Here is a 72,089-nt window from a genome sequence, read left to right as displayed (position 1 = left end):
TATATACACAGAAATGGAATTGCTGGGTTACGTGGTAGTTCTGTGTTTAACTTTTTGAGGAACCACCACACTGGTTTCCAAAGTGGCTGCACAATTATCCTTTCCCACCAACAGCGCACAGACATTCAGACCTCTCCACATTGCTGCCAACACTTATTTTCTGGTTTTGGTAACAGTTATCCTATTGTGTATGAAACGGAATCTCATTGTACTTTTCAGTCTTTTTATGTTGAAGTATAATTAACTTACAATATTCTATTAGTTTCAGGTGGACAAAGTGTGACTCAATATTTACATACATTACAAAGTGATCAATACTATATTACCCTCTGTCACCAAATACAAAGTTATTAAAATATTATTGACTTCATTCTCTGTACTATTTGATAAACCCCAGTGACTTATTTACATTTTATTGATTTAGAGAGAGAGAAACATTAATTTGTTCCATTTATTTATGCATTCATCAATTGATGCTTGTATGGGCCCTAGTGGGAGATAGACCCCACCACCTTGGAGTATTGGGAAACTGCTCCAATGAACAGAGCTACACTGCCAGGTGACTTATTTATTTCATAACTGAAAGTTTAAACCCTTTAATCCCCTTCACCTACTTTTAACACTGTTGTCCCCCCACGTATCTCTGGAAACTAGCATATCTAAAAGCCTGTTTTTGTTTTGTTCTCTCATTTGTCTTGCTATTTCCATTTCATATGCAAAAATATCATACAGTATTTGTTTTTTCCTGTCAGATTTATTTCTTTAAATATAACTCCTTCCAGAATCATCCATTTGGTCACAGTTGGCAAGATTTTATTCTTTTATAAATTTAATTGAATTTCATTGAGGTGATACTAGTTAAAATAATTATACTTACACAGGCTTCAGGTGACCAATTCAACAACACATTTCTGTACAACATGTTGTGTGTTCACCCCTTCCCCAAGTCAAGTGTTTCTCCATTACCATTTATCCCCCCTACACCATTCTCCACCTCCCTTCCCCCGGCCATCACCACACTGTTGTTCTTGTCCATGAGTTCTTTGTGTCCTGTTTCGCTCTATTCCTCCGCCTCCCTCACCATGCTTCCACCCTGACAGCTGTCAGCCTGCTCTCTATGTGAGTCTGCTTCTATTTTGTTGTTAGATTATTTTGTTCATTAGATTCCACATAGGAGTGAAATCATATAGTACTTGCCTTTCTCTGATTGGTTTATTTCACTTAGCATAATGATCTCTAGGTTTATTCACACTAGAATAAACCTTGTTGCAAAAGGTAAAATTTTCTTTATTTTTATGACTGAATAATATTCCATTTTCTTCTTTATGTATACATATATATTTAATATATCTCACATCTTCTTTATGTACTCATTTATTGATAGACATCTAAGTGGCTTCCATATTTTGACTATGATTTACAATGCGGCAATACACATAGGGATGCATATTTCTTCTTGAATAAGTGTTTATGTTTTCTTTGAATAAATAACCAGAAATGTAATTGCTGGTTCATATGGTAATTCTACTTTTAGGAAAAAATATCCTAAATGGGCAAGTTTGGATTAGTGTCTCCAACAGCAGTATAATATAGAGAAAACCTTTAATGTCTGAAGAAAACCGTGAGGATGTAGCTCTGAGGGTGGAAAGACCACTCACTCCACTATGTCCCCAGTCCTCCAGAGTGTTACCCCTTTTTTTTGGTTTGGGGGGCTCCATGCACTCTAAGGTCAATGAAACTTCACCTTCCTGTATCCCTCTTCCCATTGCACTGCCCACCCAAGTTTCTACTCAGCAGCCCCTGGAGCCTCCGTCTGTTTCTCCTTTTCACATCCCCAGTATCTCTTGCAAATCCGAAATTTTGCCCACAGGACCAGCGGGTGTAATGGTGGGGGGTTTGCTGCTCTAACACTGCAGGGTGACGCTTCAATGGGAGGATCCCAGTCCACGCTTTGAGAGCCACACTCCTGGCTGACTAGGTCTGAGCGGGACACTGGAGACCCTGCCCTCACCCTGCACCCGCTGTCCCTCCACACACGTCCCACCCCCATGCTCATATTCATTGCCCCTCCTTGGCCGGTGTTTGGTCTTGAACATCTCTAAGTCTGAAACCCTTACAACCTCCCTTCTCCAGTCCTTTCTTCGCTGGACAGGAGACCCTCAGACCCTTGGTTCCAGCCTTTTCTCTACCAGTCTTGACACCTGGCACCTCTCTGCGCTCTAGACTCCTAGTTCCTGCTGGATTCTGTCTCCTTTCGCCCTGTGTGCTTCTGCTCCTCTGTTGATCTGTCCTCATGGGGGACTCTGTGCCCTATAGGCTGGTGTCTGCCCCTCCATCCAGCTTCCTACCCTAGGGACACCCCCTCACCCCCACCTTGTACAGGCAGTCCCAACACATCCAGCTGCCTTCACTCAGTCCTCATTCCCCAGTGGGCTGTCCTCACAGGGACTCGCTGGACTGCCATTCCTGCCCCAAACCCTGAGCGCCCCATAATGGCGACGACTGTTTATCAGAGGGCATGCTTCCTCTGTGCTGGTTATGAGATCTCCATGTCCATCCTTGAACTGTGTGTGATAGCATCTGTGCTTCAGTCTTTGTTGTATTTGAAGCTGATGGCTCAAACCATACTGCTTAAAAATGAAAATGCTGTTTGTGCCTCCTGTAAAAGAAACCTTTGATGAGTAGTTTAATTTTCAATGCAAAATATTTAGAAAAAAAAACTTTTTGATGTGTAATTGGCGTTTAAGTGTTTCCCATGGCTGTGTGGCCTTCACTGGGTGCAATTAAGGCTCTTGCATGATTTGCGCCCTCTGGAGGCTGCGGGGAGAAGCGTCTCCTTTCTGCAGATTCAGAAGCAATCCTCCTTCCTTGCACCTTGGCCACCACCAAGGAGCCTTTTCTTCCCCTGCCTTTGACTTCATGTCACTTCTTACTCTGGCCTCTAGTTGTCCTGTATTCACACTGTGATTCCATTTAGGTCCTGGACATTTGCACTGCTGGCTGTCAGACCTGCCAGTCTGGCTGCAGGGTGATGAGGATGGTCCATGGTGCTGGGTGGCAAGGCACACGCTCATTGGCCAGGACCACGTCTGTCCTGTGGGAAGAGCCGGCATGTCTCTTTACTTCTTTTATAGCTGACTCTCTGGGAATGAAGTCATAACCGGGATTGAGGCAAGAAGACACATACATTGTGTTTCTCAAGCATTCAATTATTTCAGATCTTAATATCAAGCCATGGAAATTCTTAATAGATATCATGGCTTTATTTCTCATAGATAAGAATATCCCTAACAGACTAATGATATGGCCAAAGAAAGAATCAACGCTCTTTATAAACTACACGTCTAATTACTAATGGAAAGGCTGCTTGTATTTGTAGTAGACAAGAGGGCTACAGTTCTCTATAAACTGTTGGTGATGAATTGTTTAAAAACAACATCTTTTTTTAGGCAATGTATTGCAAACCAGTAGCAATGACTGTGAATTAACTACTGCTTACAAATTGAACATAATATCTGTACAAACAGATCATCCTGAAATGTTTAAAAGACAAACTTACATTGGAAATAAGCACTGGTTATGGATACAAAACATTAAGAATGCACTTAATGCCAATGAATGGTGCACTTAAAATGGTTACAATGGCAAATTTTACTTATGTGTATTTTACTACCATAAAAATAAAGTTAAGGAAATTAAAATAATGACCCCCTGCTTGCTGCCATGGGCTTGACACTTACAAAATAATAGAGTGTAGAAGATGGAAGAAAAGTTGACACTTGGAGTATTATGACCATTAATGGAGGTAGAAGAGACCAACTTACACCCCAACCTCTGGATAATGTGTAGTTAAGAAAACTGAAGTAAATAAACAGTAGAAATGACCATAAATTCAGGGAATTGTCACTGCTGAGTTCAGAGGAAAAGTTTTTGGCCAGGACTATACCCAGAGGTGCTTCTGAATGCTGGCAATGAACTGTCTCCTGACTTAGGCGGTGACCCAGATATTAGCTTCCTTACATTTTGTTAATCCATGTATTCATGGTATGAACTTCCTCATGTTTTCTAAATAAATAGGCTTATCAAGTACTTTCACAGCTTTGTTTTATAATCGTCTTGGTTTTAAACATAACTGCTTTATCTTTAAGATAAACAGTATTTTTATAAAAAATATGGTGACCCATTTCTAATTAATGACACTTTTTGTCATCCACTAAAATAAGATTATGTGGTATTTTCAAACAATAAAATAATTTTATTTCAAACAATCAAATAAACATTTCAAGTGATCGATTTTATGACACATCTCTGCACACCGTAGTGTGTGTTCACCCCCGTAATCAAGCTGTTGTCCATCGCCATCTATCCCCCATGTATCTTCCTCCACCACCCTACTCCCGGAAGTCACCACACGTGTCCATGTCCTTGAGTTTTTCTGTCATTTTTATTTTCTTTTATTCTATTACTCCACCTTCTCACCCAGTCCCTACCCCCAACAGCTGTCACAATAAAATATCTATAATATTATTTTATTATTTATAATAAAATATTATAAATGTAATATCTAGCTTTATGAGTATGAGTTTGTCCTTATAGAAAATAAAATGACTGTGTGTCCTTATTAACTGTACTGTCATTGCCCTTTGAAAAGTGTAATATATATGGCCCTTGCCAGCTAGTTCAGTGGTAGAGCGTCGACCCAGCCTATGGACTTTCCGGGTTTGATTCTTGGTCTGGCACACAAGAGAGGTGACCACCTGCTTCTCTCCCTTTTTTGTCTCCCTTTTCTCTCTCTCTTTTCCTCTTGCAGTCTGGATTGGTTTGAGCATCAGCCCCAAATGGGGATTGCTGGGTGGATCCTGATTAAGGCACATGTGGAAGTCTGTCTATCTTCCCTCTTTTCACATTAAAAATAAAAGGTGTAATATGCCTTTAGAATATGTAATGACGTTTGCCTTTCAAAATATCCAGATCATGTTTCATAGACAGTCAATGATCCTGTATTTAATAAATGTTCTTTCCTGGGGAAGTGTAAAAATCTTGTAGTGATGGCTACCAGAGAAATAAAACCACACATGCCAACTTAGCTGTATCTTAGAGACACAATGTTTGGTTAAAAGAAACTTTGCTGATTTATGTGTCTAATACAAGTAGTGTGTGTAGGGAAGTACAGAGGATAATGGAATAGTCACCCTGAGTCCTGTGCCTGTGAAAGAACAACCCCAGTACAACCCTGTTTTCTTTTAGAAACACGGTGTCAGAACAGTGTGGATCTCTAGGGTCATTCCAGAGATGGAGTGAAAAGAGGCATGAAAACCTGAGTGGGCAGACCCTCCAAAGGACCCTAGTGTTTCTTCTCCAGAGAAATCCACCCAAGATTTTGCATCTTCAGAACCTTGTGCAAAAATTGGCCATTTATCATCATGATTGAAGTTTCTTGTTTGCAGGTTCCCCATCATTTCAGGTGGAGAAACTTTAAGTTTGGAGTCTTTTGTTACATAGCAACAGATCTCAGGAGGAGGCCTATATTTACAGGATTCCTACACGTTGACGAGGCTGGAAGTATTCCCATTTTTCAAACAGTGAAACTGAAGGGACTGCAGTCTTACTACCCAGCATGCAATTATTCACAGGTGAGTTAATTAATTCTTTTTTTGAACAATGAGCCCACATTCTACAAAGGCATATAGAGGTTGTAAGGGACGCAACATTGAACAAGACAGTCACTGGCCTCATGGAGCTGATATTCTAGTGAAGAGGGAGAAGCAGTCAAGAAATTGTCAAGCAGTATTTTATCTGGTGCCAAGTCCTCTAAAGGATAGTGAAGTCAGGTAAAAGAGATAGGAAATGGGTGGGTTGGGGGTTACTTTTTATAGATGTTCAGGTAAATCTTCCATGACTATGTGACATTTGAGCAAGACATAGAAGAGGGGGAAAGGGGTCATGTAGGTCTCTGGTGAAAGATTATTCCAGGGAGAAGAAACAGGCAGGGCAAAGGCCTTGTGCAGGTGGCTGGTTGCTATGTTCCAAGGTCAGAAAGCCCCTGTGGCCAGTGTAGATGGAATGAGGAGAATGACAGGAGAAGTGCAGACATGGATTACAGTTTATTTTTGTTTTCTTGTTTTTGGGTGTTTTTTTTTTTTTGACAGGACAGAGAGAGAGATAGACAGACAGACAGACAAGAAGGGAGAGAAATGAGAAGCATCAATTCTTTGTTGCGGCTCCTTAGCTGTTCATTGATTGCTTTTTCATACGTGCCTTGACCAGGGGCCTCAGCAGACCGAGTGACCCCTTGCTTGAGCCAGTGACCTTGGGCTCAAGCTGGTGAGCTTCGCTCAGACCAGTTGAGCCCACACTCAAGCTGGCGACCTCGGGTATCACCACTCGAACGCTCTATCCACTATGCCACCACCTGGTCAGGATGGACTACAGTTTTTAAAGTTGAATTTATTGTGGTGACACTGGTTAACATAATTATACATTTTTCAGGTGCCTGATTTTTTTTAAACTTTATTCATTTTAGAGAGGAGAGAAAGAGAGAGAGAGAGAGAGAAGGGGGGGGAGCAGGAAGCATCAACTCCCATATGTGCCTTGACCAGGCAAGCCCAGGGTTTTGAACTGGCAACTTCAGTGTTCCAGGTCGATGTTTTATCCACTGAATCCCATTTATGCCTCAGATAAGTGACTTTGTATCAGAGACTTCCTTATTTGTATATTGGCTTAAAGGTTTTGATTTCTACACTATAAAATGGGGCAGACTGGGGGCTCTCTCTCTCTCTCTCTCTCTCAGTTCCTGAAATTAGCATTGCACAGAGAGGCAGCCAAGATGGCAGAGTGCTGAAGGAGAAGCCAGTTTGTGCAGAGTTGTGCAGAGAGAAGGAGATGGAGAACAGAGATGAATAAGGCTGGTGAGGTAGAAACCTTTGATTTTAGGAAACTCGGATGAGTCAGTGGCTTTGGGAGCCCTGAATGGAAAGGGAAGTGTCTTCCCACTGTGTGTTTTTCTTGCCTGCCGGTGCGAGAGCTAGGATTAAATGTAACGGCCCACCAGTTCTGGGCTCTGTTGTTTCATTACCATCTCTCCAAATCAAATGTGAACCTGCACAGGCCAGGCAGCTATGATGGTGGCTGTAGCTACTGGCTTTACAGTGCCCCTTTTCAGGAAAGTTCTCCCTGATCTTTCAGTTTAGGTCAGGATCCATTGTGTGAAGTCATAATGCTCCATATTTCACACTATCAGCCATTATCGCATTTGTCATTTTCATTACTCAGTTATAAAACACCAACCAAGTGCTCAGCATCTGTCTGATGCTGTTCTCAGCCCTGGGGACAGAGCTGTGGAACAGAAGAGACAAGCTCCCGCATAGCGCTGACCTGCTGTGAGGGAGTCACACACAAAAGCAAACAACAACAATAATAATGTGTGATAGTATTTGAGGATGAAATAAGGCCTGCGTGAGGTGTCTTTTTTTTTCTTTCAATTTAAAAATGTTGGAGCAGCCTGATCAGGCAGTGGAGCAGTGGATACAGCAACGAACTAGGATGCCAATGACCCAGGTTTGAGACTCCGAGGTCGCCAGCTTGAGCGCGGCTCATCTGGTTTGAGCAAAGCTCACTAGCTTAGACCCAAGGTCGCTGGCTCAAGCAAGGGGTTACTCAGTCTGCTGAAGGCCCACGGTCAAGGCACATATGAGAAAGCAATCAGTGAACAACTAAGGTGTCGCAACGAAAAACTAATGATTGATGCTTCTCATCTCTCTCTGTTCCTGTCTGTATGTTCCTATCTATCCCTCTCTCTGACTCTCTCTCTGTCTCTGTAAAAAAAATAAAATAATATAAATAAAAATGTTGGAGCAGCATGAAGGAGCCAATCTGGTTGCAGCAGATAGAGCAGGAGATGAGAAGAGGTAAAGTCAGAGAGAGAGGGGGGTCGTCGCCCAGAGAACTGTGGCTTTCCTGGGGTGAACTGGGAGCCACTGGAGAGTTCAGAACAAGACTGAGATGTGAGTGCTCTATTTTTAGTGAAGGAAACCAAAGTTTTGTTACCCTGATATTGGGGTATTGATTTCAAGTTGTTCATTAAGAAACAAAACTCAGAAAGAACTGTTGAGCCTCCCACATTCTTGCCAAGAGATTCAGACAGAAAACCTTTCCTGAGGAAGAGAGTAGGTGTGCTCAATGTCCCCTAATTGGAGTAAGCATGGTGGACAGGAGGGCTTCGGGCAGGGCCTGTTGGCCAGATGGCCCTGTGACCCACTGTTTCTGAGTTGCCCAGCAAGGGTTCCCCGGCCATGTGTGCTCTGCTCTTCTCAACTACCTGCAAATTCTCACTTCTGAAGTCTATGATCAGCTCTCCCTTTTTCTCCTTCATCCAAAATGTCTTTTCTATTCAATGTTGCCTCCCTATCTTTAGAATTTTAATGCTCATGTCAATTCCCCATGCTCATGTACTAAAAACTTTATTTTCTCCTTCTAGTCTGTCTGTTAATTTAATGATTAGCCCAGCCAGAAGAATTTAGGAGGTGGAAGGAATTGTATTGACATTTTTTTAATCCCCCACATTAATCAGGATCTGTGTGATCGTTGGGTTGAGCACGGGGGGCCCATGCAGTCATCCAGGTGACAGGTGAGGGTAGTCACCAGCATGGGATGAGGGAGTTAGTTCCTGGATTTGTTCTGGGAATGGAGTTAAAGGGATTTGATGAAGGATTGGATGTGGGATATGAGAGAAAGAGAGACATTGAGAAAACAGAGAGGTTCAAAAAAATTCTAGAGGCGCATATTGAGGTCAGAAATTTGGCTGAGATCAAGGATCTTAAGTGTCTTGAAGTGCCTATTAGTTATTCGTTGTCAAGTGAATAGTTGGACATCAGCAATAATGTCCAACCTGTGTCTCTCATCCACTGCTGAGTCCCCAGGTCCAGGATAGTGCCTGGTAGGAAAGAGTTCATACCTGGTCAGAGTGCATTACACATTTCCAGAATCAACAAATAAATAAGGGGTGAACAATCAGAACAGCTCCTGGACTCCCCTACACAAAATTTCTTATTGACTAAGAAGTACAGAGATGCCACAAAGTTACCATGACTGCGAGGGCATTTACAACCTATTTGTTTACAACCTATCAGTTTCTGTAAGTCATGTCAGGACCTCTTTAGAGCATTCATTCTGTATGCATTAGTGGAACTAAATTAAATTAAACATGTGCCCTGGCAGGTTGGCTCAGTGGATAGAGCATCGACCGGGCATATGCTCGTCCCAGTTCAATTCCCGGTCAGGGTGCATAAGAGAAGCGGTCATCTGCTTCTTTCCCTCTCTCTCTTCCCATTCTCTTCCTTTTCTCCCACAGCTAGATTCAGTCAAGCATTGGCCCCAGGTGCTGAGAATAGCTTGGTTGATTCGAGCATGGGCTTCAGACGAGGGTTGCTAGGTGGATCCCAAGTTCGGGAAGCATTTCAGAATCTCTCTCATTATCTCTCCTTAAAAAGAAAAAAAAATTAAAACAGGCTAGATGCCCCTGTGTCCCACTGTTTTTGAGTCACCCAGCAAGGGTGATATTGAAACCAAGCAGGCACAGCTCTAGGAGACTCCACCCGTGCACGCGTGCGCGCGAGCACACACACACACACACACACACACACACACACGGAAATTCTCAACAACAGATGCATAACTTGAGTCCTTCAGGTAGGCAACTAGCAAGACAAGCACTAATTAAAATTACAAACATGAAAAAAAAACCAAAGAGATTGATTAAGCAGCAGATAGTTATAACATAAACAGTAATCTGAGACACCAGTCAGAGTCACAAGACTCCTAGTTCTCCCTGAACAGCTGTAAATAATATCATTACACACATGCCAGGTTGCTTTTGAGGAACTAAGACACCCAGAAGAGGGAAGCTATGGACAAAGCACAGCAGATTCATTAACTAATGAATCCTTTAGTTTCTCTGTAATAAGAAGTCACAAGTCAATACACTTAGATTGATCGAACAATGTTCCAGTATTTTATCTTGTTTGGTAATGATTTAGGGACTGAATGACATTAATTAAGTGACCAGGTATTCTAGAATGGAGCTGTTAGACTCGTTAAGCCAGCCTGAGTCGTGGCTCTGCTGTAAGGGAAGCAGGGTTGCCTCCTTGGATGTCCCTTTCGGATAATGATTTTGATCTGGTTATTGTGAAAAAAATAAAAATCCCCTTCAAAATCATCACCCCCCATAACTGCCTAGAAAGAATTTAGATGGAGGCCCAGGCCCAGGAGGGAATTCACATGAAGATGAAGAACAAACATTAATTTACCAAACATTTTCTTTGGCATCTCCATGCAAGACTCTTGTGCCTTTTGAAGCCTCAACCCACAATCTTCCTTTCTCTGTAGCTTCAATTGGCACAAAAGCCTCAACAACTAATACTTTTTTGGGTCTTTATTTTTATAGCCCAAAGTGTTCATTTATATATTAGACTTCTTACATTGTCTTTTTGCTAATCTATCTCTGCTAATTTGATTATTAAGCCCAGCTAGAGAAATTTAAAAGATGAGAGGAAAAATATCTTTTGCTCCCATGGCTGTGTGTCATGATTTCTAGTTAAACAATGAACAGAAAAAAACTAACCTGGCACGTGTGACAGAAAAGAATGCAGATGTGACAGGGAGCTTAGAGACTTGTCAGCAAAGCAGGTTGCAGGAGACATGCTGCTCTAGGTAGGAGAAGGATGTAGCCTGCTAAGCCCAAGATGGATAGTTCTGTTTTCTGCTCTTAAGGTAACATCACTGGCACAATCCCCAAACGGGTATCAAAACTTTGGGCTGTCTGCATGCAGGAAGACCTCTGGGCCCCAATAACCAAAGACCCCAGACAGGATTGTGCCAAGCAAGAAATATATCACATTAAGAAGATCATAGAAACATATCACAAATGAGCAATCATCGCAGCCTGAACCCCCAATCGTGATGTTTTTTTTTTACTTTTCCCCTCAAAAGACTTTAAATGTATGTACATCACTGGGCAGTTTGGGTCTTTGAGCCTTTGCTGCCCCTTCTCCTTTCATTAGTACCTTTGAAATATATACTTCCTTTCCTTTCACCGCAACCTGGTGTCAGTTCTTTGGCTGTCTGGCATCAAGTGAACAGAGCCCCGGTCATTTATTTATTTTTTTAGTGAGAGGGACAGACAGGGACAGAAAAACAGGAAGGGAGAAAGATGAGAAGCATCAACTTGTAGTTGCATCATTGTAGTGGTTCACTGATTGCTTTCTCATATGTGCCTTGACCCAGGGGTTCCAGGAGAGCCAGTGACCCCTTGCTGAAGCCAGTGACCTTGGACTTCAAGCCAGCAACCTTTGGGCTCAAGCCAGCGACCATGGGGCCATGTCTATGATCCCACAGTCAACCCAGCAACCCTGCACTCAAGCTGGTGAGCCCTCACTCAACCTGGCGACCTCAGGATTTCGAACCTAGGTGCTCAGTGGCCCAGGTCAACACTCTATCCACTGTGCCACCACCTGGTCAGGCATGAACAGACCCCACTTCAAAGTGGACAACAATCTGTATAGATTTACAGGCATACACTTCCAGTGCCCCTGGGAAGGAAGCACTGCCTCAGGCCTTGCTCTGTGGGAAACAAACATATATATCATATTTACAAACTTATTTGACCAACATTCCACCCCTTTTGCTCGCTTCACAATCTAAAACACAGGTGTTCCTGCACGACGAAATTAGGCACAATACACAAATTACAACAACATGACAAATCATACAATTTCAACAATTACAAAGGTACATTTCACCAGTCTCTGAGCACTTTGCCAAAAGTGCAAAATGTCCTCGGCCTTCTTTCTAGCCATGGGAAAAGCTTCCCGGGGCAGGGGAGTGCTTCCAGCAAAGCCGCCCCCCACCCCCATCAGGGTGTTTCACATTGTCCAAAATCCATAAGTCCATCCAGCAAAGGAGCCAATGCCCACTCCGGTCGTAGTCCAGGAATCAGTCCACACACATGGGGCCTCAGCCACCCCCTTCATCCCTACCATCCTGGCAGGTCTTACACTGTCCCAAGGAGGAGCATGTGGCAATGGCAGTCAGCATTTTCATCTCTGCTCTGGAGAGCATGATGGCGTCCAGCCCTATGTCCCAAAATCACAGACCAGGAGCATAGCAGGTACTCCTTGCTGCTGGGCTCTCATCTTCTGAAGACTGTGGATCATAACTCCAGACCAATTCTTCTCATCCTCCAAAGAGGAACTGAAAACATCAGCTCCTGCTGCTGGCCTTGCAGCCTTGGGCCCAGCCTCAGCCCCAGCCTCCCGCCATTGCTGGCTCTCCATAACGTCCAGGGCAATCTGCAACTCATGACCCTGTGATCCCTTCTCCAGCGGCTGCTCCATTTCCAAGTGAATCTCACGAACCTGGTCGGCCTCCTCCGGTGCTTGCTCCAGCTCCACGGTCAGCATCTCTTTTTCCCACATTTGCTCCAGCTCCTTCCACTGCTCGGTTTGCAGGTCCCGGGCAGCCTCTTCCACAGAGCTCTCGGTTTCCTCACACATGGCTGTAAAAGTCAGCCAGTCTACAGTCCCCAAAAGGACAGCTATGGGGAACCATAACAGCAGCCAGTTCTCTATTCCACTGCTCAAAGGCGGTGGCGGCACCATACTCATCTGTATCAAATCCTGCCACAGACTATGCCAAATGTAAAGCCAGTAGCCATGACCACCATCACAGCTGCCTGGCACGTGCAGGTTTGCATTTGATTCGGACAGAGGGTAATGAAACAATGGAGCCAAAAACTGGTGGGCCATTAGCTTGCACCCGGCAGGCAAGAAATATACACAGTGGGAAAACACTTCCCTTTCCATTCAGGGCTCCCAAAGCCACTGACTTATCCAAGTTTCCTAGAATCAAAGTTTTCTAGCTCACCAGCCTTATTTATCTCTGTTCCCCATCTCTCTCTGCACAAACTCTACACAAACTGGCTTCTACTTCAGCACTCAGCCATCTTGGCTGCTTCTCCTCTCCTCCACGTGGCCTTTCTCTGCTCTCCTCTCTAATGCTAATTTCAGGAACCGAGAGAGCAAGCGCCCAGTTTGCCCTATTTTATAGTGTAGAAATCAAAACCTTTAATCCAATATACAAACAAGCAAGTCTCTGATACAAAGTCACATAGGGTGGGAAAGGCTTAGTCTTAAAACTAAGCCTTAGGCCAGGGGTCCCCAAACTACGGCCCACGGGCCACATGTGGCCCCCTGAGGCCATTTATCTGGCCCCCGCTGCACTTCTGGAAGGGGCACCTCTTTCATAGGTGGTCAGTGGAGGAGCATAGTTCCCATTGAAATATTGGTCAGTTTGTTGATTTAAATTTATTTGTTTGTTATTTTAAATATTGTATTTCTTCCCGTTTTGTTTTTTTACTTTAAAATAAGATATGTGCAATGTGCATAGGGATTTGTTCAGTTTTTTTTGTAGTCCGGCCCTCCAACGGTCTGAGGGACGGTGAACTGGCCCCCTGTGTAAAAAGTTTGGGGACCCCTGCCTTAGGCTATAACAACCATACCTGCTTACAGCCTGTCCCCCACACCCAATGCAAAGTATAAGCGAGCAAACATATATATCATATTTACAAACTTATTTGACCAACAGCAATAACAAAAGTGTTGCCCAGGTTACTCAAAATTCTGCCTAGTTGACTGTAAATTTGGGGATTGCAATGACACCTCTCAAATTTTACAGTTATTTAGAATGACTCGCAGAACTCAAAGGACTTTACTTACTATTACTGGTTTATTATAAGGATATAATTCAGGAACAGCTTTAGGACAGACTCACAGAGCAGGATATGGAGGAAAGGTGTGACACTTCCTCCATGGTGTGGTGCACAGCGTACCTAATGGGTTCACCAACATGGGAGCTTTCTAAACCCCATGTTTAGGGTTTTTTTATGGAAATTTCCTTATGTTGTCATGATTGAGTCAATAATTGGCCATTGAGAATTATCTCTAGCTACTCTTCACCCCCAGGAGGTTGGGGGGAAGGTTGGGCTGTATGGATGAAAGGGGTCACATACTAAACCTGACAAGCTCAGAGGAGGCCTGCATGGCCACCCTTATAAACTCAGAGACCTAAAGTAATCACATTAGATGATTTGAAATTTAAAGTTTTTGACTAAAAGCTAATCATGCCACACAGTCATATAGTTTGTATCTTCCCTGGAAAAGGTCAGTCTTTACCTTAACTGAGCCTGTCTACTTTCCTTTTGCATCTATGATCACATACCTTAGGAATGGCAGGGTAATTTTTTTTCCAGACCCCTCACTGCACCAGAGCAGAAACCACAAAACCCTTCACTGCCATTGTTTTTGTGTTGATTGTTAACTGCTAACGATTTTCTACCCACCAATGTAAAAGGAGTATGTGTCTATTCATTTTACTTATTATCCAATCCCAGACATTTCCCCACTTGCTTTCTCCTGCCTCCCTGATCTATCACCAATAAATTTCATGTCACCCCTTACACCTCCTCCTTTGATGGTGATGTATAAAATAAGGGACACAAACTGCCATTCTCTGGAGCATTTTCTCAATTCATTGAGATCGTTCTTCTGGGCAATTGTCATCAGTTGGCTCAAATAAACTATAAAAATTCTCTGCAGTTTAAATGTTTCTTATGTTGACATTTGTGTGGCACAGTTGGCAGCACTCTAGAGAAGCTTACCCAAGACCACCTTTGCAGACGTGGACCCATGCTAGGTCCACAGCTTCACTGGCTCTTCGCTTTACAGCAAGTAAGCCTGGGCGAGTTTTTCTCAAACTCCAGACCTCCCTGTTTTTAAGGTAAGAGGTTTGACTTTATTTGAACTATTTTGTTGTGTTTGGTTTTAATTCTTGAGGTGGAAGTAAAGGTTAAGGGTTGATAGAATTCAGGCTAATGATAAGAGCTGAAAACTCAAATATGAGAAAATTGTGCAGCTGGTTTTTAACTTTGGCTTTAAAATTGGAATTGCTTTTTGAGAGTCTGAACAAAACCTTTTACTGGATAAATAGAGCCTGAATTCATTTGGCTCAGAAAATAAGGGATACTTTCTCCCTCCAGATCAAATCTTGGGTACTCTTAGGTGACTAAGAATCTCTGTGGAGATTTCAGAGGGCATCTCTCATGATGTGCAGGAGCTCCGTAAGGAATTCCAACTCAATTTTAATTAAATAAGTAAGGGTTGTTTACCTAGCTCTCCCAGTCCTCACAGCTGTATTTCATAGCTGGGAAAAGAAACTGATACAGGTAAGAGAGTTTGCTCTGACTTGGGAGGTGACAGCCCCTTGTAACTCAATCATAAGCAGCACACTTTAACTTGCCACATAATATCTCTAGAAATTTGTTCAGACACTGCAGATGTCCAAATAAAACTAAAATTAACAAGGAAAATTGTACCTCCAAGGCTGAAAACTCCAAGCCCCCAGCCTCCATTAGTATTCCTGCAAATGAACAATTAATAGGAAGTCTTTACTTGCATGTGTCTACAGAAATGTGAAGATTTAACAAGAAGTGATATCAACCTATGATGGCCAAAATGGAACTCTTTTGACAACTAATTAATTTTTTTCATGCAAAATTAGAAAAAAAAAATGGTTACTTGAAAATTAAAGTGAATGAATGCAAAACTTATCTTTATTGGAAATTAAAGGCTTCTAGGAATAGCACAGAAAAATTCACTTTTTTAAAAAAGAAGTTAATAAGAACTTTTCAAGATTATCTCTGAATTAAAGAAGGCATTTAAAGCTTATAAATGCTAACATCTCATTCCTCTCCATTCTACAGTTCCTCCAATATATCTTTTCTGTCTGAGCTTTCTTGTCTAGACTTGCCCTCCCTCTCCCCTCTTCTTTCCCCTCTATCTCCTCTAGATCTCTTCCACTACCACTCCCTACTGACCTAAGGGAAAATGAGAACAGAAATTCAGTCAAGGGTAATCCAGGAATTCTAGCAGCTCCCTTCAGAGAAAAGTCAGTCTCAGCCACAGGGGAACCAGTGACTACACATATTCTTTGGATTAGAACAGAATTAAGGAGCATACCTAAAAATTTTCATGATTTTCTGTGGGACCCTGATGGGATTTCAAAGACATTTAATTTAACAGTTAGAATATATGATCCTGGCTATTTTGACCTTTTCCAATTAATATACCTACTGGTTTTCTGGAAACAAAGCAACATAGTTACTAAACAAGGTTTACTGTGAAACTTTTGTAGAGGAGTCTGTTCAGCTTCAGAAAGGTTACAGAAAACTGAAATGGGATTTAGAAAAAAAAAGAAAAGAAACAGAAGCAAGTGTATGTTTACTCTGAGGACTATGAGCAAGTGCACCCCTTTCTTCTCCTTACTAATAGTTTCAGAGAAATTGAAGTTAATATAAAAGGGGAAATTACTAATGCCTTTGTAGATACTGTGGCTAGTTTATCTCTTCCTAATCACATCCAACCAAGGTGCCTTCTCCCCTGGAGTAAAGCTTCTGTGCAAATTGTAAGAATATCTAATGAAACAATGACTGTTTTTATATCAGAACCAGCCCCTTTCAAACTAGGAAATATTATGGAGCAACATATATTTTTACTGGTCATTTCAGCCCCAATTTACATGAAAAATATAGGTCTTGAAACCCATGATGCCAACACATTGTTTTCCCAGAAGGGTGATACATATTTAGAACTAAATTAATCAGATACTGAACCAACTGGGAAAATTATGATTTTAAAGAAACTCTACAAGAGGAAAATAATCTTGAGATTGAATGTTTATTGCAATACATTCTAGTAGAACTATAGACCCTTTCTAGGGTTGGCCAGATGTTGGCCAGATCAAGTCGGCCACTTTTTTTTTTTAATTTTTATTTTTTTTTAATTTTTTTAAAATTTTTATTTTTTAAGAGACGAGGTCTCTCTATGTCACCCAGGCTGGAGTGCAGTGGCTATTCACAGGCGCAATCCCACTACTGATCAGCATGGGAGTTTTGACCTGCTCTGTTTCTGACCTGGGCCCGTTCACCCCTCCTTAGGCAACCTGGTGGTCCCCCGCTCCCGGGAGGTCACCATATTGATGCCAAGCTTAGTGCGGACACCCTATCGGCATAGCGCACTACAGCCCAGAACTCTTGGGCTCAAGCCATCCTCCCGCCTCAGCCTCCCGAGTAGCTGGGACTACAGGCGCGCGCCACCACGCCCGGCTCGACCACTTTTATTAAAATAACTATTGATAATATTTTACCTTTACCTAGTATTCACCAATATTATTTATGACCTGATGCACTATCTGAAATTAAGTTTATTATACAGATTACTTAATAACAGGACTTATGGTTCCATGTAGAAGTCCCTGTAATTCTCTTATCCTTCCAGTAAAAAAGCAAATGAAAAAAACAATGGAGATTTGTACATGATCTCAGACCTATAAATAAAATATAGTAGTTGTTCCCAATCCACTTACCTTATTATCAATCATTCTTGTGGACTGCCAATATTTTTGAATAATAGATGTATATAGTGTTTTTTTCAGCATTCCAATTGTAAAAGCAGTTATTGTAAGGTCGGTGGATAATGGGGAAATCTCAGGCCCGGGAACTTTGGCTAGGACCTCCCACAACCAAGCGTGCCAAAAGAAACTTCCCAGGAACCCTTTGGAAAAAAGTGACCGTCTGCCAGCCAGTGAGATTTCACCATGTCATATTAGCTCAACCACCCTAAGGACCCTTTAAATATCCCTCACACAGGTCACCACTTGTGACTTCCCTGGCCTCCATCTTTCCTTGGGGGCCAGGGAACCTCGTCAGGCAGGATGCGTGCTCTGTACTCAATAAAACCTTTTGTTATTCCACACTTTGCGGCTCCGGTCCCCTTCCTTCTTTCTCTGCGGGGAAAAATACTTTACAGTTATCATCTCTTTGTCTTCATCTAAGAACATCACCAATTTATTTGCACTAAAGTGCCTAGGGATATACAGAGAGTCCCATCACATTCTCCCAGATATTATAAGCTGATTTAAGTAATGTTAAAATCCCTAGAGAGTCCACTCTAATCCAAAATGTAAGTAGTTTACTTTTATGTATTAGGACATTACTGGACTCCCAAAAGGACAGTGTTTCTTCATTATAAAGCTAACTACAAAAGAACATAAAGGCCTCAAAGTATAAGTTTCAATTATGCTTACCTCAAGTAGAATACCTTGGCCATCTTATATCTGTATATTAACCCTGAAAGACTCAGAGAAATCTGATCTTTTCTTCTTCCAAAAACAAGAAAGCAGCTTAGAGGATTCCTGGGTTTGACTGCATGCTGTTGCAATTGTTTTTCAAATGTTTCATTAATGGCCCAGCCTGTATATATCCTATTACAGTCAAATTGACCTCGTCCAATTTGGTGGAATCCAGAACATGCTGTAAATTTTCTAAAGAATTATCTAAAACTCCCACTCTGGGACCCCTTGTTTATAAACTTTCTAGCTGATATTTACACTAATAGTAGCTATGCCTTTGGTATAGCTCACAACTTTAGAATGTTGCAGAAGCAACAAGCCTTAAATTTCTCAAGGCAATGCATAAAAAATATAAAATACATTACAGAATTATTAGATGTTATACAGAAATTAAAACAATTGGAAATTATAAAAATTTCAAAACATTCTAAAGCTGCCACCATAAAAGAAAAGAAAATTGTTTAGCTGAAGCTGCAGCCAGGCAGGCAGCATTAAATAGTAAAATCATCTAGACCTGAGAATGCTCCTTGCTTCCTATGAAATCAATACAAGACTCTCTTTTACAGTTCCAATGGACAGCTGCAGAAGACGAAAGGAGGACATGGCCATAAAAAGGGGAAATGTTAGACCAACAGATATGGTCTAAGTCAGACACCAGTCTTATTTATAGGAACTCAATTACCTATACTTTAATATGTACATAAGCTAACTCAGTGAGGTCCTAAAAAGACAATTTTATGAAATAAACATTATTACTGAAAACCTTCTTCTAATGTAGCTTGGAAAATGTATAGCAGATGTTCTATCTGTCCAAACAAAATCCTGGAAAATCATTCCACAGTCCCAAGGACATTTTCACTTTCTTTGGATGCATTTGAGGTATGGTAATTGAATTTTACTCAAATGTCACCCTGTCAAGAATACAAATATATGTTAATTATGATCTGTATATTTTTCTCACTGGGTTGAGGCATTCTCCTGCAGGAGAACAACAGCCTTAATGAAAGGTAAGTTAATTTGGGAAAATTTAATTACCAATTGTGGGATTCCATCTAAGTTACAGTGACGAAGGGACTCATTTGACTGGGGAAATAATGCAGTCTATTCATAACATTTGGCCTAGTCTATAGTGTTTCCATTGTGCCTAACACTCTGGTTCTCTGGATTGGTAGAACATACACATGGTACAATTAAAACACAACTGGGTAAATTTTCAGAAACTTTTCATCTTCCTTGACCAAAGCTCTCCTAATAGTGTTTCTCAACCTGAAATCTACTTCTTTTGATAAATACATAGCTTTTCTCTTTATTAAATATTCACTAGTCACCCTATGCATCTAGATGAAGGAATATATAAATCAACCTTATAAAGGAAGGAGACATTGTACATTATTTTAATTATTGTTTGATTTTATAGAGAGGGAGGAAGAGATAGAGAGAGAGAGACAGGATCATCAATTTGTTTCTAATGTGCCTTGACCAAGGATGGAACCTGCAACCTTTGCACATTGGGACAATGCTCCAACCAACAAAGTATAGAATGTACAGAATAATACATTCTGTATTATTATCCAGAACTTATTAACTGGCTGCTAGTGACTGATAAATTAGTGACATTCATTTCACAAATATGGTCCCAAGAGGCAAAGACTTCAAAGACCATGATTTATTTTGTCCATTGAAAAATACATCAATTAAAGACTGTCTTCAACATCATTGGAAGAGATCTCATTATGTGCCCAACCGGTAATGGACATCTGTCCCTGTCTCTGACATTTACCTCCATTCACAGTGATCAAAGACTTCTTGCGAAATAGAAGCCACTGACATCAGAGATAGACAGCTATCCGAAGACGTCAACAAGGCCTGTACACCTACAAACTTTATTAGTTAGATTGTCTTTGTCTGTTTGCTGATAGTAGTCATAGTAATAATTATACTTGTTCTTTGGGCTTTTCTCAAACCTTGTATAGATAGCCCAACTGTTAATAATTGCTAAAGGTGTATAACTTTTGTATTATCAAAAGTGCTTTTTTTTTATGGTTTCTCTCTAGAAATTGAGAAGGAATGCTACTATTAAAGGAAGGAAAGGTGTGTCTAAATTTTTAAGAGAAGTTAAAAGTAACTTATTTGTCCTAATAAGTTGGTTATTTCTGAATGAGTAAGGAGACACAAACTAAGAAGAAGAAGGAAAGTTGTAGACAATGGAAAAGGAATTTTGAAAAAAGAGTTTTGTGTATAAATGCTAGAACTCAATAATGAAAATGTGCTTACACCCTAACCCAGTGGTCCCCAACCTGTTTTCGGCCACGGGCTGGTTTAATGTCAGAAAATATTTTCACAGACCGGCCTTTAGGGTGGGACAGATAAATGTATTATGTGACTGAGACAAGCGTCAAGAGTGAGTCTTAGATGGATGTAACAGAGGGAATCTGGTCATTTTAAAAAAATAAACATTATTAGACTTAAATATAAATAAAATGGAAATAATGTAAGTTATTTATTCTTTCTCTGCGGACCTGTACCAAATGGCCCACGGACCGATACCGGTCTGCGGCCTGGGGGTTGGGGACCACTGCCCTAACCCAATAAGAACTACTAATAATATAAATTCAAATGGAAGCAGAAGTGGCTATGGAAACATGGCCCTCTATAACTGCTGCTGAGCCACAGGAAATTTACTTATGAAAATCTTACTGTGCTCCTAGCTTCTGGAATTTTATATGGTAATTGTAACTTACAGCATTGTGTTTTTACAACCTTGTCCCCAAATAAATCTTAAATTTACAGCTTCTAATTGCACAACTAGCAGGAATCAGACTGATAATGAATGACACTTATGTGCTTCCAATGGGAAGTAAATGGCCCATAGAAAATGGGAATCCATCTCATGGTCAGACTGTGAAAATTGAAGAAGTGTATAGTGTGCCCTCAAACTATAAGTAAATGTTATACTAGATGCAAAATACAGAGATAGAAGACAGACAGCAAAACTTGGATTGTGATAGCTATAAGTTAGAAATGATCCAGAGTGTTTTCTTTTTTTTTTTTTTTTTTTAACAGAGACAGAGAGTCAGAGAGAGGGATAGATAGGGACAGACAGACAGGAATGGAGAGAGATGAGAAGCATCAATCATCAGTTTTTCATTGTGATATCTTAGTTGTTTATTGATTGCTTTCTCATATGTGCCTTGACCAGGGGGCTACAGCAGACCGAGTGACCCCTTGCTCGAGCCAGCAACCTTAGGTCCATGCTGGTGAGCTTTGCCCAAACCAGATGAGCCCGCGCTCAAGCTGGCGACCTCAGGGTCTCAAACCTGGGTCCTCAGCACCCCAGTCTGATGCTCTATCCACTGCGCCACCTCATGGTCAGGCCAGAGTATTTTTCTTAATGAAGGCCCTTTGAGACCCGAGTTTCTTCTATGTACTTGCTTTTCACTTTTGAGAATATTTAGCTTTGACTTTTATCCAGGGTTATGGTCTTGCCCCATCCTCATTGGATCATCATTCAGCAAGACAAACTCTGACACTAAGACCTTCCTAGGAATGAGACTTCTTAACACTGTGAGACCACATTATCCAACCAATATCTTGGTCATCAATGCATTCTTTAGATTGATTTACAACCAAAAGGGGAAAGTGTGGATAAAAAAGGGCCCAGATACTAAACCTGACAAGCAAAAGGAGGCCTGCATGGTGGGTCTTACAAACTAGAGACCTAAAGTAACCACATAAAATTATCTAAAACAAAATTTTCTCTTTTAAAAATTTTTATTTATTGATATTAGTGGGAGAGGAAAGGAGAAAGAGAGAGACAGGAACCTAGATCTGTTTCTGTATGTGCTCTGCCTGAGGATTGTACAGGCAACCTCTGTGCTTCAGGAGGATTCTCAACCAAGCTATCCAGCCAGGGCTGAAATAAAACTTTCAAACCAAAATGATTCAGGCTGAGGAGTCATGTATCTTCCATGACAAAGGCCAGTCTTTCTCTTAACTGAGCCTGTCTATTTTCTTTTTGCATCTACAATAACAAGCTTTTGGAATTTTAGGGTAATTTTTTTTTTCTGGATCCTTTGCTGGACTAGACTGGAGACAACAAAATCTCATCTTTATTGTTATTTTTTTCATTGTTAACTAGCTATCCTATACCAAACAATGAAAAAGAAAATGTGTCAGTTTGTTTTACTTTCTACCCATTCTCTGAGATTTCCCTGCTTTGCTTTTGCCCACCTCCATAATCAATCCCCTCCTCCTTTGACTGTAATGAATAAAATGAGAAAAAGTATTATTCTCAAGGGTATTTTCTCAATCTGTTGAGATTTTGATCCTTGGCCATTGTCATTGGTTTAGCTCAAATAAATCCATAAAGATTTTCTATAGCTTAAACTGTTTTTTACATTGCCATCTCAAGCACTGCCATTTCGAGCTTCTGAACAAGACTTGGTCACTTTGACAACCTTCCTTCACCCTGAAACTATCTATGTGCCTTCCAGGAATTGCCTCAGCAGGACAAACAAACTCTTATCACCCTCATTACACAGAAGATTCCAAGAGTTTTAGTTGGTCTGTTCTAAGAACCAGGAAAGAACACCAAATATCTTTCTATGAAACAACACAAGGGAACAGGATTCTTGAGGTGGGGTCACTCACCCAGAGGCACACAGCTGCCTGTGGGCTCAGACATGCCACGCATTGTCTGCTGACACTTGACGTCTATGCTCCAAACTTTCCTGTGTTCCCGCTTATATCAGAGAGACTAAAAGGTTAAACACAACCTTTTTCCTACTCCTAGTGATTGAGAATCCAGATGTGAATTAAATCCAGACTCTGAGATGCACTTGTGTGTAATCTCGGAGCTGGAAGGGAGATGGGGTCACTATTTCTGCTCCTGTGTTGACCGACAGGTGGGCTCTCATCCACATGGTTTATGGGAAGAAGCAGCTGTTTCTTTACCTATGGGTGGGGGCTGTGGCAGTGCGCCCGAGAAACAAGACTTCCAGTGACAACTCCCTCACTTCTATTTTTTTAGTTTTTCAATGGTTTTTCAAGCACCTAATATTTTGTGTTAAAGACCATTCTGTGAGAAATAACTGGAGGCTGGTATTTTCTGGGGAAAACCTTGACTATTGCTCTAGTTATGCTTGTCCCAAGGCCTATGATGTTTTCTTTTTTTACTTTTTTAAGATTTTATTTATTGATTTTAGAGAGAAAAGAGAGAGAGAAAGAGAGAGAGAGAAAGAGAGAGAGAGAAAGCAGTGGGAGGAAGACCGGAAGCATCAACTTAAAGTAGTTACTTCTCGTATGTGCCTTAACCACACAAGCCCTGAGTCTCGAACCACCGACCTCAGCATTCCAGGACGACACTTTATACACAGCGCCACCACAGGCCAGGTAGCCTATGGTGTTTTACCAACACTTTGTGAATCTGGGGACCAGGAGCAGAAATGAGAAAAGAGGGAGTAGTGAGGATCAGAGAGAGAACTGAGAATAAGAGTTAGAGTGCCTGGGACCCTGGATATGAGTCCCATGGAAATGGCATGGGGAGGGGAGATGAGAATGAAAATCTATCTGGAGATTCCCCTCCCAAAGCTGAGGACGGAAAAGGCACAGGAAGATCCCCTGGTCATATCACAGTGCTCCTTAAATGGAGGTTCTTTGGGAGATCTTTTAAAATTAAAGAGGTGGCTTCACTAGGTAGCAAGGAAGAAAGGACCCCTCATTAGCCATCGTAGGCAAAGGCAGATTTAACCGTGGGTGCACCAGGCATGCGCCCCGGGCCCCGACTACTGAAGGACCCTGCAGAACCCAAACTTTTACACTCTTTTCTAATGTAAGGGACCTAATATTTTCTTCTACATTCAGGTCCTCAACTGCCCTTAATCTGCCTCTGATCATGGGACATTCTATCATTCTGAAAGGCCAACTGTCTCTGTGTAGTGAGAACCCAGGGAGGGTCACTGAATTCACGACTATGAGTTAATTGCCTCACTACATTTGTCTTAAAAAAGTACCCTCCAATGGGAAGCAATGCTTTCTGGGATACCATAGCAATAGGTGAGACATTTTCTTGGTTCTAACTGGCAGTGTTGACAGAACATTGAGTACAAAGAAGCAATCAGAACCCAGAGTATATATCTATACATGTGAGGGCAAAGCTCAGAGTCCTACGCAATGGGACCTGGTCTGTGTAATCCTGCTGCAGAAAGAGGCCATGATGGGTTTAGCTTGGCCTCTGTCTCTGTTGGTTTGGGCACTAGGAACTGTTAACAGCAAGCCCAGCCTCAGAAAGAGTTAGCCCATTTGCTGAAAGCATTGGTAGCCTCCAATGCCTATTTAGCCATTTTGCATAAGGACCCAGCAAGCACATACTGGTGGGGCAAGAAGCTTTTTGACACTGCCCACTGCTTACCAACAGCCTCTCCATGGTGCAGGCCTTCTGGTGGGCATTAGTGTGGGATTTGATCATCTTCACAGTCTGTGCCCATTTTCAGAGAACGATCTCCAAATCCTCCCTGTCTTCATTACATGCTTTATTCTTTCCACATCATGACCAGGCGGTTCATGTGGATCCATGCAGAAAGAGACTGACACATCCCTCCCTTTCATAATGTGGATGAAGTCTTGTGACCTGTAAGATTTCCCTCCATCACTGTTTCAAGGCCACATGAGTAGAGTGTTAAAACAGCAGCTACCCACTTCTGCTGGCACCAGTCTACTGTGCAATTCATCCGTATATCTGGTTTGTGTAATCCCTCCTCTGTGAACAGCTCATAGGAACCGCCATGAGCCCATATGTACAGGTGATGGGAGGGGCAGGAGACACCAGTGCCATGGGTGTCTGAGCCACCTGTGGCGTATTCACCCATACCCTCTATTCCTGCTTGGGCCTGATCCCATACATACCTTTTCCATGAGTGATGGATGCTGTTGTACAAGCCCAAGATCATGTTTGGTGGTTCAGGTATCATCCAACATAAGATATGTAGTTCAAGCCATTATTCCCCTTGTGTTAATGGCCAGATGCTTTTGTATGTTTGGGATTTTATAACAAAATATCATGGCTTCGCCCTGGCTGGTTACCTCAGTGGTAGAACATTGGCCCTGCTTGTGGATGTCCCAGGTTTGATTCCCAGCCAGGGCACACAGAAGAAGCACCCATCTGCTTCTCCATCCCTCTCCCTCTCTCTTCTCTCTCTCTATCTCTTTTTTCTTCCCACAGCCAAGGTTCAGTTGGAGCAAGTTGGCTCCAGGCACTGAGGATGACTCCATGGCCTCACCTCAGGTGCTAAAACAGCTCAATTACCAAGCAACAAAGCATCAGCTCCAGATGGGCAGAGCATTGACTCATGAAGGGCTTGTGGGGTCAATCCCAGGTGGGGCACATGTGGAAGTCTGTCTGTCTGTCTCCTCGGTTCTCACTTTAAAAAATTTTTTTTAATTAAAAAAAATATCATGTCTTATCAATGACACAAATTTATTTCTCACTGTTTTGGAGGTTGGAATTTCAAGATCAGGGTGCTTGCACAATCAGATTCTGATGAGGGCCCGCTTCTGGTTTGCAGGCCTCTCATTCTGTCCCCACATGGCTCAAAGAGAGGTAACTGGCCCTAGCATCTTTATTTAAGGGCACTATGATGGTTAATCTTATGTTCAACTTCACTGGGCTAAGGGATTCCCAGATAACTAATAGAAAATTATTTCTGGATGTTTCAGTAAAGGGTGTTTCCAGAAAAGAATAGCATGTAATTGGTGGAATTAGGGTCCTCATCATTCAAGTGGTCTTCTTCCAATCCTTTGAGGGACTGAGTAGCCAAAAAGGTAGAGGAAGGAGGAATTTGTTGTCTGCTTGAGCTGGGACATCCATCTTCTCCTGTCCTTCAACATCAAGTCTTCTGTTCTTTAGGGTTCAAACTTGGATTTGAATTTATACCATTGTCTCATCTTGGCTGTGAGCTTTAGACTGGAACGACCCCACCTGCTTTCCTGGGCTCCAACTTGCAGGAAAAATATAATTAGACCTTTTAGCCTCCATAATTACATAAACATAAACCAATTGCTCATAATAAATCTCTTTCTATAAATCTATCTATCTATCTATCTATCTATCTATCTATCTATCTATCTATCTATCTATCTATATCATATTGGTCCAGTTTCTCTATAGCACCTAATCAACACAAATACTAATCCCATGTTTGACAACTTCACCTTAATGATCTAATTACCTCCTAAAGGCCCAAGCTCCAAATACCTTTCCACTGGTGCAGTGTATCAGGCATCCAGACTCAACAGGGGCCCCGTGACAAGACCAGAGCCCCTTTCTAAATCTGCAGAAGGAGGCATGGATTTTCCCCCAAACTCCAAAACCTGGAGTTTGCACTGTGGCCTCAGGCTTGAGCTTGTAAGATGTTCCATATAAAATATGCTGAGTTTGAAATATAGATACACCTACTGTTTTTAATTTCTAAATATAATCAATCATGCAAGAGTTATTTAAAAGAATATTTTACAATTTCCAAATAGAAGATTTTGGTGGGAGAGAACTTAGGTTAATTTCTAGCAATGGTAGGTTCTTTTTATTTATTTCTACATGGCCCCATTTACTGTTCCTGTTATTTGATATTAAAATGTATTCACATTTATCAACACATGATTTTATTTCTTCAGAGCCAGCATTAAGCTTAGTCGAGTGAAGGGGCCAGGAACCTTTTTGGCTGAGAGAGCCATGAATGCCACATATTTTAAAATGTAATTCTGTGAGAGCCATACAATGACCCGTGTACATTATGCATTATCCAATAAAAATTTGGTGTTGTCCTGGAGGACAGCTGTGATTGGCTGCAGCCACCCGCAACCATGAACATGAGCAGTAGGAAATAAACGGATTGTAGTACATGAGAATGATTTATATTTTTTTGAATGTTTTATATTTTAACGTTAATATTTTTTTATTAAAGATTTGTCCGTGAGCCAGATGCAGCCATTAAAGAGCCACATCTGGCTCGCGAGCCATAGGTTCCCGACCCCTGGTCTAGTGTGATTTCCTCTTACAGAAAGTCAGCTTTTTGCACAATGGTATCTGTGAAACCACATTACAAAATTTAAAAAGTCTATTGCAAGTGACTGATTCATTGCAAAAAAAAAAAAAGAATCAACTGTGGGCAATACCAGAATAAAAAAGCACTGGAATTTAGATTTTGCTTGTTTATTCACAAAGACTGAATCAGCTTATTCTCATTTAATTTCTAAATTAGTTCTTTTAGGTCTAAAGTCAAATTTAGTCAAAGAAGAACTCATTTTTAAAACTATTCCCATGATCCCCCTCAGGTGTTATAATTATCTAGAATGACTCACAGAGCTCAGGAAAGGGTCTTCCTTATAATTCAGAAACAGCTGAATGGAAGAGACTCACAGGGCAAGGCATGGGGGGAGGGGCATGGAGCTTCCACACCTGCCTCAGGCTCCAACGGTCCAGCACCTCCGTGTGTTCACCAATGTGGGAGCTCTCTGAAGCCCATATTTAGAATTTTATATAAAAGTTTTCTTATATTGGCATTATTGGTAATTGATCTCTAGCTCCTTTCTCCTCCTAGAGGTTGGAGGAAGGGGCTAAAAATTCCAAGCTTCTAATCAAGACTTGGTCTTTTTGACAACCTGCCCTCACTGCAAACTATGTAGGGGCCCATTAGGAGTTTCCTCAGCAGGACAAACACACTCTTATCACCCTCATTATGCAGGAGATTCCAAGAGTTTTAGTTGGTCTGTTCTAAGAACCAGGAAAGGACACCAAATATCTTTCTATGAAACAACACAAGGGAACAGGATTCTTGAGGTGGGGTCACTCACCCAGAGGCACACAGCTGCCTGTGGGCTCAGACATGCCACGCATTGTCTGTTGGGATTTGACGTCTATGCCCCAAACTTTCCTGTGTTCCCTCCTATATCAGAGGGTCTGAAAGGTTAAACACTATGTTTTCCATTCCTAGTACTTGAGAATCCAATTGTGAATTAAGTTCAGCCTCTGAGATGCACATATATGTAACTAGGAAGCTGGAAGGGAGATGGGGTCACTATTTCTGCTCCTGTGTTGACTGCCGGGTGAGCTCTGGCAGACACGGCTTTATGGGAAGAAGCAGGTGTTTCTTCCCCTTCCCTGTGGGTGGGGGCTGTGGCAATGCGCCCTAGAACCAGACTCCTTGTGGCACCTCCCTCATTTCCTTTTCTCTAGCCTGTCAATGGTTTTACAACTCTTGATTCTTCGTGTTAAAAGTCATTCTGCGCCAATGTTCATAGCAGGTTTACTTATAACAACTCAAAATTGGAAACCACACAAATGTCCATGAGTGGGTGAGTGGATAAACAAATTTGGTCATTTCCAGAATGGAATAGAACCAGGGATAAAAAGAAAAGAATTAGTTTAAAATAATCATATTGAGTCAAGAAGTCAACTTTCACTCAAACTTATATCTATAGTTTGATTCAAATTATGTAAATTTTAGAGAAATCAAACTAATCTATAATGACAGAAAGCTGATGACAGTTTCCATAACACTGGAAGAGGGGTGGGGGAGGGGCACAATGGACAGATTACAAGAGGGCCTGAGGAGACTTTAAGCGTAAGGGACACATTCATTACCTCATTGCAACAACGTCTCCGCTGTGTGCAGTAGACACACCTTAATAAATTGTACACTTTCAATATGTTAAGTTTATTATGTGTCAACTGTAACTCAATAAATATGTTAAAAATCATATGTGCATAAATAAATATTGACTACATTGTAAGTTGAATGAAAAGTACAAAACAGAACTATTCTTCACAGCAAAAGGACTGTATCTTGTACATTTCTTACTTACCCACCAGAGGGTGGGAGAGCTTCTCCGCAGCCTGGAGCCTCCCCAGGGGCTGCTCTCCTGACCTCAGCTGCACCCACAGCCCAGCAGGGGCCAACGTCACCAGCGTCACTCAGTCCTCGTCCTCCTGCTCTCCCAGCTGCCACAGTGGACGCTGTTGCTCCTCCATCCAGCCAGCTGTCTGCCCACCAAAGGCCATTTCTCTGCGGACAACTGTTTCCCACCTCCCTCTGTTCTTCAAGGGGAGAATGGCCACTCACGCTTCAGTCTCAAACGTGAGGTCACTTTCTCAGCAGTGCTCTCTGTGATTCCCAGACCAGCTGGAACCCAAGTACATGCTTTAAATGCACCAGAACTTTCCATTCACAGCCCTTCTCTGCATTATAAATTAACGCTTTATTGCTTTAATTTCTCTGAGAGCTTTACTCTCTGTTACAAAGTAAAGTCCATGAGCACAGGGCCCACGTGTGTCCTGTTCTCTGCAAAGTTTCTGGGGCCCAGCCTGGGGCCTGACACATCACACATGCTCAGTAGACATTGACTAAATGGATGAGGAAACCACACAATGGGAGCCTGTCACCTGTGGGACAGAAGTGTGTGGAACATGTTCCTTAGAGACATGAAGGCATTGGTGTCAGCATGGGAGGAGGCCACCAAGTGCCCAGAGATGTCCCAGGATTTGTGTTTACCTCTCATACAGTCAGAAGGGACCTCCCAATGGTAAGGTATCAAATACCCCTCAATTCCCAGAAAATCACAGCCCTCCCCACCCTCACCTTGTGAGACACGTCTCATCTCCCTTGTGCCTGTGCAGCAAACCATGTCCTTCCTCTCACATAGACCTGACTTGCAGAAACTCTGGGTCCAGCACCCCAGGTAGAGTTACTACCAGGGGAGGAGGGGCCCCAACTTGACCCCAATGGAATCAAGACTGACACCCAATCCCCAAGGCCCCTGGGCTGTGGGACACAAGCCTGTGGTCTTTGAAGACATCTCACCAACCCATGATGTCCTGGGGAACAAGGGGAATATTTCATGCAGAATGGGACACTAGGACCCAGAATCTGTGGCTGTGTCCATCTCAGAGAGGTTGAGCTTCCCATGGAGGATGCCCCTCTCCTAACAGGGTACCCCGATTGAGTCTCCAGGTGGTGATGCTCCAGCTCCTGGGGCCCAGAGAAGGGCCTAGAGTAGACAACAGACAGGGACACAGATGACTTGGATTCAAGGCCCAATGTTGTGATGGGAACACATGGACACTCCGGGTATCAACACTCCAGGCTGGAACCCTCCCCGGAAAGCCTCAGAAGAGCCCTCCTATGAAACCTCAGGAAAAGAGAGCTCGTCCTGAAACAACACATCCCCCAGGAGGTACAGTTCTCCTGACACTGCAAACCCCAGGCTTGTACTTCTCTAACCACACCGAATGAGCGTGTGCCCGTGTGTGTCAGTGTGTGCGCACGCGTGCAGAGGCCTCAGCAGTTCCCAGGAAACTGAGATATAGAAAGACAGTAAAATGGAAGGAGGAGACAGTGCTGGCAGGAATGAGGAGACAGAGTGGGAGGGTCCTGGGCACAGACCCCACCCCCAGCCCTCGTGACCTGGGAAGTTATATTGCCTCAGGAGATGACTCAGAGCACATTGAGGAGGGACCGCAGATCTCTCCAGTCCAGACAGAGGTGCCGGCAAGCCTTACTGGACCTCAGGCTCTTCTCACAGAGACAGGGAGGAGCAGGCAGCAGACACCATGGAGTGCCCCCAGCCCACTCCCCGCAGAGGACGTGTCCCCTGGCCTGGGCTCCTGCTGGCAGGTAAGGAGAAGACAATCCCTGAGGGTTGATGGCAAAATGAGAGTCAGACACTGGCTGGGGACTGCCGGGGAGGACAGAGCTCTGAGAGGGACAGAGGGCTTCTGTTGGACCTGTGGGGAGAGGACGGATCTGACTAGAAAGGGAGAGGCTCAGCTATAGGAAAATCTCATAATCTGGAAGTGGTGAGTGGCAGGAGACCTTTGCTGATCATTTCCTGTTATTCATCACTAAGTATTGATTTTGAAAACCAATGATAATAATAAAAGTTTATATCAGGAGACTCCAGAGAATAGGAAAACAGGGACACTAAACATTGTCCTTACCTCCAACCTCAGAAACAAGCAGATGCACCCCCGGAGGTGCCGGGTCCTGGAACACTCCTCATTCACCCACAGGTGTGTGCAGCCTGCTGCGGGCCCTGGGCCACAACAGGAGCAGACAAGCCCCTCCCACATGGAGCTCCTGTTCTGTGGGGGGGAGGGGACAAGGAAACATCTAGATGTGAGGTCAGCTACCCGCAGGGACAGGTCAGAATGTGAAGACAGAGGTATTTCAGAGCTGGTGTTCAAGGAAGGTGTCCCAAGGGCTCCCCAGAGTGTCAGCAGGGGTGGGCCCGGCAGACACCGGGGGATGAGTTTTTGAAACAGAGAAAACAACAGGTTCAAAGCTGCTAAGGTAATGGTGGCCATGCTGCCCACCTTGACCATAGGAGACCCACACTCACATACATTCATACCCACTCACTTATACACTCACACATACACTCACACACACTCACTCACACACTCACACTCCACACTCACACACACTCACTCACACTCACACATACACTCACACGCACTCACTCACCCACTCACACACACACACTCACACTCACACACATTGACACACACACACTCACATACCAAGACTAAGAGATAAAGAACATGCTCATGACCAATGGCCTCAGCTCTCCATCCCAATATGTAGATGCAAATATTGATCCATTTCTCTCTTCCCTTCTAGTCTCACTCTTAACCTCCTGGAGCCCGCCCACCACCGCCCAACTGGCTATTATGTCAGTCAACACTGCTGAAGGGAAGGATGTAGTTCTGCGCCTTTGCAATAAGCCGCCTAATGCTGCAGCCTACATGTGGTTCAGAGGGGAGGGCGCAAACTACAATATTGCCCAATCGCAATATTGGGCACCTTTCAATGAACCAAAAATTTTATGCAGCAGGGCCTGCATCCACTGGTCGAGAGAAAATAAACTTTGATGGAACAATGCATTTAAAGAAGGACACCCTGAGGGACACAGGAGACTACACTGTAGTAATCCACCTTCTAGATTTAAAAAAAGAAATAGGATTTGGAAGGCTCAATGTATACCGTGAGTTACTGCTCTCTGACCCCTGGGTGTCGCATTGGGTGAATTCTACTCCACACAGGACGACAGCCCTGGGCTCTGCCTCCACCCCGTCCATATCACATCCCAGGATGGGGTTTCAGTAGATAGTGCAGGACACACACAGAGGAGGCAAACATTTCTTTTTCTTTTCCTTTTCCTTTTCCTTTTTTTTTAAGAAAAAAAGAGAAATGTCAGTTTTTTGTTCCACTTATTCAGGCATCCATTGGTTTTATGCTTGTATGTGTGCTGACTGGGGATTGAACTCACAACCTTGGTGTATCTGGATGACACTTTTGCCAACTGAGCAACCCAGCAGGGCCTGAGACATATTTTCTAAGATCAGTTTTCTCATGAGTTCCACCCCTGCAGACATTCACCACAGAGAAGGACCACTCTGAGAGGAGTAACTCAGCAGAGGGAGACAAGTCTTAGTCCAGCCCCTGGTCCCCACTCCATGAGGTGAAACTGAGAAAGACGCTTCAGGGCTCCATCAGGACCTGGCCTGAGGAATCCTCACAGTGAAGTGAAGCTTGAGCAACCCCTCCCCAGACCTCTGTCCCAGGGATCCTGACTCCTAATTCCCCGGGAACCTGAGACAGGTTGGGTTTGGTCTCCTGGGAAAGGCTGACTGATACCAAGGTTTCCCAAGTGCCAAAGTGACAAACTCCTGAACTGGTCACCAGCCAGGGCTCAGCCCCCAGGAACCACATCTGGCCAGGGATGGAGCCTGGTCCTTCACCTGAGACTGGGTTGGGTCTGGAGAGCTCAATGGACCAGGTCACCAGGCCATTTGTGGACTACCCTAGGGGCCTTAGGAAAGTCCGGAGGATGGTCAGCATTCCCAGGTCAAAACAGGGAAGAGAAGCTCCCAGCAGGTTCTGCCCACCAAGGGTCAGCGCCAGGGATTCTGTCTGCAGTCGATCAATGACAAATGCCTCTTATTTAGCAGGTCCTGTACCCCAAAACTTAAGTCACTGCTGTGAATATTTTATGGTTAATATACTGACAACCCGGAAGCCAAATGATCTTTCTTTACTGAGAGGGAACTGAGGCACAAGGTGATACTGACGCTAAAGAAAAGTCACACAGGCCAAGAGCAGCTGGTCAGTCTGCAGCCATAGTCTTGTTCCCTCCTTCACCCTATGGGGCTTATTTGGTGTCTGTGGATCCCTAGACCAACCATTGGTTCAGACCGTTTTTTTTTTAGGTGTCCTCAGCTTGTAGTGATGAATTCTGGTCTGGGTGTGACAGAAAGTGGAGAACTTGTTCTAACTCTAGAACCAAATTTCCTGCAGTTACAATCAGAGTCAGTGCTGTGAGCACCCAGGCCTCCCCTCAGGGGGCCGATCCACACCTCCCTGCCCTGGACTTGAGTCACTTCCTTCTCTGTTTCCTGCTGTGTGGGTGTCACTGCCACTGGACAGAAAGGAAAGGACTGTGCTCCCTACTCTCCACCTGCAACCAGCTCAGGGACAACATGTAACAGACACCCATTTTCTTTTGATGAATTAGGAAGAAATAAATGGTTATTTACTGAATGAATAAATAAATGAATGAATGATCCAAAATCTCTTCAGAGACTAGAATTGGATGTAGACTTCTTGCAAATCTAGCCACATGGGACAGGCTCCCTGTCCTTCCAGGATATGAGACCCATGTTTCAGATGCCTTTCTGCTCTCTAGAGAAATATTCTTTCCTGCAATTGCTCCTATGTCTTAAGTATGAATTTACAATTTTTACATATGCCAGAATTTTATCTTTTTTCCAAATTTCTATCACATAACCACTAACCATAAATGGACCAAAAGAGGCAGAATTTCAGGAAGTCCATCCCCCATCTTTCCAACCATCCCCTCATCTGCATTTGCAGAAACCCTCACCTGCCCTCAGCAGAGAAAGAATGACTTTAATGCCCACGTGCAGAGCACATGGTTCTGCTGCCACAGTCAGCTCCTCTTGTCCCCTAGAATTTTCTAGCTCGTTTCTTGAGCTCTGCTCTATATTACTGGCTCACTGGCTCATGTTCAGTCACCTTGCTTTGGGAGGACGTGACCCACACCTTGCCCCTGGCACCTGAGTAATCAGCTGAACACCAGCTTGCTCCCTCTCTCCATGTGTTATTTCTGTTGGAACCCCAGGCCCGAGGTTGTTGTGGGAAATGGTGCCTCACAGATACACCCCAGGTCTGGGCAATGGAGGCTGTGCAGCTGTAAGGGATGGTACCTGGTCAGCAAAGTGGTCAGCAGTCAGTGAAGAACCAGGTGTGTGGGGTGATCTCTGAATCCCCGTCCTGTGTCTTTCCATGACCAAACCCTGATATTTAACTGACAGCTGAGAAAGTCTGTGCTTTTCCCCAGCAGTAGAGCTGGAGGCCTTACGTTCTCTGAGTGCTCAGATCCCCACGCATCTGTCTTGAGATACACGAATCTGCTCTATTTTTTAAAGGACTCAAGTTGGCTGAGAGGCGAGAGGTGCCAACTGTGATTGAAGAAGCCTTTAGAAAAGTCAAAGGAACCACATGAGGCCATCTCTCTCCTCCCTGCACAGCAGAGTTACCCAAACTCAACATCACAAGCAAGAAGTTTGACCCTGACAGTTTTGATTTCTCTTTTCCGAATGATAGTCATGCTGAGTATCTTTTTCTATGCTTATTGGCCATCTGTAATCTGTATATTTTGTTGGAAAATTGGGTACTCAAGACATTCTCCTATTTTTCAATCAAGTTTTTAGTTTTGTTATTGTTGAGTTGCAGTTGTTTGGATATTCTGGATATTAACCTCTCATCTTATTTTATAATTTGCAAAATATAGCCTTTCATTTCATAGGTCATATTTCATTCTTTTGTGTCCTTCACATGCATAGCTTTTCATTTTGACAAAATCTATTTTATCTAAGTAATTTTTCTTTTTTGCCTGTGTTCTTAATGTCATATTTAAGAAGTTATTGCCAAATCCAGTGTCATAACACTTTCTCCTATATATTCTTCTAAGAGTTTTATAGTGTTATGGTTTACCTTTAGGATTTGATTCATTTTTATTTAACGTTTGTTTATGGTATAAGCAAAGGTCCACTTGATTCGTTTGCATGTAGATATTGCTGTTCAACACCATTGGTTGAAAAGACTGTGATATCTCCACTGAGCAGTCTTGACTCTATGGTTGAAACATTTGATTGTGTTTTCTGATGAATAAAAGTTTTGAAGTCAGTGTCACACTATTGGTTACTTAGGCTCTATAGTAAGATTTGAAATGAAGAGGTGTGAGACTTCCAATTTTATTCTTTTTTTTAAGATCCTTCCAACCATTAAGTGTCCATTCAAATTTCATAAAAACTTTGGATGGGTTTTTTATTATCACAAAAATGTCAATGGTATTTTGATAGGGATTGTATCAAATATATAGATAGTTGGGGTCTTCCAATCCATGAACATGGATGTCTTTTTAATTTTTTTTTTTTACTTTCTTTCAAAAACATTTGGTAGTTTTCAGTGTGTACATCATCTAACTCCTTGGTTCAGTTTATTTTTAATATTCTATATTGTTTTCTGATGGTGTTATAGTGGGACTGTTCCTGGTTTCATTTTGAATTTGTACATTGTTGTTGCAAAACAGTAGAAATGATGCTGAGTGTTCATTTTTATCTCCTGCAACTTCACTGAATTTCTTCTAATAGTCTTTGTGTGTGGTGGGGGGTGCAGAATCTTTAAGGTTTTCTATATATAAGATTATGTTGTCTGTTAGAAGAGAGAATTTTTCTTCTTTATTCCCAATTTCATCTTCTTGTATAATTGTTTTGCCCAAAATTCCAGTATTATGTTAAATTAGTGCAGAAATCAGCATTGTTGACTTTTTTCACAATCTTATTAATGTTTTTGAGGTTTCTCTATGAATTTAGCTGTGAGATTTAATGTATAACCTTTATTATATCAGGTAGCTTCATTCTATCTCTACAGTCACTGCCTTTTGTTACAAATATAACCCCTTCTCCCTAGAGATTTATTTCACCATGATATTTAATCTACAGGCTAGGAAGTAAACTGCAATTCAGAATGAAAGATATTTTGGATGAAACTTCTTCAAGTCAAGGTCATAAAGTCTGGGTGGGCCATCTTTATTGCCTAATAAATTATGTAACAAGAGGTAAATATCTTCCCTCTTACTGTAAAGTTCCTTTGGCTCTAGAGGTGGCCAGAGGTGGCAAACCGGCCTTTCCCAGCATATATAGAAGTTTACATGAGGAAAGGAACCTGATCTTTTTTGAAGTTAAAGAAAGTTCTAGGAAAGGATCAATGAAAGCTCATGAGAGGAAAATTCCCTGTGATGATGATGTGATAAGATACCCGGGTTGAGAAGGGTTTCCTTGTGCTGATACTACGAAGATGTCCATGGGAATTGGTCAGGGGTCACTCTGGGGTTATCTGGATTCATAGGATAGACTCAGCCCTTTTCTTACACATTGTCACCTGAACAAAGAAAAACCTCCATCTGCAGAGGTCAGGACAATACCCCTGTGAACTTTACAGAGCTCTCTGTGGAGTGTGAATAATTGATATCACTGAGTAATCAGCTTCTATCAATAAATCAATTCCTCACATCTGTTTTTCTACAGAGAATGTGAGAGTGCCCACCCTCCTAGCCAGCAACACCACAGTTACAGATAATAAGGACTCCGTGGTCCTGACCTGCTACACAAATGCACTTTCCACCCAGTGGATCTTCAATGGCGTGGGTCTGCAGCTCACGGAGAGGATGAAGCTGTCCCCAGACAACAGAATGCTCACCATAGACCCTGTCAGGATGAAGGATGCTGGAAACTACCAGTGTGAAGTCTCCAACCCGATCAGTTGCGTTGAAAGTGCACCTGTCGAGCTTGATGTGAAATATGGCTGACACTCCTCCCTTTCTCTGCTACTAAATTCTAAATAAATTTTTTCTGCACATTTCTAGTAGATTTTTTGTGAAGGTAGAAAACCTTAAAAGACTTGCATTGAGTCAACAAATACTCAAAAATATGAGTTATTATTGTCATTATTGTTGACTTATGTCATATTCCACTCCAGATCCTACACTGGTTGGTCTCAGCTGCACCATCTCCACAGTGGAGTGACACCGTGTCCCTCAGAGCACAGTCAGTGATCGTGGGATGACTAGTGTTATTTCATGATGAGCTACAGGATCCTGAGCTCTGTCCCTCGTTCAGGGTACACGTGGAAAGCAGTTGAACACTGTTATGAACAACAGGGATGGACACAAAAATTCCTATGTGGGTTGCTACACTGATATATATTTTTTTCTTTTTTGATTTCTCCCCCAAAATTTCTGAAGTCTTCATGAATATTCTCATGAAGTATTTTCATGGCATTAACTTTACTTTCATGATGGGTATGACTCTGTCCTCTTTACAAATAAGATATACTTAGAAATGTTAGTTATAGAACCAACACTTTGGCTCAACTGTTGTAATTCAGACTGACATCTACAGAATTTGGTAAAAGTATTCACTTTTTATTGTGCAAAGTTTGACCTGATGGGTATTTTGGAATCTTTTGGAGAACAGGTCATCATTCAAAGATAGAAAGTGCTGGTGATTGATGTGTGAAGATGCGACTTTCTAACTTTAAGACGCTGTTAAAGCTCCCATCTTAGGTTTCATAAAGAACCTGCATCATAGCAAACCATGTGGGGAATGTCAGTCCCTCTGTTCTTGGGTAACTACTTAGGCCAAATGGAGTAACACCAGCAATGTCATAGGATCAAGAATACTCTTTACACTGGTTGCTTTGCTCAGTGGTAGAGTGTCAGCCTAGCGTGTGTAAGTCCCAGGTTCTATTCCTGGCCAGGGCACACACAAGAAGCGCCCATCTACTTCTCCACCATTCCCCTTCTCCTCCCTCTCAATCTCTTTCTTCCCCTTCTGTAGCCAAGGCCCCACTGGGGCAACATTGGCCCAGGCACTGAGGATGGCTCCATGGGCTCTGTCTGCTTCAGGTGCTAGAATGACTCTGGTAACTAGGGAACAAGGGCCCCAAATGGCAGAGCATTGCCCCCTGGTGGGCATGCCAGGTAGATCCAGGTTGGGTTCATGTGGGCTACCCTGCTTCTCACTTCAGAAAAATTAATAATAATAATAATAATAATAATAAAAGAATATAGCAATACCTCGGTTTTTGTTGATAATCTGAAGACAACTGGTGAAATACAAATGGATGAATACTGAGGCAATTATTTCCATATCAATCAATATAAATCCAATTAATTCATTCTAGACTCTCCAAAATACATACCAAAAACACATTTTATAGAGAATAAATGTAGAATTCATACTAAAAACAATAAAAAATTAATATAAAATGAATATAAAAGAATAATGTAAAGAATAAATGAACATTTAACATGGCATTATTAGCAAGGGAAACACTTAACAGGGACAATGAGATTTGAGCACATGTGATTTTATCTTATGTGAGTTACGTACATTTTGAAACTGAATAACTCAAAATAAACACATTACAATGAATACTGTATATGCAGTAATCACTTATATGTAATTGTAGTATTAGCAGTCGCAATCAATAAGAAAAGCACAAAAACACTGGAAAGCAATGGAATTGTTGGGCTAGACATACGGGGTGATGTTCACACAACAAGAAACGCCACACTGAGCAGGAAAATGCGTGGGTTGTCCTTTGTTTTCGTAAAATTAGCAGCAAGGTCACATGGGCACACCAATAAAATCTGGGGCAACCGTCAAAAACCGAGACATCTTTTACAGAAAAATCGACGAAAACCAAAACCAACAAGAACCAAAGTCAACGAAAACTGAGGCATTACTGTACTCTTGTCTGATAGGTGGTAGCACACCTGATAGAGAACTGACCCAGAACGCTGAGGTCACTGGTTGGAAACCTGAAGTCACTGGCTTAAATCTGGTTCCAGGCAACAAGGCTGAGATCACTGGCTTGAATTGGTGGTGACAAGGATTGAGTCTGAAGTCACTGGATTAAGACTAAAGTCACCAGTCCTATTTCCAGGGAGGCACATACGAACGAGAAACAATCAATGCACAACTAAGGGGAGCAATGGGTTGATGCCACTCTGTCTTTTTTCTTTCTCTCTATCTCTCTCTTTTTCCAAAAAAAATACTCTTCTTCCTTGAAGATGATGTTTGATGAAAGGGAAGGTAACTAGAAAGAAGTTTAATGTCCTCATAGAAAACTTGAGAACACAGCTTTCTTGAAGATCAGATCTTGGCCCTATTCAGGGCTCTCAGCTATTTCCCATCTCTTTATAAATGGCTGGGAATTTGCACCTCTTGAGAAAAAGCAGGAACTAGTGGAATGCAAATGGATCTTGGGTGAAACAGGTTTGTCTGTATTTCCCCTGACTGTGCAGAAAGCAGTATTGTTATGACCTAGAGACCTTACTCTTCCCTCAGTCACTAACCGTTAGATAGGTTCTTCCTTACTACAGACCTCTGACTTCCATTTGTTAGAGCACTTCCTTTAGAATGTAATTTCAATTTTTAAAACTGAATTTATTTGGATGACACTGGTGATCAGAATTATACCAGTTTTAGGTGCCCAATACTAGAACATATCTCTGTACACTGTATTGTGTGTTCACCTCCCGAAGGCAAGCCTTTGTCCACTGTTTATTCCCACATGCCTTCAACCACTTCCTTCACCCCGCAATCACTCCACTGTATTTTTTGTCTTTGTCCATTAGTGTTTTCTTTTCTTTTCTTTTCTTTTTTTTGGTCCTTTTTCCTCAATCCCTACACCCCTCTCACTCAGATTTCTGCTCTCCCCAAGAGCTGTCAGCCTGCTTTCCATGTATGTATGAGCCTGCCATTATTGTATTTGTTAGCTCATCTTGTTCATTTGATCCACAAATAAGTGAAATCATATGGCATTTGATTTTTCTTACAGGTTTATTTACTTAGCGTACAAATCACCAGGTCCAAAAAGGTAACATTTCTTTCTTTTCATGGCTGCATAGTATTCCTTTGCATAAATGTACTGCCACTTTTTTTATCTACCTATCTATCAACAGACTGATTTCAGATCCTAGTTATTGTAAATAGCACTGCAATACATATAAAGGTGCATATATTTCTTCAAATTAGTGCTTTATGATTCTTCAGATGTAGTCTCAGAAATGGGATTGCAGGGTCAAAAGACAGTTTTATTTTATATTTTTAAAATTTTTATTTAGAAAAGTTAATGGCCGACCATCAATCAATAAAAGTACCTAGGTTCCAGGTACATATCTCTATAGCATTTGAACTGCTGATTGCGCTACATGCCCATCACCCAAAGTCAAATAATGTTTGGTCACCGTGTACTTGTCCTCTAATCGCCTCTGACCCACCCCCTTCTCCAAGCCCCTCCCCCAGGTATCCTCTTCACTTTTATCCATCTCCATGAGTCTCAGTTTTATATCTTACCTATCTGTCGAATCACACAGTTCTTAACTTTTTCTGATTTACTTATTTCACTCAGTATAACGTTCTTAAGGTCCATCCATGTAGTCATAAATGGCAATATGTCAGCATTTCTCATGGCTGAGTAGTACTGCATTGTATATATGTACCACCTGTTCTTTATCCAGTCCTCTAATTAAGGACTCTTTTGTTGTTACCATGTCTTGGCCACTGTGAACAATGCTGCAATGAACATGGGGGCATACGTCCCTGTGTACCAATGTTTTCTAATTTTTGAGGTAGATACCCAGTAGAAGGATTGCTGGGTCATATGGTAGTTCTAGTCTTAATTGTTTGAAGAGCCCTCATAGTTTCTTCCATAATGGCCGTACCAGTTTACATTCCTACAAGCAGTGAGTGAGTGTTCCCTTTTTTCCGCAGCCTCTCTAACATTTGTTATTACCTGTCTTGTTGATAATAGCCAATCTAACAGGTGTGAGGTGTTAGCTCATTATAGTTTTGATTTGTATGTCTCTCACAGCTAGCAAAGATGAGCATCTCTTCATATATCTATTTATTGTTTGTAGGTCCTCTTGGGAGATGTGTCTGTTCAGGTCCTCTCCCCATGTTTTAATAGGATTATTTGCTTGTTTGTTGCTGAGTTTTGTGAATTGTTTATATATTTTATACATTAACTTGTTTTCAGAACTGTTGTTTGCAAATATCCTCTCCCATTTGTTAGGCTGCCTTTTTGTTTTGTTGTCAGTTTCTGTGCAGAAGCTTCTTAGTTTAATATGGTCCTATTCATTAATTTTTGCCTTAACTTTCCTTGCTTTTGGGGTTAACATTCATTGTTTCACATGTGACTTTCCAATTTTCCTAGCACCCTTTCCTGAAGAGGATTTCTTTTCTCCATTGTGTGGTTTTGGCTCCATTGTTGAAGATGATTTGTTTATACATATGTGGTTTTATTTCTGGGCTCTTGAGTCTGTTCCATTGGTCTGAATGTCAGTTTTTCTGCCAATAGCATGCTGTTTTGATCAACACGGTTCTGTAGTATAATTTGAAGTCAGGTATTGTGATACATTGGGCTTCAATCTTTAGTCTCAGGACTGCTTTTGCTATTCAGACTCTTTTGTGGTTTCATACATATCTGGTGATTTTTGTTCTATTTCTTTAAAAAATGACATTGGGGTTTTAAGGGGGATTGCATTAAATTTGTATATGCATTTGGTAATATGGCCATTTTAGGTATGTTGATTCTTCCAATCTATGAACATGAAATATATTTTATTTCATTGTGTCTTTATTTCTTTCAGTAATGCATTATACTTTTCAGTATATAGTTCCTTCACATCTTTGTTTAAGTACATTCTCTAGTATTTTACTTTTTTGTTGCTATTGTCAAAAAAATTTTTTTTTTCAGTTCATTTTCTGAAGTTTCATCATTGGAGTACAAAAAGGTAATAGACTTTTGTAAGTTGATTTTGTATCCTACAACTTTACTGTATTGGTTTTTTTAATATTCTGTGTGATATTAACTGATAGTTTGTCATATATGGCCTTTATTATGTTGAGGTGCTTTCCTTCTATATTTACTGTAATGAGTTTTTAAAATATATAGATGTTGTATCTTATCAAATGCCTTTTCTGTATCTACTGCTAGGATCATATGATTTTTTAAATTCTTGTTTAAATTTTATTTAGAAAATTAAATTTAACAGTATGACATTGATGAATAAGAGTACATAGTTTTCAGGTTAACATTTCTATAGCGTCTGAACTGTTGATTATGTTGTATACCCATCACCCAAAGTCAAATCATAATCTGTCACCGAGTGTTTATCCTTCTTTAATCCCCTCTGAACTGTCTCCTTTCCAAAATCCTTCCCCCTGGTAACCACTTCATTTTATCAATGCCCATGAGTCTCCCATTTATATTGTACCTATGTGGAAATCATACAGTTCTTAGCTTTTTCTGATTTACTTATTTCACTCAGTATAATGTTCTCAAGGTCCATCCCTGTTGTTATAAATGGCACTATGTCATCATTTCTTATGGCTGAGTAGTATTCCATTGTATATATGAACCACATCTTCTTTATCCAATCTTCTATTGAGGGATGCTTTGGTTGTTTTCATATCTTGGCCAATGTAAAAAATGCTGTGATGAACATAGGGTGCATGTGTCCTTACGTACCAACTTTTTCATGTTTTGAAGGATGATACACAATGGATGGATTGCTGGGTCATATGGCAGTTCTATTCTTATGTTTTTGAGGAAACATCATACTTTCTTCCATACCAGTTGTACTAATATGCACTCTCACCAGCAGTGAATAAGGATATCTTGTTCTCCATTGCCTCTCCAACACTTATTATTATCTATCTTGTTGATAATAGCTGATCTAACAGGTGTGAGGCTATATCTTATTGTAGTTTTGATTAGTATTTCTCGAATAGCTAGTGAAGATGAGCATCTTTTCATATATATGTTGACCAATTGTATGTCCTCTTTGGAGAAGTATCTGTTCAGGCTCTCTTCGTTTTATAATTGGATTATTTACTTGTTTGTTGCTGAACTTTGTCAGTTCTTTATATATTTTGGATATTAACCCCTTCTTGGATCTGCTGTTTGCAATTATCATCTCACATTTAGTAGGCTGCCTATTTGTTTTGTTGTCAGTTTCTTTTGCTCTGTTGAAAATTTTTAGTTTGACATAGTCCCATTCATTTCCTTTCGCTTTTATTTCCCTGGCTTTTTCGGTCAAATTCATAAATTATTCTCTACAGCCAAGATCCATGAGCTTACTACTTATGTTTTCTTCTATTTAATTTATTGTTTCAGCTCTTATATTTAAATCTTTGACTCACTTGGAATTAATTTTCATGCCGGGGGACTAATTGTAGCCAAGTTTCATTTTTTTTTTTGCATATGGCTTTTTAATTTTCCCAGCACCATTTATTGAAGAGGCTTTCTTTTCTCTACTGTGTGTTTTTAGCTCCTTTTTTGATGGTGATTTTTTTATATATTTATGGTTTAATTACTGGCCTCTCAATTTTATTCCATTGGTGTGTATGTCTGTTTTTCTGCCACTACCTTGCTATTTGGATTATTGTGGCTCTATAGTATAGTCTGAAGTCAATTGATGTGATACTTCTAACTTCATTCTTTTTCCTCAGGATTACTTTGTGTACTCAAGGTTATTTGGTTTATTTATTTTGGTTTTGGTTTGGGTTCCATAAAAACCAGGTGATTTTTTTGTTCTATGTCTTTAAAATAATGACATTGGTATTTTGATGGGGATTGTATAAAATTTGTAATTGCTTTGTATAATATGGCCATTTTATCTATGTTGATTCTTCCAATCCATGAACATGAAATATTTTTCCATTTCACTCTGTCTTTTTTAATTTCTTTCAATACCGCTTTGTAATTTTCAGTATAGAGGTCCTTCACCTCCTTTAAGTTTATCCCTAGGTATTTTGTTGTTGTTGTTGCAATTGTAAAATAAATTGGTTTTTTGTTTATTTTTTTTAAAGTTTCATCATTGGCATATCGTTTTGTATATTCATTTTGTATTCTGCAACTTTACTGTATTGGTTTATTGTTTGTAAAAGTTTTTGGTGGAATCTTTGAGGTTTTCTAGATTTAGGATCACGTTATCTACAAATAGTGATTCTTTTACTTTTTCTTTTTTGATATTAATACTTTTTATTTTTTCTCTTGCCTGATTGCTCTTGCTAAAACTTTCAGAACTATGTTTAAGAAGAGTGGAGGGAGCAGGCAGCCTTGTTGTTCCTGATTTAGAGGAAAAGCCTTCATTATTTTTTACCATTTGGTATGATATTGTGTGATGGTTTGTCATATATGGTCATTACTTAGTTGACGTACTTTTCTTTTATACCCATTTTACTGAGTGTGTTAAACATAAAGGGGTGTTGTATCTTAACAAATGCCTTTTCTCACCTATTGATAAAATCATATGAGTTTTGTTCCTTTTTTTAAATTCTTTATGTGGTGTATTAGATGGAAAATTTTACATATGTTGAGCCATCCTTGTGCTCCTGGAATGAATCCCACTTGATCGTGATGTATTAATTTTTTTAAGTGTTTTGTGTTCCACTTGCCACTATTTTGTTTAGGAATTTTGTGTCTGTATTCATTAGTGCTGTGACCCATGCAATGAGTCTATTCCAGGATCTTGAGCTGGAAATGGTATGAAATTGAATGAAAAATAGAGACTTAAGAATATATACAGGATGGGCTCGGGAGGATTCCACAGCTCCTTGCCAACAGTCACTCCTGTCCTGGCTGAGCCACAAAAACATGGCTGCCCCCAGAAAGACATCCTTCTTTATTCTTTGGGCAAGGTGGGCCATTAGCAATTCAATGATGTTTCCAAGGCAACACAAGAAAACCATGAGGTACAGAAAACCCCCCACCACTACTTAACATACATAACTTAGTAACTTCCTTCCAGTCCTTCCAGGGAACATGGGTGGGCAAGATGAGTACTGAAGCACAGCCCTTTACAACTTAATCAGGCAGGTGAAGTGGGGGCTTGAGCAGACTGTCAGCTTACAGTCAGCTCCCAGCACCTCTGTCCCCAAAAACCAGACTGCAAAATACCATTTGTGGTTTTTTGTTTTTTTTTGGTCCCCAACAGAGTTGTTGGTCTGCAGTTTCCTTCTTCTGTGTTGTCTTTGCCCGGTTTTGGTATCAGGGTTATTGTGGTCTCTTAAAATGTGTTTGAAAGTATTGCTACTTTTTTATTTTTTGGAAGACATTGAGAAGGATAAGTACAAATTATTATTGGATTGTTTGGTAGAATTTACTAGTGTAAACATCTGGTTCAGGATTTTTATTTTGGGGGAGGTTTTTGATAGTTTCTATTTCCTCTCTGCTTATAGGACTGTTTAGGTGTTCCACTTCGTGTGACTCAGTTGAGAAAGATTGCATAGTTCTATGAATGTATTTATTATTTCCATAGTGTTGAATTTGGTGGCATATGATCTTGCATAGTATTCTAATATGATCCTTTGTATATCTATGATGTCAGTGGTATTTTTCATCTTTCATTTCAGATTTTATTTATGTGAGTTCTTGCTCATTTTTCCTTAGTGAGTTTAACTAGGGTTTTGTCAATTTCATTGATATCCTCAAAGAACCAGCTGTTTGTTGTGTTACTGTATTTCCCCCTGTATGACACACCCTTTGTTCAAAAATTTTGGGTCTAAAAACTGGGTGCATCTTATATAGTGCTTGTGGCATTTTAAATGCCATAGATGAAACTGAGGATGAGGTAATATATGAAGACAGTCATTTGTCATCAGACACAGATGAAGACAAGCTAATGGATGGGAGTTTTGCCAGTGATGAGGAGTTGTATGAATTTTATGATGAATAAAACTTGAATTCAATAACTTTATGTAATAATTTTTTTTTAAATTCAGGGCCCCAAAATTAAGGTGCATCTTATACATGGAAGCATCTTATGCATGGAGAAATATGGTAATTTTAAAAATTATTTTTGTTTTTTATTTCATTTAATTCTGCTCTCATTTTTACTATTTCCTTTCTTCTGCTGACTCTGGGTTGCCTTTGTTTTTCTTTTTCTAGTTTCTTAAGTTGTAATATTAGTTTGTTTATTTAGGATTTCTCTTGTTTCTTGATAAATCTGTTAATGATATAAACTTTCTTATCACTGTTTTTGCTGCATCCCAGAAATTTTTATATGTTGTGTTATTTTTGTTTGTCTGTATATATATTTTGATGTTTGCTTTTATTTCTTCTTTGACCCAGTCATTTTTTAGAACTATGTTGCTTAATTTTTACATTTTTGTGGTTTTCTATACTTTCTTTTTGCAGTTCTAGTCTAATATCAAAGCCTTACGGTCAGAAAATATGCTTGGTATAATATCAATCTTACTGAATTTGTTGATGTTAGTTTTCTGGCCCAATATATGGTCTATCCTTGAGAATGTTCCATGCACACTAAAAAAGAATATATAATCTGATGTTCTGGGATAAAATGTAATATAAATTCTATTGTTCATTTGGTTTAGTTTGTCGTTTAAGACAGAAGTTTTCATTATTGATTTTCTGTTTGAATGATCTATCTAAAGCCATCAACTATGTGTTGAGATTTACAAGTATTATTGTGGTTTTGTCTCTTTCTATTTTTAAATGAATTAGTAGATGTCTTATATATTTTGGTGCTTCCCAGTACAGTGCATATATACTAAAGATGTGTTCTGCGTTCTTGATACAATGTATCTGTTATCATTATAAAATGTCCATCTTTGTCTCTTGTTATTTCGTTGTCTTGAAGTCAACATTGTCAGATATTAGAATGGCTACCCTTGTTTTTGGGGGGTATTATTTGCTTAGAGGGGCATTTTTCAACCTTTTACTTTGAGTCTACTTTTGTCCTCCCAAGTTCGATGTATCTCGTGAACGCAGTATATGGTTGAATTTTGCTTTTTGATCCTATCTGCTACTCTGTGTCTCTTTATTGGTGAATTCAGTCTATTTATATTTAGGGTTATTATTAACAGGAGGATTTAATATAGTCATTTTATGTTTTGTTTCCTGGTAGCTCTGTGTCTCCTTTGTTTCTTCTCTATTGTGTTTCTGTAAGTTGTTTTTGTTTGGTGGTATAGCATACTTGCTTCCTGTTTCCTCTTTTTTTAAGCTATGTGTTTCAGTGATGGTTTTTTTCTGTGGGTGACTAGCATTATATTACTAAGGAAAAAATTCTTGTATGTACAAGAGTTCCATTGTGTCCTGAGTACTTATGCAGTCCATCTACCTTTGCTACTGCAGATTTTTATCTTCACCCCTTTTATGTTACTGTTGTCAGAAATTATCCTTTTTTTTATTTTGACCTTGTAGCTTTTACCTGTAGTTTATTTATTTTGTTCTTTGTATCTGGTCAAATGACCACCTTAAGTATTTCCTGCAGTAGGGGTTTTTTGGTGATAAATTCCCTCAGCTTCTGTATGTCTGCAAAAGTTTTTATTTCTTCTTCAAATTTGAAGTATAACTTTGATAAATATCATATTCTTGGCTTGTAATTTCTCTCTTTGAGTACTTTATACATTTGGGCCCACTCTCTTCTGGCTTGTAGAGTTTCTGCAGAGAAGTCTGATGATAAGCTAATGGTCCTTCCATAACATGTTATGTTCTTCTTTTCTCTAGCTGTCTTGAGGATTATGCCCTTGTCACTGACTTGTGACTATTTTATTATGCTGTGCCTTGGAGAAGGTCTGTTTGGGATGAGCTAACTCAGCATCGTTTGCTTCTTGGATTCAAAGGTCTAACTCTTTCCATAGGCTTGGCAAGTTTTTTATCTATTATTTGTTTGAATAGGCTCTTCATTCCCTCTCCCTCTGTTCTTCTTCTAATATAACTATTAGAAGAATTATAATATTATTTTTATATTGGTTTTTCCAATGTAGTCAGAAAAGCCTTGTAAAGCTATCTTTTCTAAGTTTATAAGTCTCTCTCTTCTTCTCTCTGTAGCATCTCTAGCTGCCTGTCTTCAATGTCACTGATTTTCTCCTGTATCTGACCTGATCTAATAGCTAAACTTGCTACCCAGTTTTTCAATTCATGTATTGAGTTTTTCATTTATGTTTCTTAAAGCTTCAGTATTTTGGGTGAAGTGCTTATTTTGTTTATTAATTTGTTTTTTGAGCTCATTGAATTGTCTATCAGTGTTTTCTCATGTCTCACTGAGTATATTCAAAACTTCAATTTTGAATTCTTTATCATTGAACTTCAATGTTTCCTTGTGATTGAGCTTGCTTTCCAATTTTTCATTTATTTTCTGAACTACGCCTCTGTTGTAAAGCCATAGCATTCAATTTTTTCTTCCTTGATGAAACTTGAGAGTTATATTGTTAGGAACTCTATGAAAAAACAACTGAAAATTGAAAAATATAAAATTTTAAAGAATGATGACAAGTAAGAAAGAAAAACCACAATGAATAAAGAGAAAAACAAAAAAAGTCAAAAGTGAACAAAACACCCACAAAAAGTAAGAATACAAATATAAAAATAAAACAAAATGAAATTTAAAAAGAACAAAAGGAGAAAAAAAGATTTTTAAAAAGGGGGGAAAAGATATTTCAGTTTTGAAAGGTTTTTCTGTTTTCTTCCAATAGGTGCTTCTGTATTACAACTTCAGCTCTATGAAACTCTGGGACTGACTCTGCTGAGATGTTGCTGTTGCAATGATATAGGGAGGGCTACAGTAATAGGCAGGATTGTGGTAGCACTGGTGGATAGGACATGTTGTGAGGGCTTGAGAGCTTTATGGCTTTAGCAATGGTGATCTCAGGTACAGGCACTCCTCTACACGTGTCAACACACCAAGGGACCAGACATAGAGCTCCTCTGTTCTTCTGGGGAGAGAGGCTCTGCAGAGTTAGCTGTGGGGTCTGCCTCTGCAATTCTCTGTACCTGATGAAGTGAGGTAGACGGGATCTGGGCAGTAGGGGCCTCACTTTGGGTGTATTAGTCTCTGCATTATGTGGGGGCTACCGGCAGACCACGGGACCACTTGCTGTGACCCCTCATTCTGCCGCCACTTTGGGACAGTCTCTGCTTCCCTCCTCTCCAAAGCCCCAGCTGACAAACACTCAGACAGTTGGGCTTTTTTCCTCTCTGGATCCAAACGCAAGTGTGTCTTATTTTCTGTCCCCCTTCTCAACCCGTACTACCTTTAGTTCACTTGGTGTCCAGATCTTTTAGGCAAGTCTGCGAGCCAAGCTTGGGTTGCTTTGTAGCATGATAGCTGTTTAATTTGTTGGAATTTCAAGGGGCGAGGTAAGGTTATCTCCCACACTGCTATCACTTTCAGTGAACCCAGTGAAGTTTCTTTTAACCAAACATTGTATCTCTGAGATATATATATTCATGTAAATTGGCATGTGTGGTTTTATTTCTCTCATAGCCATAACTATAACATTTTTACACTTCCTAAGGAAGATGCATTTATTAAATACAGGATCATTGACTGTCTACTGGACACGATCTGGATATTTTGAAAGGAAAAGGTCCATACACAATTAAAGGTATAGTAACCTTTACAAAGGGCAATTTCTGTACAGTTAATAAAGAGACACAGTTGTTTCATTTTTTTAATGACAAATTCATTACTCATAAAACTAGATATTGCATTTATAATAAACATGATTATTTTATTCTCTGAAAGTACCATATAATCTTATTTTAATGGATGACCTTATTAACTGTAGAAAACAAAAATGCCATTTATTAACAATGGGTCATCATATTTTTAATAAAAATACATTTTATATTAAAGATAAGAAAATTATGTTTAATGCCAAGATTATAGAAGAAAACTATGAATGTATCATATAAGATTCTTTATCTAGAAAGCATGAGAAAGTTCATAAATTATACACATAAATTAATAATATATAATCAAGCTATTACGTGGGTGACCACTCAAATCAGGAGACAGTTCATTGCCAGCCTTCAGAAACATTTCTGTATATATTCATGGCCATTATCTTTTCTCCTGAACCCAGCACTGACAATTCCCTGAATTCATGGTCATTTGTCCTATGTATTTACCTTAGTTTTCCCAACTACACTTATCTACAGATTGGGGTGTACAGTTTATCTCCTCCACCTCACAATAATGGATATAATACTCCAAGTACCAAATTTTCTTCAATCTACATTCTGTTATTTTGTGTCAAGCCAATGGTGGCAAGCAGGTGGGCATTGTTTTAATTTCCATAACTTTACTTTTATTGTGGTAAAATACACATAAGTAAAATTTGTCATCATAACCATTTTAAGAGCACCATTCATTGGCATTAAGTGCATTCCTAATGTTAAGTATCCAAAACCAATGTTTATTTCAGGTGTAATTTTGTCATTTAAACATTTCAGGTCAATCTGGTTTTACAAATATTGTGTTCAATTTGTGAGCAATAGTTAATTCACAGTCATTGCTATGGATTGCAAGATATCATCTAAAAAATGATGTTGTTTTTAAACATTTCAATGCCAATTGGCTATACAGAAGAGTAGACCTCTCGTCTATTACAAATACAGGCAGCCTTTCAATTAGTAATTAGACATGTGCTTTACAAAGAGTGTTGATTCTTTCAAGGCCATATCATTATTCTGTTAAGGATATCCTTATTTTTATCTATGAGAAATAAAAGAATGCAGTCTATTAAGAGTTTCACATTAAGGCAGAAACTGCTCATCAAAGCTTCTTTTTCTAGCAGGCAAAGGATAGTATTTTCAGCCTAACCTTGCGGTGGTGCAGTGCATAGAGAGTCGGATTTGCACTAGAAGGACGCAGGTTGGAAGACCCAGGTTTGAAACTCCAAGGTAACTGGCTTGAGAGCGGGCTCATCTGATTTGAGCAAGGCTCACCAGTTAAGCCCAAACTTGCTGGCTTGAGCAAGGGGTAAGTCAGTCTGCTGTATATAGTTCCTTGATCACAGCATATATGAGAAAGGAATCAATGAATAAGTAAGGTGCCACAATGAAGAACTGATGCTCCTCATCTCTCTCCCATTTTATCTGTCTGTCTGTCCCTACTGTCCCTCTCTCTGTCTCTATCACACACGCAAAGGTAAACGACAGTATTTTTATTTATAAGCAATATGATCTGAGCCATCAGTTTCAAATAAAACAAAGACTGAGGCACAGAGAGTATCAGGCATAGTTCAAGGATGGAGGTTGAGATCTCATAACCAACCCAGAGGAAGCATGTACTCTGATAAACAGCCGCCACTAGGGGGCGCTCAGGGTTATAGGAAAGATGGAGGTCTAGCGATTCCCTGTGAGGAGAGCCCACTGGGGAATGAGGACTGAGTGAGGGCAGCTGGATGTGTTGGAGCTGCCTGTACAGGGTGGGGGGTGTCCCTAGTTTAGGAAGCTGAACGGATGGGCAGACACCAGCCTCTAGGACACGGAGTCCCCCATGAGGACAGGTCAACAGAGGAGCAGGTGCACAAAGGGCGAGAGGAGACAGAATCCAGCAGGAACTAGGAATTTAGAGCGCAGAGAGGTGCCAGGTGTAGAGACAGGTAGAGAAAAGGCTGAAACCAAAGGTTTGAGGGTCTCCTGTCCAGTGAAGGAAGGCCTGGCGAAGGAGCAGTTGTGAGGTTTTCAAACTTAGAGATGTTCGGGACCAAACACCGGCCAAGGAGGGACAATAATTATGGGCGTGGGGGTGAGACGTGTGTGGAGGGACCGCGGGTGCAGGGTGAGGGCAGGGTCTCCAGTGTCCCGCTCAGACCTAGTCAGCCAGGAGTGTGGCTCTCAGAGGGCGGGCTGGGGTCCTCCCATTGAAGCGTCACCCTGCAGTGTTAGAGCAGCAAACCCCCCACCATTACACCCGCTGGTCCTGTGGCTGAAATGACAACTTTGCATAAAATATGGAAGAGATGAAAAAGAGAAACAGACAGAGGCTCAGGAGCCAGTGAAGAGGAGCTTGGTGGGCAGTGTGAGAGGGAGAAGGATGGAGGGAAGTCAAGGGTTCAATGACGATAGAGTTCATGGAGCTCCCAAAAGAGAAAAAAAGGTAAAACCCTGGAGGACTTGGGGGCATGGCAGAGGGAGGGTATCTTTACATCCTCAGCGCCATTTCCACAGTTTTCTTGAATTTAAAGGATCTCAGTAGTGTACTGCTGTTCAAGGACTAATGCAAACTTGCCATGGAGGACATTTTCCCCAGAAAAACAGGTTTGATGTTCAACCCACTAAGACTTATAAATTGTTCAAGTCATATTTTTCACTGTCATTTATGTGGAGGCTCCAAGAGAACAAATGGACATCAGGACAGAATCCCTTTGTGTTTTTTTTAAAGTGACAAGGCTTATACTGTTGCTTAGAGGTTGACAGTTACATGCATTGTTTTGAATGAGGAGGCACAGTTCCAGGTCAGTCCAGGAGAAGTGTCCCCAGTGAGAGATTGCTCCCCTCACATCCCCTCCTCTCCATGGTCTCTCTGACCCATGCAAGGTTGTTTTTGCCTTTAGGACTTCAGAGATCCGTCACCATCCTGTGTGCCCACACATGTGTAACCTGAAGGGCAGCCCCAGGGTGCTGAGTGCTCAGACCACTGACAGATGGTAATACTGGAGTTTACTGAGACACAGGCTGCAAAGGTCCCCAAGGAATCGGAGGGTCAATTCTGCATACCCGGGGCAGGTGAATCCAGCTTGCAGGCCATGGCCAGAGGATGTGTGGCAGGTTCAGAAACTCCGGTTAGAAATAGTGGCTCTTACAGAAATGCTAATATAAACTACAATGAAAATCCTCAAAGCAGAATTACCATATGAACCAGCAATTATAGGTCTGGTTATTTATCCAAAGAAAACATAAACCCTAATGAAAAAAAAAATGCAGCCCCATGACCAGTGCAGCTTTGTAAATCAGAGTCAAAATATGGGAACCACGTAGATGCCCATCAGTAAATTAATGAATAAAGAAGTGTGATGTATATTAAATATATATGTATACATAAGGAAGAAAATTGAATATTAGTCATAAAAAAGAAGGAAATCTTACCTTATGCAATAGTATGGATGGACCTAGAGATCATTATGCTAAGTGAAATAAAACAGTCAGAAAAAGACAAGTACCATATTATTGAATATTTCACTCCTATGTGGAATCTAATGAACAAAATAATCTAACAACAAAATAGAAGCAGACTCACATAGAGAGCAGGCTGACAGCTGTCAGTGTGGGGGCATGGTGAGGGAGGTGGAGGAATAGAACAAAACAGATCATAAAGAACTCATGGATAAGAACAAAGGTGTGGTGATGGCTGGGGGAAGGGAGGTGGAGGATGGTGCAGGGGGGATAAATGGTAATGGAGAAACACTTGACTTGGGAAAGGGGTGAACACACAACATGTTGTACAGAGATGTGTTGTAGAATTCGTCACCTGAAGCCTCTATAAGTACAATTATTTTAACCAGTATCACCCCAATATAATTCAAGTAAATTGAAAAAAGAATAAAATCTCGGTATTTGTGACACAATGAATAGTTCTAGAGTGTGTTATATTTAAAAAAATAAATCAGAACGAGAAAAACAAATACTGTATGGGGTTACTGTATATGGAATCTAAATAGCAAGGCAAATGAAAAAACAAAGCAAAGACAGGCTCATATTTATGGTGGTTTCCAGAGACGTGTGTGTGTGGGTGTTAAAAGTAGGAGAAGGGGGCCAAAGGGTGCACACTTCCAGTTACGAAATAAATAAGTCACCTGGCAGTGTAGCTCTGTTTGTTGGAGTGGCTTCCCATTACTCCAAGGATGTGGGTGCTATCACCCATCAGAGCACATACAAGCATCAATCGATGAATGCATAAATAAATGGAACAACAAATCAATGTATTTCTCTCCCTTTCTTTCTCTCTAAATCAATAAAATTATAAATAAAATACAATAAGTCACTGAGGTTTTCCAAATAATACAGAGAATGAAGTCAAGAATATTTCAATAACTTTGTATTTGGTGACAAAGGGTAGTATTGATGACTTTATAGTGGATATAAATATCAAGTCACTATTTTGTCTACCTGAAACAGATAGGATATTGTAAGTTAATCATAGTTCATCTTCAAAAGACTTAAAAACACAATGATATTTTGTTTCATACCCAGTATGATGGCTATTAGCAAAACCAGGAAATAACAAGTGTTGGCAGTAATGTGGAGAGGTCTGAATTTTTGTGCTTTGTTGGTGGGAAAGGATAATGGTGCAGCCACTTTGGAAACCAGTGTGGTGGTTCCTCAAAAAGTTAAACATAGAACTCGCTGGTAACCCAGCAATTCCATTTCTGTCTATATACTCAGAATATTTGACATCAGGGTCTCAAATACATATTTGTACATCCATGTTCATAGAAGCTTTTTTTACAATAGTTGAAATGTGAATTCAGCCCTACTATTCATGCATGGATGGGTGGGTAAGCATAATGGAGTTTAAACAGACAATGGAATATTCTTCAGCCGTGAAAACATGATATTTTGTAATATCTTACAAAGTAAATAACACTTGAGGATGTTATTCTAAGTGAAATAAACTGGACTCAAAAGGACAAATACTTTATGATTCTAATTATAAAAGGCACTTACATTAATTTGAATTCTAAAGACACAAGTTGTGATTGTGGTTTGGCAAAGTGCAGTGGATTTTTTTTTTCTTTTTGTATTTTCCCGAAGCTGGAAACTGGGAGGCAGTCAGACAGACTCCCACATGCGCCCGACCGGGATCCACCCGGCACATCCACCAGGGGGCGATGCTCTGCCCATCTAGGGGCGTCGCTCTGCCGCAATCAGAGCCATTCTAGCGTCTGAGGCAGAGGCCACAGAGCCATCCTCAGCGCCTGGGCAAACTTTGCTCCAGTGGAGCCTTGGCTGAGGGAGGGGAAGAGAGAGACAGAGAGGAAGGAGAGGGGGAGGGGTGGAGAAGCAGATGGGCGCTTCTCCTGTGTGCCCTGGCTGGGAATCGAACCCGGGACTTCTGCACGCCAGGCCGACGCTCTACCACTGAGCCAACTGGCCAGGGCCACAGTGGGGGTTTTGTAGAAAATAATTCTCTCAGCTTCTGTATGTCTGCAAATGATTTTACTTCTCCCTCATATTTGAAGAATAACTTTGATGCATATAGTATTCTTGGCTGGTGATTCCTCTTTCATTAATTTGAATGTAGGGCCCACTCTTTTCTGGCTTGTAGAGTTTCTGCGGAGAAGTCTGATGATAACCAAATGGGTTTTACTCTATATGTTATGTTGTTCTTTTCCTAGACTGCCTTGAGAATTTTTTATTGACATTGATTTCTGACTACTTTATTATGATCTGCCTTGGAGAAGGTCTGTTTCAGTTCAGTGGTATTGTTGAGAACACTAAGAAAAACAAGTAAAAAATTAAAAATAATTCTTTTTAAGGCAGAGACAGACTCCCACATGAGCCTGACCAGGATCCACCTGGCAAGGCCCCCTGTGCCCGTCTGGGGCTGCTGTTCAGTTGCTTGGCATTCAAACTTTTAGTACCTGAGGCAAGGCCATGGAGAAATCCTTACATCCCAGGGCCAACTTGCTCAAACTGTTTGAACCATGGCTCCAGGAGAAGAAGATAGAGAGAGAGGAGAGAGGGAGTGAGAAGGGGAAGGTGTAAAGAAGCAGATGATCATTTCTCCTATGTGCCCAGACTGGAAATCAAAGCCAGGACTTTCACATGCCAGGCTGACACTCTACTGCTGAGCCTACCAGCAAAGGCCAAAAAATAAAAATGGAAAAATACAATAAAAATATTAAAATTCTGAAAATAATGACTATTAAGAAAGAAAAAAGACCACACCACAAAAGAAAAAAGAGTGAAAAAAAATTAGGAAAAAACAAAACACATTCAAAAGAATAAAATTTAAAGAAAATAAAATACAAAAAAAAAAGAGGGTGAAATTTTCCGTTTTAAAGGTTACTGTTTTCTTCTGTGTCACTGTGTTACAAGTTTTAGCTCTGTGAAATTTTTGGGCTGACCTCCAATGAGAAGTTGCTATTGTAATGATGTACGTGGGGCTACAGTCACATTGGTGGATAGCACTTGTTCTAAGGGCTTTACGGCTTTATGACTTTCATAATGGGGATCCCAGGCCTCCGGGTGCTCTTTCTCATGTCTCAACAGACCAGTGGACCAGACACAGAGCACCTCTGTTCTTCAGTGGAGAGAGCTGCTCTGGAGGGTTAGCTGTAGGGTCTGTCACTACCACTCTCCATACCTGTGAGGTAAGGGAGGCAGGATCTGGAAAGCTGGGAGACTGCAATATGGTGTTCTGTGTCTCTGCTCTGAGTGTGGATTGTGGACAGACCATGAAAACACTGGCTGTTACCCCTCATTCTACCATCACTTTGGTTTAGTCTCTTCCCCTCTGCACCTCAATCTGTCTTCTCCTCTTAGCAGAAGTCACCATGGGTTACTCCCCTCAACACTGCCCCAGCAGATAAAACCCAATCACTCTGGGCTTCTCTCCTCTCCAGATCCCCTTTAGTTCATTAAGTACATGGATATTTCAGGAGCACTTACAAGCCCAGATGCAGTTCTTTCACTGTGTTATAGTTGATCAATTTGTTGAAATTTCAAGAAGAGAGCTCAGGAGTATCTCTTATGCTGCCATTACTCCACTCGATTTCCTGTAATGTGTTTGGATATCAAGAAATGTAAGCCTCTAACTTTGCTTTATTGAAGATTGTTTGGGCTACTTAGGGTCCATTGAGGTAACATATGAATTGAGATTGATATTTTCTATTTCCTTAAAAATCACCACTGAGATTATAATATATTACATTGGATCTATACATCAATTTGGGAAGCATGGCCAGTTTAACAATACTGAATCTTCCAATCAATGAATTTGTTGCTAATAATTTTCAAAGAAGCAGTTGTTCTGATCCCCTTTACTGTGTTCTCTTTGGACCCAGCCTTCTGAGGGAGTTCTCTCACCTCTGTCATCCCAATCAGAGACAACCTGAAATGAGGATAAAACAGGTTCCAAGGCTTCAGAGCCAGTATCTCTGTAAGATTAAGCAGATTGGACTATTTCTTTGCTCCTTCCATTTTATCTTTCTGGTTTAAATTTCTGTTAACCACGAGGGTGATTATAATCTGTAGTCTATATGTCATTTTCTTTTGAAACTTAAACTCAGTTATGTCTGGCATAAATAATAACTGTATTCAATAAAAATCACCTGTTTTAAGAATGTTGGTGACTGATTCATTGGACATATCACTAATTTGTCAGAAATATTTGAAAGTCATTCATGAGAAATATACTCAAATTGTTCATTAGAAATTCTAAAGCTTTGTCTTTCATAAATAAAAGAACTTAATCCAGAAGCGAGTTGAGGTAGGATGAGGCCCCAGGTGCAGAAGAAAATATTGGGCTTTTTACATTAGAAAAAAGTGTAAAGTTGGTGTTTAGCGGGGTCCTTCAAAAATCGGGGTCCAGGGCATGTACTCGGTGTGTCAACCATTATGTCTTCTTCTGACTAAATCCTAAAAAGATATATGGACTGTCTATTAGCTGCAGTCCATGTAATGACTTCAGAACTGCTGGCTTGGCTTTTTGCACAGTTACAGATCTGACCTGAGCAAACCCCAAACCCTCAAGAGCAGATCTTGGCCAAACAGCCTGTGAAATAGTGCTCACCTCCATTTTTACTCCAGTGTCACACCTTCAAACTGGATTGTCTGAAAGGATGTCAGACAACACAAATATCCAAGGGGGTGAGAAACAATGAGACCCTCCTTCAGGGCTTGGACCATGAGGACTACAACTATGGGGAAAACACTTAACCTGTTCAAGTACCCAGGACTGCAACAGGGTAGTTTTTTAAGCTTTATACAATATGAAGATAAGATATCTTGAAGTGTTCTGAATACTGTGATAGAAATATTCATGGCTTCCTAAATATATTTCAAGTTATATTCCTAGAACTTGTGACTGTTACATCCCTGGTTAAAGAAGTTACAGGTGGTGAGATGGAAAGACTACTCTGGATTTTCTGGATTCTCCCTGGTGGAATCTCAAGTGTTCTTATGAGACAGAGAGAGAGTAAATGACAAAATAAAAAAAAGCAGATGTAAATATAAGAACAGGCAAAGGAAGATGCATAAGATGAGGACATGAACCAAGAAAGAGAACAGCTTCCAGAAACTAGAAAAGACAAAACAGATTCCCAGAGAGTCTGAAAAAGATCATGTCCTACAGACACACACCAGAGCCCCTGCACGGTGCCGCCCATTTCAGCCTTCTGCCTCCAGGATTGTCACAGAATGTGGCCACAATCTGAATACCTTACTCACTTGCATGTGATTTGGAGACACCTAGTGTAAAGCCAGTAGGCAGGGCTACCATCACAGCAGTCTGGCCCATGCAGGTTCGCATTGGATTCGGACAATCGGTAAAGAAACAATGGAGCCAAAAACTGATGGGCCATTATTTTTAATCCTAGCTTGCACCTGGCGGGCAAGTAAAAACACACACTGGGCTCCAAAACCCACTCACATTCAGTTCTCACAAAGCTACTGACTTATCCAAGTTTCCTAGAATCAAAGGTTTCTAGCTCACCAGACTTATTCACCTCTGTTCCCCATCTCCTTCCTTCTCCCTGCACAAACTCTGCACAAACTGGCTTCTCACTCAACACTCCGCTATTTTGGCTGCTTCTCCTGGCCTCCTCCATGTGGCCTTTCTCTGCTCTCCTCTCTGCTCTCTCCTGTAATGATAATCTCAGGAACCAAGAGAGCAAGCTCCCGTTCTGCCCCTATTTTATAGTGTAGAAATCAAAACCTTTAATCCAATATACAAAATAAGGAAGTCTCTAATACAAAGTCACTTATCTGGGGCATGATGGGATTGCACCACTCCACATCAAAAAGGGTGGGAAAGGCTTAGTCCTAAAACCAAGCCCCAGGCTACAAGGATCCTGCCTGCCCACAGCCCACCCCCAACACACATCAATATCACCTGGGCAACGGGCTTCCATGTGGGCAGCGCCATCTTTAACAAAGTGAGCATAATATATTTTATCTGCCCAACACCTAGGTAACTTACTTGCTCATTCCTTAGTCCTTCGTCTGAAATTTTCCCCATAGATTCCAAAAGATGCTCCATCTGGGAAAAGGAACTCTCTAAGATCTCACCACTAACATTGGCAGGAGCACTGAGCAAATTACATGTGTGATAAATGACCAACAACTTCCTAGAGGGCGAAGAGGACCCTAACCACCAACATTGTTCTATTTCCACATACATTTCACCTCCTGTGTAAGGCAGTCGGTGTACAATTCTTCAAAGATGTTCAGTCATAGAACCTTGACTGTGAGTAGAATGTAAAGATTCCTTAAAAGGTGGCAGAGGGGGAGAAGGAGAGGGGGCAAAAGGTGGGAAATAGGGGACAAGGCAGTGGGGGTGAGGATATTATACTGCGTGGGGCACCTCAATCCATGTTAACACATAAATTAAAAATAATTAAAATTTTTTAAATTGCAGCAGAGTTGGGACCCAGCTCTGGTAGATGAACAGATGCCAAGCTGAGCATGTACCCCACCCAGTGCCTTTATGCCCTGTGACCACTTAGCTCCCTGCAGGGTGTACCCACATCAGGGTAGACTTTCCGATCTTCTCTGTTTCTTTCTTTGTTGTTCATACAAACGCCCTGTGCCTGTTCCAAAGAGAGTCCGCACATGGATACAGAGTAATGGAAAATGGACTCTACCCTCTGGGTTCTGCTGTGCTTTCTCTGCTTGGATGAACACAAAAATGGTGTACAGACAAGTGTTATAAATTGGATAACTGAAACATATGTAATTATGTTAACCAGTTTCATCCCAATTAAATTCAACTGAAAGAAAAAGAAAAAAAAAAGAAAACAGGAGATCAGGGCAGGCTCTACTGTGAAGGTGACACTGAGTAAGAACTGAGAGGTGACAGAGCTCAGGGGCGGGTACCAAGGCTCAGGCTCTAGCCTCATCCATCCCTGCGATGCCCTGTACTCTTGTACTCAGGGAACCTGCTCTCACCCTCTGCCTGCTGAGCATCCAGGAATTGCTGGTCTCTGTCTCCCTCAGAGCCGCCCTTTCCCAGCCCAGCTGTCACTCTTCCTCCCCGCAGGACCCAGATCACTCATAGTGGGGAGCAAAGGTTGCAGAAAGATCAATAAACAGAATTTCCAGACTACTTCCATCTACTTGAGGCCCACCACAGTGCTCTTAGCCTCCTCTGCCCTTTTCTCCTCCTACATAACAGGTGCAACAGGCGAAGAGTGGCAGTTTCAGGCTGAACTCTCTCTCTCATCCAGGTAGGAGAGCCCAGAGGGATGCAGGTGACCAAGGATATGGAGAGATGGAACCCCAGAGACTCAGAGGCTCTGGGCTCAAGGAGGATGGCTGCAGCTGGGAGAAGAGCTGTGCACCCCAACCTTCTCTTTGCTCCTCAGCTGTCCTTGTCCCAGGAGACCTGCATTGTCTGTCCTGTGTGCAGATGGGTGGATCCTGTTCAAACTCTGAAAATGTCACATGCCTGAAAACACCACTCATTGCTATAAAGGTCACATCAGTCTCAGAGGAGGTAAGAGCTGAAGGCCAGGTCCCAAGGATGAAGGGGGTTGGGGGCCTGGATTCTCTGGTGCTATGCAGGGAGTGTGTCTGAGGCCCTGGTTTGTGGGTCTGTGGGTGGAGGGGGCTGAAAACCTAGACTTATAGCTCTGAGAGTAGAGTGGCTGTAAAGCCAGTAGCCAAAGCCACCATGAATGCCACCTGGCCTATGCAGGTTCCCATTAGATTCAGACAGTCGATAAAGAAAAATTGGAGCCACAAACTGGTGGGTCATTATCTTTAATCCTAGCTTGCACCTGGTGGTCTAGTAAAAACACACACTGGGCTCCAAAACCCACTCATTCAGCGCTCACAAAGCTACTGACTTAGCTTTCCGAGTTTCCTGGAATCCAAGGTGTCTACCTCACCAGCCTCATTCTCCTTTGTTCCCCATCTCCTTCTCTCTGCACAAATGCTGCACTAATTGGCTTCTCTTTCAGCACTCCGCCATCTTCACTGCTTCTCCTGGCCTCCTCTATGTGGCCTCTCTGCTTTCCTCTCTGCTCTACCCTCTAATGCTAATCTCAGGAACAAAGAAAGCAAGTTCCTGTTCTGCTCCACTTTATAGTGCAGAAATCAAAACCTTTAATCCAATATACAAAATAGGGAAGTCTCTAATACAAAGTCACTTATCTGAGGCATGATGGGATTGCACCATCCCACATCAAAAAGGGTTGGGAAGATTAGTACTAAAACCAAGCCCCAGGCTACAAGGATCCTGAATGCCCACAGCCTGCCCCAACACACATTAATATCACCTGGGCGACAGCTTGAACGTGGGTAGCACCATCTTTAACAAAGTGAGTATAATATATTTTATCTGCCCAACAGTGGCCTAAGAGCCTATTCTTTGGTCTGAGATGGGGAGTGGTAGGGTCTAGGATTCCTGAGTCTTAAAAAGTTTAGTTTTTGGTATTCTGGGACCACTCTGACACAATATTCACTTACTATTTGGGTTTTCCTCCATATTTAGCATTCATGGCTGCATGGTGCAACCATCCAACTCCTTGTCGAATCACATCAATAACCTTGGGCAGTTCTTTGAAATTCAGTTTTCTGAGGATGAGAATAATGGCCTCCAAAATCAGGATGCTTCTGTCTCCTACCCTGCTTGGGTGGTAGAGCTGCATCTATCTCTAACTTTTTTGTATGGGATAATGTTGGGCGGATAAAATGTATTATGCTCACTTTGTTAAAGATAACACGAGGAGGCAGTCGCCCAGGTGATATTAATGTGTGTTGGGGTGGGCTAGGGGCAAGCAGAATCCTTGTAGCCTTGGTTTTGGGATTAAGCCTGTCCCACCCTTTTTGGTGTGAGGTGGTACAATCCTATCATGCCTCAGAGAAGTGACTTTGTATTAGAGACTTCCCTGTTATGTATATTGGATTAAGGGTTTGGATTTCTACACTATAAAATGGGGACGGAACGAGAGTTTGGGCTCTTGGTTCCTGAGGTTAGCATGAGAGAGCAGAGAGAGTAGAGCCAGCAGCTAAAGGAGGCCACGTGGAGGAGGCCAGGAGAAGCAGCCAAGATGGCGGAGTGCTGAGTGAGATGCCAGTTTGTGTAGAGTTTGTATCTGGGATAAGGAAGGAGATGGGGAACTGAGGAGAAGAAGGCTGGTGAGCTAGAAACCTTTGATTCTAGGAAACTCAGATAAGTCAGTGGCTTTGTGAGCACTGAGTGTGAGTGGGTTTTGGAGCCCAGTGTGTATTTTTACTTGCCCGCCGGGTGCAAGGTAGGATTAAAGGCTATGGCCCATCAGTTTTTGGCTCCGCTGTTTCTTTACCGACTGTCCGAATCCAATGCGAACCTGCATGGGCCGGGCTGCTGTGATAGTGGCCCTGGCCCTGCCTGCTGGCTTTACAGATAACCTCCCTGCTAACTCCATTTCTTCATGACTCTTAGCCCTTGCTGACCCCCTAACTTCAACTCTCCCTCTGGCCTCATTCCCAAACATTGAGTTGTATTCTATTTTCTTCTTTATATTTTCATATCTGATTTATTGTGTTGACATGGTTGCAAGTGTCCCACTCAATATAACACCCACTGCACACTGCACCGGTGCCCCCGTCTCCCATGCAAAGTTTCCTGCCACCCCCATTTTCCCCTTTTGCCCCCTCTTCCTGGCTCCATTCCCCTTTTTCTTCTGTCTACGGGCACACTGTTGTCTGTATGTATGTGTTATGTATATATGATCTTGGCTAATCTCTTAATTTTTTTGATCCTGTCCCCCTTTCCCCATTCCCTCTGACACCTGTCCATCTATAATCTGTGATCCTGCCTTTCTTTCTATTTTGTTCATCAGTTTATAGTGTTCATTCCGCATTTTATCCAGAATTTATTGATCAGCTCATAAAGACTTAAAAATTAGTGACATTCATTTCACAGTGTACTCCCAAGAGATGAAGACTTTAAGAATCATGACACAGCCCTGGCCGGTTGGGTCAGTGGTAGAGCGTCGGCCTGGTGTGCAGGAGTCCCAGGTTTGATTCCCAGCCAAGGCACACAGGAGAAGCGCCCATCTGCTTCTCCACCCCTCCCCCTCTCCTTCATCTCTGTCTCTCTCTTCCCCTCCCACAGCCAAGGTTCCATTGGAGCAAAGGTTTGCCCGGGCGCTGAGGATGGCTCTGTGGCCTATGCCTCGGGCACTAGAATGGCTCTGATTGTGGAAGAGTGACACCCCAGAGGCGCAGAGCATTGACCCCTGGTGCGCATGCCGGGTGGATCCCGGTCGGGTGCATGCGGGAGTCTGTCTGACTGCCTCCCCATTTCCAACTTCAGAAAAATACTGCCCCCCCCAAAAAAAATCATGACACATTGGCCACTGAAAAAGTCATGAAGTAAAGACTGTCTTCCACATCATTGGGAGAGACCTTAACAGGAGCCCAAATGTAAATGGACATCTAGCCCTGTCTTTGACACTTGTCTTCATCTACAGCAGTCAACGACTTCTTGAAGATGAGAAACCACTGACATCAGAGATAGACAGCTCTCCCAAGGCATCACCAAAGCCTGTAACCCTACAACTTGATGTTGAACTTAATTCCTTTAATTGTCTTTATCTGTCTGCTAAATATTGTTATTTAATATAATAATAATTATAATTGTTTGGGCTTTTCGAAAACACTATATGTATAGCCCAGCTGCTAACAATTGTTATAAGTTCACATGATAATTTCAGTATTACTAAAAATCTGCTTTTAATGATTTCTTTTTTTGAGTCAGGTCAGTAAGAAGCAAGAAATATTTCTTGGCAAGAGGAACAGGGAAACTAAGACAGATAGCTGAACAAAATGGTGGAACAGTATACAGCCAGATACAGAAGGTCACCAAGGCAGGACTCCCTGGACTCCTAGCAATGAACAACTGGTGCTACACCTACCCCCAGGGTGACCTTTCCTGCCCTGGCATGTCACTGATCATGTGGATTACAACACCTGCCATGCTGCTATCCAAACCAGTGCAGACCACGACCCTGAAAGAGCAGACCTAAAAACCTGATGCATGTTCTGTTGAGATCCCCAACGAGACTTCCTCTATCTAAACTTCCCACCTTTGAAAAGCACATAAAACCCCTCAAGACAAAAATGTCAGCAGGTGTTCTCCTTTAGGCTCACCAACTTGAATCTCCTTTTTAAGTAAATTTTCTGTCTCCTAAACTCTTAGGGTCCCCACAATACTTGCAACCAGGGGTGTAGTGGGCAGCAGCAGCTCATTTGGGGCTAACCCCTTGAACCTGTCCTTAAGGCCCCTTTCCTCAGCTCTCCAGTGGGATGTGAGCAGCCCGCCCTGGCTCATTTCCTTCCATAAGGTCTCTAGGAACCCAAAGCAGCACTGTGCAGTCTGTCTCCTGTGGCTTCTCCTACCCTCGGACTTTCTCTGTTTCATTGTTTCCAGTTTTAATAAACGTACTCTCAAAACCACCTGGACTCATGTTGTGAAATACTTCCTGAACAAAGTCAAGAACCCCACATTACTGTCCAGCCTTGGACAAACCTGTTATAAACCTGGCCCCGTTTCCAGTAACATTTTGAAATTTGGAAGGAAAGCTATTGAAAAATGAAGGAAAGAGAAGTTTGTGTTTTTTAGAGAACTTAAAATAAGTACTTTGTCCTAATAAGTTGGGTAATTTTGAAAGAGTAAAAAGGGAGTAACTAAGAAGAACAAGGGAAACTGTAGAAGGTTAGTGGAAGAGAAATATTGAGAAAGGAATTCTATGCATAAATGCTAGATCCCAATAATGGGAATGTGCTTTCACCCTAACCCAACAAGGACTACTAACTATATTAATTCAAATGGAAGCAGAAGTGGGATGGACCTCTATACCTGCTGCTGAGCCACAGGAAATTTACTTATGCAACTCTACTGTCCTCCTGGCCTCTGGACTTCTTAGATGGTAGCTAAAATTTACAAAAGTATTTTCTTACAAACTTCACCCCAAAATGTACTTTAAGGTGGCAGTTCCCAATGGCACAACTAGCAGGAATGAGATTAATATAAGCACTTGAATGTTTCCAATAGGAATTGGACGGACCATTGTAAATGGGAACCTATCTCATGGTCCAATTGTAAAAACCAAAGATGTGTGTGGTGTGTCCTCAGATTATAAGTAAAATGTTATATTGTACACAAAATAAAGAGAAGTGAGAGAGACGGCAAAACTTGGATCATGACAGCTTATGACCTGGGGTGCTTTTCTTAATAAAGGTCCTTGTAACCCAGCTGTTCCCTTTATTTGTTTTTTACTTTTGAAAAAATTTGACCTTGACTTCTATCTAAGGTAATACAGTTCTGCCCTATCTGTCCATCCAAGTATTAACCAGGCACAACCCTGCTTATTTCTGAGATCACATGAGATCGGGCATGTTCAGAGTAGTATGGCCATAGATGATCTTGCCCCATCCACAATGGTCTATTGATCAGCAAGACAAATGCTAACACTAGGATTTCCTAGAAATGAGACTCCCTAATATCATGAAACCACATTATCTCACCAAAAGGTTGGTGTTCAATGCATCCTTGAAATTGATTTATGACCAAAGGGGAGGTGTGAATGAAAGAGGATGACATACTAAACCTGACAAGCTCAGAGGAATCCTGTAGGGTAGACCTTATAAACTCAGATTCCTGAAGTGTCTGCATAGAATGATCTGAAACTAAAGGCTTTAACTGAAAGCAAGTCATAACAAAGCCAGAAGTATCACAGTACCTGACTTCAAATTATACTATAGAGCCACAATAATCAAAGCTTCATGGTCCTGGCAGAGAAGCAGACATACAGACCAGTAGAACAGAATTGAGAGCCCAGAAATAAAACCACATATGTCTGAAAAATTATCTTTAAAAAGGAGTAAAAAAAAAATGCAATGGAGAAAAGAAAGCCTCCTCAATAAATAATGCTGGGAAAATTTGAAACCTACATGCAAAGGAATGCAACTTGACTACAGTTTCTCCTTCTGCACAAAACTTAAATCAAAATGAATCAAGAACCAAAATATAAGATATGAAACAATAAATTACATAGAAGAAAACACAGGTACTAAACTCATGGACCTTGGCTGTAGAGAACAGTTTATGAATTTGACACCTAAGGCAAAAATAGTAAAGGCAAAAATAAATGAATGAGACTATTTCAAACTAAAACGCTTCTGCACAGCAAAAGAAACTAATGACAAAACAAATACACAGCCGACTAAATGGGACATGATATTTACAAACAACAGCTCTGATAGGAAGTAATATCCATAATATATATAAACTCACAAACCTCAACAACAAACAAGTCAACAATCCATATTTAAAAAACGAGGAAAGGACATGAACAGACACTTCTCCCAAGAGGACATACAAATGGCCAACAGATATATAAAAAGATGCTCTTCTTAACTAGCTATTTGAGAAATGCAATCAAAACTACAATGAGATACCACCTCACACCTGTTAGATTGGCTATTATCAACAAGATGAGTAATAATAAATGTTGGCGAGGTTGTGAAGAAAAAGGCACCCTCATTCACTGCTGGTGGGAATGCAAATTTGTACAACCATTATGGAGCAAAGATGGTGGTTTCTCAAAAAACAAAGAGTAGAGCTACCATATGAGCCAGCAATCCCTCTACTGGGTATCAACTCTGAAAACTTGAAAACATTGGTACGTAAAGACACATGCACCCAGATGTTCATCGCAATATTATTCACAGTGTTGAAAACATGGAAACAACCAAAGTGTCCTTCAATAGATGATTGGATAAAGGAGAGTGGTACATATATACAATAGAATACTACTCAGCCATAAGAAATGATGAGATAGTGACATTTAGGCCACCATGGATGGACTTTGAGAACATTATACTAAGTGAAATAAGTAAATCAGAAAAGTCTAAGAACTGTATGATTTCACAAATGGGTGGAATATAAAACTGAGACTCATGGACATAGATAAAAGTGAAGTCCTTACCAGGGGAAGGGTGTCTGGGGAGGTGCACATGGGGGAGGGAGATGTGAGGGAGGTGGGGGGGGAAGGGTATGAAGAAGGACAAATATAAGGTGACAGAAAATGATTTGACTTGAGTGATGAGTATACAACATAATGAACAGTTCAAATGCTATGGAAATGTTCACCTGAAACCTATGTAATCTTATTGACCAGTTCACCCTGTTAAAGTTAATTTTCTAAAATAAAATTTGAAAAAAAGGAAGTAATGATAGGCTGTCACATCCTGGGCAGGTACCTTCTCTGACAATTGTTGATCATTTCCATAACTGAGTCTTCTATTCTCTTTTAGCATTGATAACACACCTAACACTGTCAGCCTCACTTCCTTTTTTCTGGACCCCTCCCTGACCATTTTAGAGTACACACAAGCCCTCAGTTTTATTTTTATTATGTTCATTGACTGCTAACTATCTTGCCCACACCAATGTAAAAGAAATTTGTCTCTCTCTTTTTTTTTATCCAATCCCAATGATTTCTTCTTGCTTTGCTTTCTTTGGCCTTTTTTAACTACAGCCAGTGGATTTCAGGTGAGCCCTCAGGCCTACACCTTCGCTTGTAATGTGTAAAATAAGGAGCAAAAGGACTCTACTGGGGACCATTTTCTCAGTCAGTTGAGATATTGCTGTGGGGCTATTGTCATCAGTTTGGCTCAAATAAACTCCTAAGAACTCTCTACAAAGTTCCAATTTTCTTACTTTGAGGACTGAAAATTGCAAGATTCTAATTAAGACTAGGTTTTCTTGACGACCTGCCCTCACTGCAAACTATCTACGGGCCCATCAGGAGTTGCCTCAGCAGGACAAACACACCCTTATCACCCTCATTATGCAGAAGATTCCCAGAGTTTTAGTTTCTCTGTTCTAAGAACCAGGAAAGAACACCAAATATCTTTCTATGAAACAACACAAGGGAACAGAATTCTTGAGGTGGGGTCACTCACCCAGAGGCACACAGCTGCCTGTGGGCTCAGACATGCCACGCATTGTCTGCTGACACTTGACGTCTATGCTCCAAACTTTCCTGTGTTCCCTCCTATATCAGAGGGTCTGAAAGGTTAAACACTATGTTTTCCATTCCTAGTACTTGAGAACCCAGATGTGAATTAAGTTCAGCCTCTGAGATGCACGTGTGTAACTAGGAAGCTGGAAGGGAGATGAGGTCACTATTTCTGCTCCTGTGTTGACTGACAGGTGGGCTCTGGCAGACATGGCTTTATGGGAAGAAGCAGGTGTTTCTTCCCCTTCCCTGTGGGTGGGGGCTGTGGCAATGCTCCCGAGAATCCAGACTCCCATTGACAGCTTTCTAACTAACTTTATCTAGGTCTGTAGTGGCTTCACAAGCTCTTAATTCTTTTTGTTAAAGACCTTTCGGCCTGACCCTGGCTTAAAGCTTTAGTTGGTTAGAGCATCAACCAAAAGCGCAGGGGCTTCTGGTTCAATCCCTGGTCAGGGCACATACAGGAGCCTATTGATGACTCTCTCTCTCTCCCTTCCTCTCTCACTAAATATCAATTTCTAAAAAACTTTTCTAAAAAAATCCTCTCTGGCCTGACCTGTGGTAGTGCAGTGGATAAAGTTCTGACCAGGAATGTTGAGGTGTCCTGATTGAAACCCTGGGATTGCCCAATAAACGCAACTATGAGAAGCAACTATGAGTTGATGCTTCCTGTTCCTCCCTGCCAGCTTTCTCTCTCTGTCCTGCCTCTAAAATCAATAAATGTATCTTCTTTAAAAATACAAAATTAACAAAATTTTCTGCATAAGTGTTTATGGCACGTTTACTTGTAACAGCTCAAAATCGGAAACAACACAAAGTTCAGGAATAGATGAGTGAGTAAACCAATCAGGGCCATCCTGACAATGGAATAGAACCAGGGGATAAAAAGGAAAGAGCTATTTCAAAATAATCATGTCGATTCAAGAAGTCAACCTACACCAAAATTACCTATTATGTAATTCAAATGCCAAAAATTATAATAGAAACTAATGTATAATGACTATAAAAAATGAGAGTTTCCATAGCACTGAGAAAGGAGGTGAGAGAGTGACTGGATGAGGAGGTTACCAGGGGGCCTGGAAAGACTTTAAGAGTGAAGAATACATTCATTGTCTTTATTGTAACAACTTGTCTGGTGCATTAATCTGGCCAAATTTATAGACACAAAAGCACTGGTGTCCACATGGCAAGAGGCCACCCTGTGCCAGGGATGTCCCAGGGCCGGGTCTTTTCCTCTCATGCAGTCAGGAGAGAGGACAGGGATCTCTCATCAGTGGGGTATGGAACCCGCCTTCATTCCCCTGAAGGCCCAGTCCTGCCCACCCCACACTGTGAGTGACGTCTTGTCTCCAGGGGGCCTGGGCAGCAGCCTGTGTCTTTTATTCTCACAGAGACCTGACCTGACGGAGACTCTGGGTCCTGCACTGCAGGTGCAGTTACCACCAGGGAGGAGCCACCTGACCTCAGAGGAATCAGGGTATTAAGGATGACTCCCAATCCCAAAGTCCCTGAGCTGAGGGCACCTGCCTATGGTCCCTGAAGTCCTGGGGAACAAGGGGAACTTCTCAGCAGGATGGGACACAAAGACCCCAAATCTGTGCTTGCTTCCATCTCAGAGGGAGTGCAGATCGAACAGGGGACTCTCCTCCTCTAACCCAGGGACCCACAGCATCCCCTTGAGACTCTCCATGGGGAACTGTTCCACTCCTGGATCCATGGGGGAGCCTTGAGCCAATAGCAGACAGGGACACAGGTGACTTGGATTCAATGCCCACTGCTGTGAAGGGAACACACGGGGAATTGTGGGGACCAGCCATCCAGGCCAACCCCCTCTCCCAAAAGCCCCAGGAGAGCACTCACCAGGCCCTTCCTTAAAGACCTCAGGGACACAGAGCTTCTCCCGAAACATCACATCCCCCTGAAGAAACAGTTCTCCTGACACTGCACTCACAAAACTCTGGACAATGTTTGCTCTCACTGGGCTCACCCTGCCCTGGGATGGAGTCAGGTCCTACTACCCACAGGAGCCGGGCTGAGCGGTCTCTCAGCCTGGAGGTCAGAGCCCACCTCGTCCAGGCTTCTGGATCAACTCTCACCTCTGGAACCTGGTCACCATCCCTAGTGCAGCACCTGAGATTCGCTGCAGCCAACTTCCTGACCTCCAGGTAGTGGCACTAAGACACACAGGCAACACAAAGGAAATTCACACAAGAACTGGGCTTTGACTAGGGGGGTGGAGAAGGAGCCTGATTTCCATCTCCTGCTCTAATGGCCCTTCTGGGCCCCTCCACCACGCCTGTTCTGTCCCCTGCTCCTTCTCGGGAAACATGAATGAAAAAGGGGCTATGCATTAAACCCGACCAGCTCAGAGGCCACATGGCTGGCCTGAGAAGCTCAGTGACCAAAAGAACCCCCACAGGATGGTCTCATTAACATTCCAGCTGGGCAGGTGATGACAAGTACTCACGTCCCAGACCCACGGCTTCTGGAGCAAAGGTCACCCTCTACCCTACCTGGCCCCTGTGCCTGTTCTTATGCAACCTGGATAACATGCTTTTGACAGGTCAGAGGACTATTCTTTGCCAGACCATTCCAAGGATCAGCCCCTGGCACAGAATAGGAGACCACAGAGCCCCGGGCATCTGGTTCCTTGCACACCATCTCTGTTGTGAGTGTTCATTATCCTGTATTCACCAATGTGAAAATGTATCTGTTTCTCCACTTCACCTTTTATCCCATTCTAGAAATTTCCTCGCTGTGCTTTCTCTCACCTCCTAACAGATTTCATGCACTCCCTTTCTCCATCTTTCATTATATTGTATAAAATAAGCTGCAAATCTGCTGTTCTCCTCGGGACTTGAGAACTTGCTCCCTGGCATGTGATGTCATTACAACTCAGGTAAAGTCATAAAAACTTTCTACACGTTTACACTTTTCTTATCTAAACTGGGCCTAAGAGCACCTGCTCTCTCATGGGTTTCTGTGCTGCTCCCCACCTCCATCCCTGCACCACCACTGGGCAAGGCAGGGTGACCACAGGAAAGTCCCCCAGGCAGAGGGCAGAGGCTGCCAGCGGTAAGGAGTCACAAGGACAAGCTTAACCAATAGTGAAGGACGGAGAGAGTCTCCCTGCAACTGCCCACCAAACACCAGGGAGCCCCCGGCCACCTGACCACCAAACACAGTCCTCCCTTCCCAGGAAACACAAGACACCTCTTTCTTCATACAAGGACTTGCAGGTGTTTTGAGACACCTGGTCCCGGGTTCTGTCCCTGGAAGCAGAGGCCTGGCTGGTGACACTCTGAGATAGAATAAGGTTCCTTTCTATACTCCTTCCCATCGTGACCTCCTTTCACCCCCAACGTCAAATCTGTGACCCTCGTGCTGGGAGGGAATCCAGCCTCCCCAGAGCAGGAGAACATGGGGAAAGCCTGGTGTCCAGCTAGGTTTCTGTGTCACACACAGAAATAATCCTCCGGTGTGGGGACCCCTGGGGCTGTCTGTGTGGTGCTGGCAGACTCAAGAACAAGACACAGCAGAGGCCAATTCTAGGGTGAGAGTGTCATCCTCTCAGGGAGACACGTGCCCCCATCAGCACTGCTATTGCCAGTGTGCTCCAGAGGCCAGTAAGATCAACCTCCCGTGAGAGCTTGTTAGAGGCAGGGTCTCTGGCCCACCGCACACCTGCTGAGTCAGAATCTACATGTACAGGATC

Source organism: Saccopteryx leptura, chromosome 3, assembly GCF_036850995.1.
Source record: "Saccopteryx leptura isolate mSacLep1 chromosome 3, mSacLep1_pri_phased_curated, whole genome shotgun sequence".
NCBI lineage: Eukaryota > Metazoa > Chordata > Mammalia > Chiroptera > Emballonuridae > Saccopteryx > Saccopteryx leptura.
This window is presented reverse-complemented; position numbering follows the sequence as displayed.